Source organism: Quercus suber, unplaced genomic scaffold, assembly GCF_002906115.3.
Source record: "Quercus suber isolate HL8 unplaced genomic scaffold, Cork oak 2.0 scaffold_370, whole genome shotgun sequence".
Classification (NCBI taxonomy): Eukaryota; Viridiplantae; Streptophyta; class Magnoliopsida; order Fagales; family Fagaceae; genus Quercus; species Quercus suber.
The window spans coordinates 260,996-333,084 of NW_027069822.1; the positions used below are offsets into that span (position 1 = coordinate 260,996).

Sequence of the window (72,089 nt, forward strand, 5' to 3'; positions counted from 1 at the left end):
GGGACAGAAGCTTTTTCGATCGATCCACCAGCTGTCGAGAAGCTATCGAGATAGCGATAAGAAGAAGTAGAAAATCTCGATAGATAGCCTAGCTGTCAAGAGGTGTCTTGTAGCTATCGAGTTATCTATCCGTAGGTGTCGAGCTATCTATCCAACTTTAATTTACAACTTTTCTTTACTTGTTTCTTGGTCCAATCTTCATAACTTTAATACTAGACTTGAACAACATATTTCTTGAAGTATTAAACACATCATAGATCTACCCAATTACAAGCAAAGTGCGTTTTGTCAAAGATTAACCAACTACATAAAATATGTCCTTAACACCTCTAACTCTCTCTCTCACAATCGTCCCTCTCTCACTATTTGCCTATCACATACTCTCAGCCTCTCACCATGCCTCCGACACCTCTACCTCGCCACACTACTGACTTTAGTTTTGAAATTTGAGTTTTTTTTTTTTTTTTTTTTTTTGTGACTTTGGGTTGATTTAATTTAAGGTTTTTGTGGTTTTGGGTTTATTTGATTTTGGGTTAGTTGGTTGTAAATGGTGGTAGTGGGCTATGGTGGTTGGGTTCATTTTGGGTGATTTTGGTGGTTATTTGTGGTGGTGGGTTTGCATTTTTCTAGTAGTGGTGGGTTGTAGGGCGGTGGTGGTTGGCTGTGAACGATGGTTTTTTAACTGATATTTTTTGTATTGTAATAGTAAGATAGAAGATCTGATGTAAGATATACTGTAAAATGATGCACTAAAAGAATAAAGTAGCTTTTTTATGTGTTAAATTGACATATTTTTAGAGGTGTTGATACTAGTGCTCTTATAGCAAGATGGATTTGGGTTGACCTATTTTTCACAAATTCAAGTACTCATACTTGTTTTTATCCTTCATGATCGGTATGCTGGGCCTTTTTTGTATCTTTTGGACTAGACTGCTTCCTGTTGCACTATGGCCCAATAATTATGGGGGTAGGAGATTCAGGACTAGCTTGATTGAAACCACCTCAAGTCAGCTTGTGTGCAAGCTAGGATCCCTTCACCAAGATCTTGATCACTCGCTTACAGCAGAAATTCTACTTTATATATATATATATATATATATAAATTAATATATGACAGTTTGTTTATAAAAAATTTTTAATATATTTTTAGATTTCGTGATTTTCAAAGAGATATTATTGTTTTCTTTTATAACTCTTTAAAACTTCTTTAAATTATTTGGGTTATAAAAACATTGTCCTACACTGTCATAAAAAGTCAACGTGTAATCCTGCCATGATTTTTTTAGGGTAAGATTTTGAAATTTTGGTCATTAGTTTGTTTACTTTATTCAACATTTTATATACTATCACATTGTGGATTTTTTTTTTTTTTTTGAGGGACACACATTGTAGAATTTATAAATGAGTATTTTCGTTTATTTGGGTCTTCTCTCTCTTTGTTTATGTTAATGAAAATATTTCGAACTAGTCAAATACTTAAATATTTATTATCCGAATGTGTGTAGACTCTCACCGACACGCATCAAGAAACTGTTGAAAAGAATCCCTCAAGCTTCAAACACATATCAGACGATAAACTGTAGTAGATGTCCATAAGGTCCCTGCTATGTCGGCCATTGACTTAAAAAGTAGCGTCCGCTCTTTCACGTATCCTTCGTCACATGGGGTGGGCCCCAAATCCTCTATTGTCATTTTGTGGTAGTGTCCATCACATGCATTTTAATTTATGGGAAATGTTAACCAGCACTACTGGTTTACGTTTCCAAATTGGGTCTAACAAGTTAAAGGTTATAAAAAATTATTAAAAAAATAGTCAAAAAAGATAAACAATTGTTAAACAATTATCAAAAAGTTGAAAAAGTAAAATAAATGCAGCAAACTGGAAAAAATTGTTGTTAACGGATATTTTACTGTGCCTATTAACTAAACCCTTAATTTATAAGGGAGAAATGTTCAGGGCTATCACGCTCCCTACTTTCTACTCACACGGGGACCCATCCCAAGGATACTTTTTGAAATTATGAAAGAAAAAAGGGAACGGAGTGGACCAATAATGTTACAACGTATAGTGTATACACTAATAAAGTTCCAAGGTCCATAGTCCATAGTCCATAGTCAATACAGCGTTTCATCAAAGATTGACTGGTCTTCGGCCCCTAAACCACGTAATTTTGACTACCAAATTCACAAATTAGAATAATTGGAGGAGAGACTACAATTACAATAATCCATATCAAAATATCAGTTGTCTACGTGCTTATTCTACTTATGTAACTTATCTTGAATTATCAAACATCTACTTCTACTTCTACTCAACTTTATATATATATATATATATATAGGAAATAGCTTTTCTACCGTAAGTTTAGTTTAGTGTAGTTTTTGTCATTTATTGAAGTTTGGTTTGGTATAACTTTTGTCCTTTATTGAGAAAAAAAATTCAGTAGTATGTTTAAATTAAAACTAATAACAAATTACTACATTAAATTTTGTTGTGTAAGTAGTAGAAATGTTGTAGATGAAACACTTTTCATCTTAATACTATATTTCCTAAATAAGGAAAAACAAAAGCTTTCAGTTAAACACACAAGACTTGTAAGGAAAAGGCAAAGAGGTCCTTTTGGTTAGTGAATTGGTGAGCCAAAACTCAACGTTTCAGCTAACCTCTTTTTCTTTTTCTTTTTTCATTTACATGTATTGACATTGGTTTGATACATTGAGATTTTTTTTTTGATAGGTAAGAACAAATATATTCAAAAACTGCTAGATGCAAATTAGCACCAGCAAAACAAAAGTACCAAAAAAAAAAAAAAAAAACAACTTAGATTACAAAGAAAGAGAGCTAAGGAATAGAGGAAGAGAGTCACTAGATGTGAGTCCCCAAGCCCTAGCCCAATCAAACAGAGAACCAGAAAAGATCGCAAGCATTTGGTCCTTAGATCTATCCAAATCCTCAAATGTCCGCCGATTGCATTCCTTCCAAATACACCACATCAAACACAACGGAACTAAGTTCCAAATGAAAGATGAACACTTCCCCAACCAATTCCACCAACTAAATAGAAAATCTGACACTGTACATGAGGGAACCCATGAAATCCCAAAAGTCCTAAAGACAAAGCTCCATAGCCGATAAGCCTTTCCACAATGTAACAACAAATGATTCACGGTCTCACCACAGCAACGACACATAATACACCAGTCAACAAAATCAAAGCCTCTAAGCTGCAAGTTATCACCTGTGAGGATCCTATCCCAAGCGGCTGTCCAAACAAAGAAAGAAACACGTCGGGGTGCCTTAACCTTCCAAATACTTTTCCATGGAAAAACAATAGAAGAAGAGCCATGTAACTTATGATAGTATGAGCAGATAGTAAAATCTCGTTTTTAGTCAACTTCCATCTCAACTGATCACCATCAGTCCCTAAAGGTAAATTGGCTACCAAGGATCGAAAGAAATCAATCACTACATCTGCCTCCCAATCATTAGGACCTCGATTAAAACGAACATCCCAAGTTCTCCCATCTCCTGCTCCTTGACATATCAAAGATGATTCTATGGAAGCCTCTCTGTTTGCAGCAAAATTGTACAAGACAGGAAAAGCCAATTGGAGAGAAAGATCTCCACACCACCTATCTGTCCAAAATTTCACTCTATCCCCCACCCCAATCTTAAACTGGACATTTTTTTTGAAAACTTCCCAGCCCTTCCGGATACTTCTCCACAAACCACAACCATAAGCACCCCTACCCAACTTAGAGGTCCACCCCCCCCATTCTTCCCCAAATTTCAAAGCTATCACCCTCCTCCAAAGCCTATTCTCCTCAGTCCCAAAACGCCAAAGCCACTTTCCTAGCAAGGCTTTATTGAAAGTAGTCAATTTCCTAATACCCAAGCCACCATTAGCAATAGGCATACACACCTTATCCCAACCCAATAAATGAGTCTTAGGGTCTCCCCACAGGAAGTCCCTTTGGAGCTTCTCAATTTTGTTTGCCACATGTGTAGGGATGGTGAATAGAGATAAAAAATAAGTGGGAAGGCTGGATAGAGTGCTTTTAAGCAATGTCATCCTTCCTCCTTTCGACAGATACAACTTCTTCCACCCAGCTAGCTTCCGTTCGATTTTTTCCAAAATAGGGTTCCAAATAGAGGGAGACTTATGGGACGCCCCCAACGGCATACCAAGATATGTCATTGGCAAGGCCCCAACCCTACAACCCAAAATCTCTGCCAAAGCATGCACATTATTTACCTCCCCTATAGGAACCATTTCGCTTTTAGCTACGTTAACCTTCAAGCCAGTCACAGCCTGAAAACAAAGTAACAGCAATCGAACATGAAGAACTTGCTCCATCTCTGCATCACAAAATAAAATAGTATCATCCGCAAACAGCAAATGTGAAACACTTTCCCCTCTGCCCCTCCTACCATCAGCCCTAAAAGCACTAAGTAAACCTGCCNGAGTCCAAGAACCCTTCCTTAGCATCTAATAACTCTAAGGCCCCCAATAATTCTTTCTTCCAGCGCCCGACATTGCCAAACTCTTGGCGATTCCACTGAATAATGTCATCTTTCAAAGCTTTCAATTTTTTAGCAAACACATAACTAGGTGTACCCGAAAAAGAATGGTGATTCCACCATGAGTCTACTCTATCAACAAATCCGTCCAACTTCAACCACATGTTCTCAAACCAGAAGGGACTTTTTCCCTTCACCATACCCCCCACCTCCAAGAGAATGGGAAATGATCTGAGACCGGTCGTGGTAAATCCGTTGGGTCACATCCGGAAAATGATGCTTCCAGTCATGTGACACTAGAGCCCTATCGATCCTAGACATGGATGGCTGGTCAGTACCACTAGACCATGTATAACTCCCTCACTCCAACGGCAAATCTATCAAGTTTAAATCTTCAATAAATTCAAAAAAATTTCCATAGCTGGAGTAAACCTAGACCCACCCCTCCGTTCACTAGGAAAACGAACGATATTAAAATCCCCAAAACAACACCAAGGAACATTCCAATACTGCTGAATACCCCCCAACTTCCCATAAATCACCCCTCAAGTTGTTATCATTTGGCCATACACCCCTGAGCATGCCCAAATAAAACCATCATCCACACCTTTCCACTGAACCGACACCGAAAACAAGCCCACCAGAACGTCCAATTTTTCTAAAACCCTCCTATCCCACAAAATCAAGACTTCACCAGCCGTCTGATCAACATCTAAAGCCACCCAATCCACATACAAACAGTCCCAATACTGCAAACCAGCTGCCTATCTATGCCAGCAAGCTTAGTTTCTTGAAGGCATACAACATCACACTTCCATTCACGTAACAAGTTTTTCACTACCAGACATTTCTGGGAGTCATTCAAACCTCTAACATTCCATGTAACCATTTTCAGCTTCATAAAGACTTTTAAGGCCCCACAACTATCTCTACCCACACTTCCAACACACTATCTCCCATTGCTTTAAATATATATATATATATATATATATATATATATATATATATAATATATATATATATATTATATATAATATATATATATATATTTGCGTGATTTGGTTTAGAAATAGTTATAAGGGTACAACAAATTGTCGCAATATTTTTATAATTGTTGAGTTGTTAGTTCTTTATAGGTTAAAATAAAATAAATAAAATAATATTTATTGTGAAAATGTTGTAACATTTTGTTATTGTTACAAAGTTTTACAACTACTAAGGTGCCAATTCTTTATAGGTTAAAATAAAATAATAAAATGTCAAACCAAAAGTCACCACAACTAAAAAAAAAAGTATTGTAAAAATGTTGGACGATTTTATTTATGTCACAATATTTTCACAACTACTAAGTTGTAATTTCCTATATCTATTACTATTTCTATCTATTAACTAAAAAAAAAGAGTGAACGAGCAAAGGAACAATATTTTTTTGGTTTAGTCAAGTGAGCTAAAACGATGCGTATTGGTTCTAGTATAATTCACCATTTCTAATGAAAAGAGGACAAGGAGAAATGAGAAACGAGGAGATAAACTAGAGAAATCAAATTGAGAGAGAGTTTTGGCAAAATCTAGGAAGTGAGATTTTGTGCACATCTCCAGACTGCCATGGCGGCTCCGTTTTTGACTTCTGCTTCTAGCGAGATTGGAGCGTATATGTTCTTCATTCTTCAAAGAAGCCTTCGCTTGGGAGACTGCCAACGCTTTTGAAGCTGCTTTTATACAAATGTCATGAATGGAATACAAGCGTGATTTATACAAGAACTAATGTTTAAAATTTCAACTTTAATAAATTTCCAATTTCCTATCATCTTTACAATTTCAACTTCCCAACCTTCTCTTTCACAGCCAAGATACTTTCGTTTAGAATACTTTCAAAGTAAAAATGTTTCTCTTGAATCACTTTGTTTGAATAGATTTTGTGTGTTTTGGGAAAAGCATTGTAGGACCCTTTTATTATTGTTCAAAAATAAAGGGCGGAGGCAATCCCAAGCACTGTGGATTGCCTCAGCCGCATTTTTTGAGTAAAAGCTTGCCATATAGATAATTTGAAACTCTAGCTGTGTATGCAAGCTCATGGCTATGTATGCAAGGGTTAACGCTGTGCATCCTGGCTCAAGGCCACAATACGCACCCTTAGGGTTCTGTAAGTTTTCTTTCTTCCAAACACATCTTTCAACTAAGTGTTTCCATAGGTAGGCCCAAGATCAGCCTTAAACCTTCTAGTGTTATCGTCATTGGCGAACGAAAGCTTGAGTCATAAGGAGGTACAAAATGAACGTCTACACATATCAAGGTAGAAGGGTGCAAGTTCCTCTAGGCTATTAATAATAAATAATGAGATTTTTATATATATATATATATATTATCAGATATTCATTCTTTACGTGGATTAATGCTTGATGAGAGCTATACATTGGGTAGGATCTCCATTCCCACTTACAATGGTTTACACGAGAAGGTAATATCTCTAATTTGTGTTATTGATAATACCATTATAATATTTGTTACATCCAAAAAAACATGGCCATAGGCCGATTTGGCCTATAGCCGCGTTTTTTCTGACCGCGTTTTTAAATGTGGCCCAAACCCCATGACTACAGGCCAGAGGGGTCTATGGCCGCACTTTTCAAACGCGGCCTAAGACCAAGTCCTATGGCCGCGTTTCAAACGCAGCCTAAGGCGATAGACTATGGCCGCGTTCAAAACACAACCATAGCCTCTCACATTAGGCTGCGTTAAACGTGGCCATAGGTGAAAGCTATAGCCGCAATTTTTTAAATGTGGCTATAGGACATATTAGCCGCGTTTCTATAGCCCTTTTTTTTTTTTTTTTTTTTTCCTAGGCCAGATGGCTTAAGAAGGACCTCCACACCTGAGTTTAATCTTGCAAAGTAAATGTACTATAGAACTCAAAAAAGATGCATCAAGGTAGAAAAATTAAAAACTTAGGGCCCGTTTGGTTTGTGGTTTTCAAACAACATTTTTTAGTTTTTAACAACATTTCACGCATTTCAATACATTTTTAGTTTTAATGTGGCTATAGGACATATTTTTAGCCGCGTTTCTATAGCCCTTTTTTTTTTTTTTTTTTTTCCTAGGCCAGATGGCTTAAGAAGGACCTCCACACCTGAGTTTAATCTTGCAAAGTAAATGTACTATAGAACTCAAAAAAGATGCATTCAAGGTAGAAAAATTAAAAACTTAGGGCCCGTTTGGTTTGTGTTTTCAAACAACATTTTTTAGTTTTTAAACAGCATTTCACGCATTTCAATACACTTTTTCACTCACACGTATTTCAAAAAACTACAAACAACAATTTTCAAACTACTCTACCAAACACTCCCTTAATCTTGTAGTCAAAATTGAAAACTAAGAAACAACTTGTAAAACAAATCCTAGCAGTACAAAACCCTTGTAATGACTTTCTAGCTGTACAAAACCCTTTATCATATTCATTCACATGTAAAACAAATCCTATATTTTATAACCGAGTTATTGTAATTAAATTGAACCATCCAACAGACATAACAAAATGGACAACCTTGTCAAGAAAATTTGACATTGTAAGAATCAATATGTAAGAATTTGACATTGTCTTCCACATCAGTTCAAAAGTTACCTCATTTAATATTTGAAAAATTTTCTTTGGAGTTGCAAGCACTTCCTCTCCCGCTACATCCCCATCCTGACCTTGTAATTGCCTTATCAACTACAAGCCACAAACAACTTTCTGAACAGTCTTTCAAAATTAAGGTTCATTTATAATAAACTATCAAATGTGAACTCCTACACATAAATTCAAGAGGTAATTACTCCACCAAAATTGAGTAAATCAAACTCAAAAGAGAAAAGATATGTATGCTGATTTTTTGAATATAAAGCATCCTAATAAAAACTACCAACTACAAATACTGTGCACTGGTCAGAAAGAATTGAGTTTTTCAAGTGCACTTCTTTATCATCAGCTCAAGTTCTTGCCAGCAAAATTACATTTCTTTCATATGTATTCTTTCACTTTACACAATCACACGTAGTAGAAAATAGTGATATTTCTGCACAATTTGGGCCTTCTAAGATTTTTGGTTCTTTTATTTTTCTTTCCACTCTTTTCCCCAAGGCAGATGAAGTTTTCACAGCAATGGTAGTTACAAAGATAGCATAAATAATGTCTTCTTGATACATGTAAACCTTACACGTAGGGATTCAACTCACCTTTGAACCAAGTCATTAGAGAATCTAATGACAAGATCCATGTCATAAACTAGAAATATAGATTTCCTTTATTCATAAAAAGAAGTTAGGAACTTCAAGTGCACTAAGGGTTGAGTATGTCCATTTTCCAGAACACTATGATTCATGTGTGCGAACTTTGATTGACAGTCCAAAGCCTAGGATTTTTGTACTCTCCATTGTACATAACAAGCTGACTTTAGATTCTTTATCTCTTTTATTTCTATCAGCTCATAGCATACCCATTTAATGACCACCAACAATAATATCTTTAAAAAAAAGAGCATCCAAGGTATTTTATAAGATGTTAATGGATTTAAGGAGATTCAAGTAACATTAGCATCAAAAGAAACAATGCTGATGCAAAAAACTTTCAAGACATCAATTACTTACCTTTAACAATTCCTCTGGGTCATCATTATAAAGCACGTGAATGAGCTGAGCAACAGAATTTTGTTCTTTGTTAAAATCCTCCTCATCAAGCTATTGGTAGGGTATAGCAGGAACAAACCGAGGAGAGAGACGTAAAGAAGAAAAATCATTATATGTTTCTAACAGTAAAATAAAGATTAAATATCCTAAATAAAGAAAGAAATAAAAAAATCATGTGGATCAAAAGGTGTTGAGAGCAGGCTACCAAGTGAATTTTAATATTCAAATCTCTATCCTATAAGATGAAATTCTGTTTGCAAAAAAACTTTTTATATGCACCTCATCTGCAGCAGTTCCATCCAAGTCCTTGATGAGCCCTTTAATTAATTCGAACAACACCTCAACCTACAAACAGCCTATTAAGTTCTAAACCACACTCCTCCAACAAGAAAAAGTTAAGATTGTAGAAAAAACAGAGAAGAAGCTCACCTGAATGACCATATACTACCATAAAACTGACATCTGCGGATATAAAACAAGGAGAAAAGGTAAAAGGATACGTACCTTGACATTATTAAGTACTATCAGCAACTTCCTTGGATCTGAACAGCCATCACGAAAGTACTCGGCATTGCAATATTATGAATAAACTATAGAAGAAAATATCCATAAGATTTGAAATCATAAATCCTACAGCTAAAAAACTTATCAACAATATATAAATAAATCCTACAGCTAAGAAAGATGTAAGCAATCCCATAATCCATGGAAGTCAAAATGTAGCATAATAATTGTTATGTCTGTGTCCACTAATATGACTACAAGTGTGATCCACGATTTGGCAGAAATGCTTACAAAAGATAATACTATTAAGAAATTTATAATACTATTAGGATAATACAATTTTTATTTGTCAATTTTATAAACTGATATGTCAACTTTTAAACAAAAAATAATTAAGAAATTTATTTATCTTGATATTGTCTTGTTGATGTAATACTATTATATAAATACATAATATGAAATTCTATTTTAATGGTTCTCTTTTATTTTGTCTCATAGGTATTAGAAGAGATTGACATAAAAGAGTTAATGAAGTTTTAAGGTAATTGGCATTTTTTAGTATTTTTGGAGTTCAAATTTTCCACCTCAACATAAAGAAACATTAAGATGCCACTCCTTAGTAATCATGACACCCTGTAAAGAAACATTAAGATGCCACTCCTTAGTAACTACTTTGACCGTTTAGATCTACAGGGTTATATCATCTCAATGAGAAACATATTTATTTGTGCATGACAACCTTAATTCATGTCCACATCCCTTGGAACTGTGCGATGGCTAATAGCATCTGCCACATGAGTGGAAAGGAGGTACATAAGATCATACAAAGTCAATTTTTTTGCAACATGGAAAAAATAAATTCAATAAGAAATTTTTCTCACAACTCTAAAGGATAAATCACAAATAAAATTTTTTTTTTCTCACTTTCAATGTTCAATTTTATGCTTCACTAAAAACAATGTCATTTCTTCGTTGATTTTTATTTTTATTATTTTTAAAAGAAAAAAAGACGTGTAATGAGCATATTATGATTGGTAGAATATAAAATATAATACTCAAAGTGAGATAAAATATTTTCATTCAATCAATCACCATGGATGGTCTTGAAAAAAATACACAAACTTCAATATGTCTATGTTTAATCATGATCTCCTCCATCCTAGATTAAGTATCCCTAGTTTCATTTATTTAATTAAAATATAATTAGTCTATGAATTATGCCATTAGATTTCAGTTTCATCCTTAGGCTCTATGCTAGTCTCCCAAAATCAATATTTAAATATTTCTATTTATCTCGTGGTTTTTTTATTTTAGCAGAATTTTGTGATTTAAGGACACATATATAGTAAATGTGTATCACATTAGCAATTACTGTTCTCATATAGGGCTAATAATTAATAAGGGTCCAAAATCATAGTTTTGACCTCAAATTAGCAATTGTCATTCAATTTTAAAATTTTAAAGACTAAATTAAAACAATTGATAACTTAGGAACAAAAATGCACTTTGATACATAGCTCACTGACCAGAATCATAGTTAATTTTCTTCTAAAAATAATCATAGTTAATTTAAAACTTTTATTTTGGCTCCATGACCAAAGTGGGAGGACAAGTTGATAGAAGCAGACATTGAAAGTGTGGTGTGGCTGTGGGCCTCCCCTTTATATGCCTAGAGTGATACAATACACCTGGGGGTTATGATTTTGCTTCAGGAATGAAGATAAGAACGAATTAATGTGGGTTGTTGATACCTAGCTCCAAGAATTAATAAATAGATAAAATAAAAAAAGAAGAAGCTAGGTAAGAATTAGTTTGCCATCTGGGAAGGTACTTTACATCCTTACCAAACAATTTACTTCCCATCCTTACCAAACAAAATAGTGAACTCTTTTCGCTTATGAGATTGTTGTTTTAATTAAATTACAATTTACTTAGTCTAAGACTCTAAGTTTAATTTATTTTCAATTCAATCATTTAAGTATCATTTTCTTCTTTCATTTCAGTTATTTAATTTTAATGTGTTTTCAATTTAATCTTTCCATTTAGTTTGTCCAATTATATCTTTAGTTTTAGCTTTAGTCTTGTATATATATATACATAAATATTTCCAAAAGGACATTGTGTTGGTGTAATAAACAGTACGAATTGGACAGAATGACTGCATTAGTCATCAATGGAAGTTAAAGGAATGGATTGAAAACGGGTACAATTAGATTTAAAGGGTGTAATTTTTAATTTAGCTTTTGATTTCATATAATTATCTTTTGAATTTAATTATTAATTTAAAAATGTGATTTAATGGAAATGAATTTTATAACAATTTTTGTACAAGTACAAGAGAGAAAAAAAAAAAAAAAAAAAAAAAAAAAAAGATTTGAATTCATGTCAACTCATAGCATTTGCTTCAGGATGACAAATGAATTTTTGTCAAACTTAAATATTGTAATTTGCATTTTTACCTAAGTTCTATCTAATAAAAAAAATTATTTTGTTTATAAAATTCAATGCTACCTATTGTTGACGTATAAATTACAGACCGCAGCAAAGTCCAACATATAAGGATTTGAGAAGGAAAGAGAAATGGGTGGGGGTATCAATTGCAATAGTGAACTATTAGGTTGCCATGATTCCAAGGTTTATTTTTCGGATAATGGACTCCAAGTTAAGTCCAACTGAAATAAGTGGGTTCTGTCCAGCCCAAATAAATTGGGAGTGGGCATTCTATTATTTAATCAAAGTGGTTCCTGTCTTCGATCTAGAATTAGAGCCCAGGAAGCAATATTGAGCCACATATCCAGCCCAATCAACCAACTTGCTTAATTGGGCTTTGACAAACTTTTTTTCTATATTCTGTGTATAATGTTCAATCACAAGTAATAATTCATCCTAGAAAAAGCATGTAACACTTGAGAAGAACATATTTTTGGAACACTATGGTTTCAGGTAGTTGAACATAAAAACAAGGTAGCTCATCTTCTGGTAAGGTGGGATTGGTCTGGTAATATTTTTGGTTCTTTTCATGGTTAGGCTTCCCCTTTGTTCTTAGTCACTCTTTGTGTTCCTGTTTTTCTTGTTAATTGTCTTTTCTTGTAGCCAAAAAATAAAAAATAAAAACCCTTACACTGAGACAATTTATTTAAAAATAAAATGTTAGCAATTATTGTGATGACATAAAATGTGGGGGTTGTGTTAGTTAATCCACTTTGATAGGAAGATAGAAAATTTTAAATATATTGTGAATCCACAGAGGTGGACCTCTCAGAATCTATTATATACTTTGCTAGGATCACAGAGGAAAAACAAAAAAATAAATTAATAGAGTCCAAGGTAAAAAAATAAAAAAAATAAAATATTCAAGAGATGATATGGATATGTGACAAGGCTGCATAAACCATGACCATTCTATCATTATATACAAATATCAAATGCTGAACCACATACTAACCTCGATCACTTTTTCAAGGGAGAGCCTTTGTACCAATGATGAGTGCATCTGCAAATTGTGATTAACATCCTATATAGACACCAAAAATATTCTCTTAGACCTTGAATAAAGCAAACTTACATAATAAAACACAACACTCTGTTATATAAAATCAGTGCCCCAATTGTTGCTGTAATGTTCTACAAGTGCTTGCATAATCTAACAAAATAAAACGAAAAAGAAAAAGAAATATCAGAATTTATGATTAACAATTTTTACTTAAAAAGTACTAGAAAAAATTGATAGAACCCATAAAGGAGAACCCACATTCAAATTCCCTTTATTTTATATATATATATATATATATAATTACAGCCAAAGAATAGTAAGGACAAATCTAATTCAGAATCACTTATAGTTTTTTGGTATTGAATTGGAAGTCATAATTAGCAATTGTATTGGAAGTCAATAGGCTGTAATAAGTTTCCCTTTTGTTAAGAAAAATAAATCATTGTTTTATGTAATTGGAGCAAAATTTGACTCAGTTTTTTAATCACAACCACCAACTCTTGGGACTCGTAAATTTACAGGTGAAGTTTAAGCTACTGTCAAAAAAATATCATACTTGACAAGACAAACAAAACTTAGGCCACTTGGGATTCTAGAGGATACAGGTCTCTTCTTTCTCTTGTGGATGCTATGACTTACCCAAAAAACAAAAAAACTGTTACAAGCCCTATGGTATATTTGTTTGATATATCAACAAATTTTTTTTTTTTTTTGGGTTAAAAGGATAGTTTCATAAATTAAGTAGCCAACGTGGGCTAAGAGTTGGCTACAAGCCTTAAAGAGTACATGCCAGCAGTATCTGCATCTAACAAAATACACAGTTCATTTGACAAGGGACTTTCAAGAACTACAAGCCTTAAAGAATACAAACAAACTTTTTCTGTTTGCTGACAATTACAAGCAAAAGAGAATTAAGTAACAATAGCTGGCAAAATGAGATCATTTCAAATTTCATAAGACTAATCAAAACTCATTGACATAGTGACTAAAAATAAGTTTAGAATGAATTTCGGGAGGGAGAGAACAATTTGGAAAATTTTATCAACAGGTGAATAAACTATTATTAATTTGCTGATATACCAAGGTTACATAGATCTAGGAAGCAGCCCTGTCCAATTTTGAACCACAAATTTTGGGAATTTTATGTAGTTGATATACAGATCACCAAACTTTACTCTCTCTTTTTTTAAAAAAAAGATACTAAACTTTATTAATTTTATTCCTCTATATCTCTTAGAAATAGTTTTTTATTTTTAAGAGATACAATAAGATTTGAAACCTTCCCTTAAAAAAAAATAAAAAACTGAATTACTTGGAAGTCTAGAACTCAATCTACCCAAACAGTTAAGACTTTCAATTGATACATGTTTGTCTTTCTTCTTCTTTTTTTTGTTCCTCTTTGCCTTTGTTTCATTTTTGGCAACATGGTTGAAGTATAATTCCTCCTCCCAGTGCTAGGCCCAAAGATACGCAATATTCACATTGGATTCAATCCTTGGGGTGGCATGATCGCCTGTTCTCATGACCCAAGCACAAACATTTCTTTGCTTATATTTCCTCTTCCAAGGACAAAGCCAAACACACACTGGTCTTTTACTTTTACACTGTTACTCTTACTGAAATCAGACCACCCAACTAAGATTTGGCCATCATTCCTGAAACCAACTAAGATTTTCCGGAAGGGGCTATAAAGGGCTTGTTCTCATTTTCTTTTATAGGTAATAAGTATATTATTAAACAAACTTTAAGGCTCCGCTTGGAAGGAATGAATGGAATGGAATGGAAATGAATAAAAAGAATAATTTTAGAATATTCTTCCTTTCTCTTGTTTGGGAGTTTTAATGGAGGGAATGGAAAGTCCATTCCCTTGTTTGGGAGTTTAAGTGGGAGGGAATGGAATGGGTAAGAGGAAACACTCATTCATCTCTATTCCCTTAAAACCTCAAATTTTCATTCCCCCTGAAATTGAGAAGAATGGGAGGGAATGAAATTATATTTAATGATTTTTTTACTAAAAATCCCAAAATACCCCTATATATTAAACCCTTTATTTTAAAATAGGGGTCTAATAGTAATATTGCCATAAAATGATTCCATTCCATTCCCTCCATGTTGCTCCCAAACAGGATTACTTACATTCCATTCATTTTCATTCCTTTCCATTCCTTTATTTTAAAACATCCAATCAAGATTACTTAATTCCATTCCATTCCATTCTTTTCCATTCCTTTCCGTTACTTAAATAAATTCCATTCCATTCCATTCCTTTCCATTCCCTTATGATCATCTCATTCCATTCCATTCCCTTATGAACTCCCAAGCGGAGCCTAACACTAACGAAAGCAAATACAAGGTGTTCATGATGGTGAACACAAGGAAAAGCAACAAACAAACAAAACATCATCAAACAACAAGAAAAACTTAAAGTGAAGAACTAAGAGATTCTCATTTTATGTTTTAAGTTCTTTTTCTATATGGTTTAGAAAAAGAAGGACTAGGGCTCCTAAATAACTTTTTTCCTAGAAAGACTAGGAGTCTTAGACTACTAATAATAAAGAAAAAGGACTTAAGAATTTCTAAACCATCTTTTTCTATATGGTTTAGAAATTCTTAAGTCCTTTTTCTTTATTATTAGTAGTCTAAGACTCCTAGTCTTTCTAGGAAAAAAGTTATTTAGGAGCCCTAGTCCTTCTTGGAAAGGATTTGGCAATAGTCTATATATAAAGTTCTTTATTATAAATATGTTTAAAAGCTTTCTCTAGGTCTAGCTTACACAGAACTCCAGGAATGCAATCACTTTGTACATTGCTAAATCCTATATATACATATATAGTAAATCCAATCCACTGTTTCTACTAAGAGTTGGAGAAATTAATTTAGACATTTAAGGCGGGCAAAATTTCCAGACAGAAATTACTACACAAAAACCATGAATCTAACAGCATCTAAAATGATGCTTAGCATTTAGAACTTAAATTTGACATCAAAATCCAATCTGGGAAAGAAGTGGATTCAATATAACAGATGGAAAAGCTATCAGGTCATCAAAACACAACAGAAACCATATAACATTTGATCATTCACCTGGGGAAAAGGAATGCACTTGCTGCCAAGTACATGACCAATAAAAGGGTGCCTCGGATTATGTAGCCAGTGTACGTAGTCAAAGGGAAAAAATGACCTTAAGGCACATCCTTGTGAGTTGACAAAAAAGTGCTCACCTGTGTGAACACCTAACTCTAAATATAATTATTATAAATTGTATGTATCTAACGCTTGTTAGGCATAGTTTGAATTTTTCAAACTTTACAGTAATCTCATATATACAATTTCAAAAACAAAAAAGGAGAGAACCAACTATTAAAGCTAAAAGATTATGATTGAAATCTAAAAAATATATATTTCTAATCCACAATTAATAATAGTTTAGTAACTTACAGCATACTTCATGTCATCATAGTGTGCATAATCCACAATTCCTGTCATGCCTGCAAAGAGAAGAAAAAATAATTGAAAATGAGAACTTTTCCAATGCAATGGAAGAACTCTATATCCAAATGAAAACATATGATGAGATGAAGGCAATAAAATCTCTTTTTTCATCAATATGCCACACTACTTGGCCACTAACACTACAGATTCAGCCCATTAAGGACACTGCTATATCTGATAGACATCCTAAAGTCTAAAATAAAAAGGGACTTCTGATTTTAATTAAAAAATTATGTTTTAATAGTAGTCATTCAGAGGAGAACATTTAGCAAGGACTATAAAGCAATGAATACTGAAGCTACCCAATTTGCCAGATAATTTCCAATTTCCAAGTTAGTGCTGTGCTCACGTCTAATCACCCATTATGTATTAATCAGAATGATCATGCTCCAGATGGAATATCAGATATCTTTATTCAGCTATGTCAATGTGACTTCCATACCACCGCATCTTAATGCAACCAACTGGATCGTATTTACAAACATGCACCCACAACCAATACATATTATGCATTAACACTAAGAATATCCTCAAAATAACTCATTGACTAAGACAAATTCCTCAAAATTTAGTCTGCTTTTCTTTATATTCTTAACGAGAAAAGAAAAGTTTATCTTTCTTCTACTTAATTAAACGAACAGGGTAAACAGAATTTCAAACTTTCACCAATGACAGTCTAATCTATCAAAACGAAAACCTTATTCAAGTCCTACCAAGCACCAAAAATTGTGGCTAGACACAAAAACAAACTAATGCAATAAACTGAGTCAATCTACAAAGGTACACACCCAATTATATTTCAAATTTGGCGTAGCAATTCTTTAACTACACCAAATTCCACAGAAAATGGTTTCTTTTTTACTTTTCTATTTAACAAATTTTACCCACAGAAAAAAAAAAAATCAATTTTTACTAAACACAAGGAACACACCTGGAACTCGGCAATAGGGTCAACAATCAGTGTTGGAAGCTGAGCAAGGCAATAGGAAGGATGTGATTGCAGATCCGTGAAGCCTTTAACCTCCACAACACCGATGCATGTTCCACACGCCGTTTGGGGCTCTCCTAGGTAGTAGATCAAGAAGTTGAGTTCTAGGTTTTAGAGAGAGAGACAGATCAGATAAATATGAAGTGTTTGGCTCGGGTTTAGAGAGAGAAAGGATGAGAGGTTGGGAACCACCACCGAGGTGGCGGCGGCTGGGCTTCACGACGGAGCTAGGAGGCTGTGCCTTCTTTAGATCGAAGAGAGGGTGAGGGGTGGGAGAGAGTGAGAAAGAAGGTGAGAGACCGGGTTAGAGAGAGAGAAATCTGAGGGGAAAATAGTAAACTAATTTTTTTTTTCTAACTATTTAGTTAGTTGGCCCGGTTGGGAAACTATATAACATAGTAGCATCTCGAGTCTTAGAGACTCGATTTTGGCACTCTAAATCGAGTCTTTCAGACTCGGTTTTTATGATATGAGTTGGCAACATTTCCAGGTGGAGTGCACGTGGAATTCGAGTCTTTAAAACTCGAGTTCCACGTGAACTCGAGCCTAAGAGACTCGGTTTGCTAAAAGTAAAACCGAGTCTCAAAAACTCGATTTTTGACTGACTACCAACGGTCATTTCTAGTCATGTGCTTATCTTAGTATGTATGATCCCCAGAGCTCATCAATAGGAGCAGTGTGCTTTTGTCGCAATCTTCCCACAATTTCTGATGCAACAAAATTAGAATCCATCATTTTACCGTCTCTTCGCCGGCCAAAGGGTAGACAACTATGTGGACCCACATAAGACGTGACCATCCACAGACCATTAAGTTTATCCTTCTTGAATGCCCCAACGTACCACTTACAGTTAGTGTCAATGCATGCGGCGCACAATTTAGTTGTGGTCGACCTCCGGATAATAAAATTTCTATTATCACTTGCTGCGTATATTATCAATGCACGCTTCACCGCCTCTTTATTTGCAAAAGTCAACCCTTTACTAAAATGCATCCCATCTACCCAAGTAGAAACAAATGGTATCTGAAGAGCTGAAGGATCAACCATATTTTCCCAAGTATTTGCGTAAAAGGACTCGCTAGGAGGTGCGTAGGCTGTGGTCGTATTTGTATCATGCTGGACGCCAATATCATCGTCTGCATCACGTTCATCATGGTTCTCCATATTTTCCTCTTCAAAAATGGGAACAACTTCATGGTCATCCACATCGTACTCAAAGTCGCCTCGGTCAATCCTCTCTTCGTACTCGTCCACATCATCAACATTTTCACCATCATTCGTAGCATGATCTTCGTCTTCGTCTTCCTCCTCTAAATGTGTCTCTTGAGGATGGAGGGTTTCACCAGTATTAGCAACATGATCTTGAGTTGGTTGCGTATAACCTCCATTGTATACTCTTCCATTGTATACCCTCCCATTGTAGTGCATCCATCATCTAGGGCTGTAAATTGTAAAGACGTAGTTGTTTCTTGCACCGTCTCAGTAGGAAGTTCTGCAAGCGCCTCCAAATGTACATACAACTCAGCAGCATTTACTTGGGGCATTTTCTGGATCCTATTAAACATCATCTTCACATGTTTGTCTTCTTTGATTGCCATATACCTGTAATTTATCCGTTCATGAAGGACTTCTTGTGGGTACCGATAAGTAATCTTTATGTCATACCTAGTACGGTTCAAATTCAATTCGTTCATTATTTTCCTCTTCAAATCATCCAACGTCTTCAACTTACGACGTATCATCATGTAGTAGCATTCGATACCCTCCCCTCTAAATGGGAATCCGTCAATCCCTTCAGGATTGTCAACAGGTCCACCGAAATATACATTTAACTCAATATACTTCAGAGACTGTGAACCTATTAGAGAGTCAAGTATAATATGTTAGTGACATATTTTTATCTCTTTCATTTAACATCAATTACAAAACTTTTTCTATCTATATATTTATAAAATATACGACTTCTAGTTGTCATATACTTTACTAGTCATATACTCACCCCACATCACATACACGCACACAATCATTATCATTTCATACTAACACAAAAAAAAATCTAAAGACAAAAGTCACCCCATTGCAAAATTTCAAATCAGCTCTAACAAAAATATAAATAAAAAAATCAAACCAAACAACAATACAATCATTAAAAACCTAACAATACAAATATTCCAAGAATACATCTTAAATATATATCAATCATTCTTTCATACTCAAGCAAAAAACTGAATTCAGAGTTTAGAGAATAATATTTACTCTAATTGATGGGATAATGATAGGTTTTATCACATTACACATTTATGTTAAATGACAATTTTATTTTAATTTTGTTTTCTTATGATTTATATTAACTTGGACCGAATTGGACTGGATGGACCGAATGGACCGAAGTGGACTGGATGTACCAAGGTGGACCTAATAGACCAAAATGGACCGAATGGACTAAAGTGTACCTATGGGACCGAAATGGACCAAAAATAGTGAATGACCAAAGTGGACTGAATGGACCGAATGGACTGAAGTGGACTTAAGAGACCGAAGTGGACCGAAAGGACTGAAGTGGACTTAAGAGACCGAAGTGGACTGAAAGGACTGAAGTGGACTTAAGAGACCGAAGTGGACCGAAAGGACTGAAGTGGACTTAAGAGACCGAAGTGGACCGAAAGGACTGAACTGGACTTAAGAGACCGAAGTGGACCGAAAGGACTGACGTGGACTTAAGAGACCGAAGTGGACTGAAAGGACTGAAGTGGACTTAAGAGACCGAAGTGGACCGAAAGGACTGAAGTGGAACTTAAGAGACCGAAGTGGACCGAAATGGTCTGCCTGTGCAATTTTGAGGTACATAAAATCAGCATTCTTGTTTCACTGCCAAAGTTGTCTCCCTTAGTAGATGATAATTGATGAGTGTAAATTTGTAACAATTATTTTTTAGAACTCAACGTTTAAGTACTTATTTACTACTTTTTTGCAAGGGGGCAGCTCTTATTTTTTGGAGCAACATTTCATATTTTTAGTACATGGCAAAACCAAAATGAAGCAATTACATCACCAAATCAATGTTTATAATTTTATACTCAAGCAAAAAATAAAAATTAAAGACAAAATATCAAAACCAAACAACAAACAACTAAGTGAGAGACCCTTACCTGACATGAGGATGTGCTGGGATTGTATGAGACTGAGAGGGAGAGTGAGAGAGGGAAGACAGCTGCTGTGAAAGTGAAAGTGAACACAATGCAAACTAAAATCTCACTAGCTGATGGATCAATAGTGAAGGTGCCAGTGAGACATGACCCAATGTTACAAAACGTGAAAATAGTGTCAGTGTGCCCAGTGGTGAGACATGACTAATAGTGAAGACGTCAGTGTGCCCAGTGGTGAGACNAGTGAACATGTAAGAGAAAAATGCAGTGAACATATGAGACAAATGAAGTGAACTGAACAAGGACTAATGAAGTGAACTGAAGGACTGAGAGACAGTACTGAGAGACAGAGCTGAAGTGAACTCCTTCACGTGAAATTGTTGCTCTTTAGGAACACATGTAAGAGAAAAATATGAGACAAATAAAGTGAACTGAACAAAGGACTAATGAAGTGACCTGAAGGACTGAGAGACAGACCACGTGTCAGCTGCTGATCACTGTTAGAAAATCGAGTTTCTAAGACTCGGTTTCACTTTCAGCAAACCGACTTTCTAAACCTCGAGATCTATGTGTCGTAAACGTGGCATATCAAGCTACTAAAATCGAGCTTTTAAGGCTCTATATAAAAACCGAGTTTATAAGACTCGATTTCCAGGTAGGATACTTTCCACGTCAAAACATAGAAACCGATTTTTAAAAGATCGATTTATGACCGAAAATCGACCCTTTTAGGCTCGAGATGCTAATATCTTATATACTTCCGGAACCGGGCCAACTAACTATAAAGTTTGATTTTGGAGTTTAGTTACCCAGATTCCCCTAGTTTTTCCTATTTTTCACTATGTGGATCCTTCTGATGTACGGAAGCAATTGGGACTTTTTAAGGAGGCCTTTGTTAAACATGAAGAACGTTTTGAGAAGAAGAAGGTAGAGACATGGAGAGATGCTTTGAGTCATGTGGGCAATCTCGCCGGATGTCATTTAAAGAATATTAGGTAATTTAATTTGACGTATTTCTCTCTTTCTAATATTCACATGATCCACTTTGTATGTACAACTCCATTTTGAACCTTAAGCAGATCTACATAAATGTTTTGTACTTCTTTCAAATTTTTTTTCTCGCGATCCAATCAATTTTCATATATTTCGCATCTCCTATTTATTGGTGGTTCAAACTTCAAACTCAACATATTGTTTTTCGTTCATTGCAGTCCTGAGACCCAAGAAATACGAAGCATTGTGAGACATATATCGCGTACAGTTAGATATAAATTCTCTGAACTTAATCAGGGCCTAGTAGGAATATACCCTCAGGCCATGGAATTGGAGTCTCTTTTAGCTTTAGATCAAGTTGATGATGTTCGGTTTATAGGGGTTTGGGCAATGGGGGGAATGGGTAAAACAACTCTTGCTGGATTTGTCTATGATAAGGTTTTGGAAGAATTTGATGATTCTTGTTTTCTTTCTGATGTTAGGGAAGTTTGTGAAAGACATCATTTACCCGCAGTTCAAAAAACACTTATTCTTAAACTTTTGAAGGAAAACCATTTGGATTATGATGATGATCATGATCTATCTAACAAAATCAAGACTAGGTTACGTCACAAAAAAATTCTTCTTGTTCTTGATGATGTAAATCAATTAAAACAGTTACGAGGGTTGGCTGGAGAGCGCAATTGGTTTGGTTTGGGCAGTAGAATTATCATAACAACAAGATATAAAGATTTGTTGCAGACACATTCACTAACTAAATCCGAAATATATGAAGTTAAACCATTGGAATATGAAGATCCACAGCATCTTTTTTATTTGAAAGCTTTTAAAAAGGAGCACATTCCAGATGAATTTTTAGAACTATCTAACAAGTTTTTAAACTATGTTGATGGTCTTCCTTTAGCTCTTGAGGTTTTGGGTTCCTTTTTGTTCGGAAAAAGTATTGTTGAATGGAAGAGTGCTTTAGAGAGGCTCAAAGAAGGTCCTAGGAGAATTGTTATCCAAGTACTTGAAATAAGTTTTGATGGACTCGATGACTTACTCAAGGAAATATTTTTACATATTGCATGCCTCTTTAATCACGAGCAGAAAGATTATGTAGTAGAAATACTTCGTAGTCTTGACCTCTACCTAGAAATTGGATTGAGGGAACTCATTGACAAATCTCTCTTGAAAATTTTGGATTATAATAAATTGTGGATGCACAATTTACTAGGAGAAATGGGTAGGAATAAAGTTTGTCAATACTCTCGTGATGAGCCTGGGAAGCGTAGGATACTGTGGCTTTATAAGGACATTGATTATGTGTTGAAAAACAATACGGTAAGAGGTTATTTACTTGAGCTCATTCAATTTCTTCATATTCAGTAAAGTTTAAATATGCATAGTTATGCTAATAATATATTTTTCAATTCATGAATTCATTTTTTATTATTAGGGAACAGAAGCAGTTCAAGCCATAGATATCAGGGGAGCCAAGGATACAAGTATTTATCATGAAGAAAAAGAGGAATGTTGGAGGCAAGGGTCAGTTCTATTGGTTAATCTTCAGGGGCAGGTTCTAAGCTCTCTATATTCGCGAGGGTTAGCTTTGTTGGTTACTCTACATGGATGGGTCCAAAAGACCCTATCTTGGCGAGGCTTTACATCATCAAAAAACCAGATTGGGCCACTTTGGAACCCTAACGCTTTTTTGAAAATGCCCAATCTTAAATTTCTGAGAATTCGTAATATTAATCTTTTGCATGTCCCCACACATCTCCCTAATAATTTTAGATTTATTGAATGGAATGATTATCCTTCAAAATCATTGCCTTATTTCCAGCTAGATGAGCTTGTTCAACTTCGTTTGCAACAAAGCAAAATTGTAAGACTTTGGGAAGGAATGAAGGTAGGAGCATTAATAAGCATCCTCATACAAATTTGCAGTTTTAAAGTATTATAATTTTTTAAATAGACGCTAGGAAGTTAATTATTCTAAACTTTTTCTTTTCTTCTCATAGAATTTTAACAAGCTAAAGTTCATTGATTTGGCTGGTTCGTCAGCCCTAATTATAAGCCCCGACTTCACTGGAGTCCCAAATCTTGAAAAATTAGTTCTTGCATGGTGTTCAAATTTATGTCAGCTGCATCCGTCCATCGGGAATCTAAAAAAGCATAGTCTTCTTGATTTAGAACAATGCAAAGAACTAAGTTGTCTTCCAAACAAGTTTGAAACGGAGTCTCTTGAAATTCTTAATCTTACTCATTGCTCGAAAGTCAAGAAAATTCCGGAATTTGTGGAAAACATGAAGCGCTTACAGAAACTTCTTTTGGGATGCACTGCTATTATGGAATTACCTTCATCTATAGAATGTTTGACTGGCCTAAATATTTTGATCTTGTCGGGTTGCAAAAATCTAGTGTGTCTTCCTAATACCATTTGTAGTTTGACATTGCTTAACAATCTTGATCTTTTTGGATGCTCAAAATTTGACAAATTGCCAGAGGACTTGGGGAATATGGTAAGTTTGAAGGAGCTTACTTTGTGTGGAACAGCTATAAAGGAATTGCCTTCATCAGTTGAATTTCTGCTTAGCCTTTGGTCATTAAATCTAACAGATTGCAAAAATTTTGTGTTTCTTCCAAGCACCATTTGTAGTTTGAAGTCACTATCTGCAATTTATCGTAGTGGATGCTCAAAATTTGTCAACTTGCCAGAGAACCTAGGGAATCTTGAAGCTCTGCATACGTTTACTTTAGAAGGAACAGCAATAGAAGTGTTGCCATCTTCCATTGGACATTTGATTGCCCTTCGGTATTTGAGTCTAAAAGATTGCAAAAATCTTGTGTGTCTTCCTAGCACTATTTGTAATTTGATGGAAGTAAGCTTTCTTGATCTTTCTGGATGCTCAAAAATTGTCAACTTGCCAGAGAACTTGGGGAATATGGAAAGTTTGTTGAATCTTCATTTGCATGGTACAGCTATAAAAGAGTTGCCTTCCTCCACCGTTCGCCTTCAAAATGTCATGGGAGTGTGTTTTAGTGAACGTCAATGGCCATCATCTCCATTTGATTCTTTGCCAACTAGTCTAGATCCCGTGGGTGTGTTATTGCGTCTCTTATCAAGTATGCCTATAAGAGATTTGGATCTTAGGGACTGCCATCTTTTAGCAATTCCCAATGATATTGGCTGCCTATCCCTTTTAAATGCGTTACGTCTAAGTGGAAATGATTTCATTTCCCTTCCTGAAAGCATCTCTCAACTCTTTAGACTAAGATTGCTTGACTTGGATGGTTGCAAGAGGCTTCGGTCATTACCAAATCTTCCGACAAAAGTTGAGTGTATAAGTGTGAACAATTGTACCTCACTAAAGAGATTGCCAGAATCACAAAATGATTCCTTCTGGCCGTGTCATTTTCAATTATGTTTCAAATGTATCAACTGCTTCAAATTGGCTGACAATATTCAAAGCGGTAGTAACTTGTTTAAGGTATTTCTCTCTGTTTTCTAAATATCTTTGTCTCTGTCCGTGTGTTGGTTTTTATTTTATTTTATTTATTTTAACTCAACATCATGTGTTGTATATTTCAGGGACAAAGTGGTAAAATACTAGGGGGGAGACTACCTTCTATTATTCCTGGAAGTGAAATTCCGACATGGTCTAAAGAAGGGAACATATGCGAAGACCCTTATAGCTCATTTGTTACTTCTTGCATTTTCCTAAGATATCATTATCTACGTCGCTTCCCAAATTTGAATCAAATTTTCAAAATAAAAAAAGTGAACATACAGGTGCCTTTTAATGAGTGTGATGTGTGGAGGGGAATTGTTTTGTGCTTTGTTTTTGTACCCAGCAAGCGTCATCAACACCCATCTCTAATTAATTTTCAATCGATTAAAGTCGATGGATTTCAAAAGAATTGTTGTCCATTTGACTTTGATATAGGGGAAAAATATGGGAAACTTGTATCGCATCACCTTGGGCTGCTCTATTTATCTAATCTCCACGATTGGGAAACCCCTTGCGTTTCTATTGATGCGAAGGAATTCCATCAAGTTGAGATTAAAATAGCTATCACGGGCTTTGAGCTGGAGAAAATCGGGGTCCGTTTGGTATACAAGGATCCCAATCAAACTATTGCACATGACAGCAGCAACCTCCGTGGAGGAAGATTACCTATTTTTGACCGTGGATATTACGCTTTTAGTTGATTATGAAATCTAGGATCTAGATTTTAGCATCTCAAACAGAATGTTGCTCTCTTCTTTTACCTGTAAGTTATCATCCTTCTTCTGCTACCATTATAAATATAATTGTTTTCTTTCTTTCCCTTTTTGTGTTCCTGGACATACTTCTTTTTCTGCTTTCTTCTTAGCGTTACCTTTTTTTCAATAATTAAAATCATACTGTATCACTTTCTTTTTTAGCTTTTTAATCAGGTTGGAATGATACAAAGTTTTTCATTGTTCTCTTGTTGGTGCAAACGACCAAACGACCCACCTGGGCTCTCACTATATTGGTCATGATCTCAACTCTCAAGGGCTCAAAATGGTAAATCATTTAAATTAACTGTCAAATTGCTCTCATTGTTGATTAAATAACTTTTCTTTTTTGTGTGCTGACATGTAATACTCTTTTTGATTTTATTTATTTGGCTAAGCGTATGAAATGCTCTGTTAAACTTCTATTAATATACAAATGCATATGAAATTGCTGTTTTTATCTTTTCCTTGCCTGCATTTGGGTCTTTGATTCGTATTGAAGAAATTTCCAAAATACACCTATATGAAATTGAAGCTAGTAAAAGAAAAGTAATGAAAAAGTGAATTCAAGTTTGCCAAACCTTTTTCTATTTGGTAATCAAAGAATGAGAAGTGAATAAATGGATAACTATTCAATATTTCATGACAAGTCTTAATAAAGTTTATAGTAGAATACACTATTCACATGAGAGGAGGTAAAACTATCCCAAAATGCTACCTTATAATTTGTCCAAGCAACAAACCTTATAATATGCAACTGAAAAAGAAGGCATGAAGCAAAGCAATATGGAAACGAAGAAAGAAGAACAGCACAGATGCAGTGATGATCAAAACGACAGAGTTTATAAGCTAAAGAAGAAAGAAAAGTTGAAGGCAAACGACAGCGTTTCACTTAAGTGATTGGCACGTGAGAGAGTAGGCACGTGAGAATGATTAGTGTTGTACAGCTGTAATAGCAGAATTGGTTAGTTTGTTAAAAGTTAGTTAGATTAGTTTGATTCCCTCTTTGCTCTGTGAACGTGTATATATAACAGAGCCTTAGTGTAAATTAATTCAATTAATTCATTCCAATCAATCAAAGAATAGCTTTTTCTCTCAAAGCAGTTTCTGGAACTTTTCTTAATAATAACAATTTATTCCAGAAAGGTTCATGAGTACTGAAGTTTTGGATTTTTGAGGAACAAATTTCACTTTTATTCCATTTGGATCTGGGCAGTGGATTTGCCCAGATTTAGCTCTTACTGTAAGAATCCTAAACTTGTTGCTAGCTTCTCTCATTTACCAATTTCATCGGAAACTCCCGGATTGAATGACACCCGAAGATATCTACACAAAAGACAAATTCGGACTGACGTTGCAGAAGGCTATTCCATTTGTTGCCATTCCTGTGGTTGTTGCTAAAGTGGAGTAGTTTAAGGACCTTTTCCTATGTTATACTAATGTTGTTACTCGTTAGTAATGCTGCAAGTTGTTATTTGATAATGTGCTATTGCTGAATTGAGTGTAAATTTTTGGATAGATTTAATGTGACCTTGTGCTCTTCATTTCCAATTTTAAACATGCACACCTTGTGTTTGCTAAAATGTGCCGCCCATTATTTTCTTCAGGTATACTCCAATTTTCAAGCATTGCACCTTAAAGTTTGGGTTGTCAATGGTCTTCTCTAGTGTTTTATGTGCATCAAGACATGAGTCTTCATGCCATGCCACACTACTCAAAACAACGTAGTTTTGAATATAAAAATTTCGTTGTTTTGAGTTTTAGATGGCACTTAGTGGACACTTCATCAACAGAAATAAAAGTAAGTGTTAAAATCCAAACGTGATGTAACATTACAAGTGTGAGTCCAAATTTTGATACTTTAGAGACTAAAATCAAAATTACCATGAACTTTAAGGGTATAAATAAATTGTAATTTAGTCTTCTTCCTAAAATTAAAGTCCACACATTTATTTTACTTTTCTTTATGCTTGACCTACCATGAGTCTACATGCCATAGTTTGTAAAATAGTCTTAAGCAAGTGGCCATCCTTTGGAGTGTGCCTCATTGATACATTCGTGTTTCGGCTTCTTAGAGAAAGTCTCCCTTTGCAGTTCATGACAAAAAAAGGGGGAGGTTTTAGGGGATTAGAATTAGCTAGAGAACTCTCATTTAGATAATGCAGGATATGTATATGACCTTGGATATATATTGTGCTTCATTGTTATATTTATGCTTTTGCTTATGGGGAAGATATGTCCGCCTTTATTTGTGAAATTACCAGTTACTGACTTTTAGTATGGTTTAAAGTTAAGATCATTGTCTGATGTTGATTATTTTGTGACTATGAGTTGTTGCTTATGCCTGTTTTTTGTTTTTTTTCCTTGCCTTTAATGTGTTGCTCATGGTTCAGGAAAAGACAGGTTGCTGTTTTTTGTGATAGTCTCTAGTAACAGCTGGTAAGTCTTAGTTTGTTTTGTGGTTTCTCAGGATTAGCTGTATTACTTGAGTTTATAATGGGATTTTAAAAGAAAGAGAAAAAAAGATTATAATGGGGATTTAGTCAAAGAATTGCCAACGGAAGAGACTATTAGGATTTTGATTGGCAAATCTCTTGTGATCCCCAAGAGAGTGTTTGAGAGATTGAAACCACAGAGTTCTTTTTCCAGCGGGGTTCATTGTTGCAAATATTCAAGGAGGTTCCTTGGAGTGTCAAAGGTTCTGGTTTAAGCAGACGAGAAGTTAATGGAGAAAATTATTGTGGAAAGATTTAGAGGGTCTAGGCTACAAAGATTTTGTGAGTTCTGACTAATTGTAATTGTTCCTTGATAGTAGATTTTCTGAGTTATTGTTTGTTTCCCTGGACTGGTTTTTTCATTGAAGAGGTTATTTGTTGATTTTCCACTTCCTTACCAAATCTGTGTTAGATTATTTATTGATCTGTGTTGGATTATATATATATATATATATGGGAGGATTGTTTTACAACTGGTGTGATAGAACAGCGAGAAGAAGGGTTTGCATCGGTCCGCAGACCTGGATATAAATCGGTTTAAAGCAGCCGTCATTCCTGTTAGTTTTTGGACCTCCTTCGGATTCCGAGGAGGCTGTAGATTCTGGATAGCCTTTATCTGATCAGGATTGACCTCGATTCCCCTGTGCGTGACCATGTAGCCTAAAAATTTGCCGGAACCAACTCCAAACGAGCATTTCGACGCGTTTAAGCGCAACTTATGTTTCCTCAGAACTTCGAAAACCGTATCGAGATCCTTCAAATGCTCAGAAACAAGCTTGCTTTTAACGACCATGTCATCTATATAAACCTCAATGCTTTTGCCTAATTGTGATTCGAACATCTTGGTCATCATCCGTTGGTACGTGGAACCTGCGTTTTTCAGACCAAAATGCATGACTTTATAGTGGTAGTTACCAATGGGGGTAACAAAAGCGGTCTTCTCCTGGTCGTCTGGAGCAAGGGGGATCTGATGATACCCCTGAAAAGCGTCTAAGAAGCTCATCCGAGGATGGCCGACAGTAGCATCTACCAATTGATCAATCTTCGGCATAGGAAAGGGGTCCTTAGGGCAGGCTTTGTTTAAGTCTGTGAAGTCTACACAGACTCGCCACTTTCCACTTTTCTTCTTTACTACCACAGTATTCGCTAGCCATTCGGGATAAAAAATTTCTTTAATGGCCCCGGCCTTCTTGAGCTTTCGCACCTCCTCTCTGACCGCTTCGACGTGTTCTCTAGATGGCCTCCGAGTAGGTTGCTTCTTTGGTATACTTAGAGGGTTAACTCTTAAATGATGACAAATGAACTCCGGATCTACCCCCGGGGCTTCGTAGGTACTCCACGCAAATACGTCTATATTCCTTTTAAGGAACTCCACTAGCTCTTCTTTTTCTGGCTGAGGTATCTGGGATCCAACTTGAAAGTACCTTTCAGGATCAGCCCCAACCAAAACCCGCGTTAAGTCCTCACATTTTACACTTTCATCCTGCCCGCCGACAGGCGACAACCGCCCCTTTAACTGCTATAGGTCTTTAACCGCCATTTCAGAAGGTTCATCCTCGGATCCATGTCGTATGGCCGCCACCAGACATTGCCTAGCCGAGGACTGATCTCCACGTATCTCGCAAACATGCCCCTCGGAAGGATACTTGATCTTTTGGTGCAGAGTGGAAGAGACAGCCCCTAGCGTATGTAATCAGGGCCTGGCTACAATTGCCGTATAAGGGGAGTAAACATCAACCACGACGAAATTCACCTCAACGATTTCCGAGCCCGTTTGCACTGGAAGTCGTATTTGCCCCTTCGGCATAACCATTCTTCCTTCAAAGCTGATCAAAGAGGCACAATATGGAGTCAAGTCACTGGGTACGAGATTCAATCCCCTGAAAAGATCAGGATACATGATCTCCACTGCGCTGCCCTGATCTACCATCACTCTCTTCACATCATACCCCCAAATCCTGAGGGTAACCACCAAGGCGTCCTCATGAGGTTGAATGGTCCCAGCTTTATCCTCGTCTGAAAAGCCTAGAACGAGGGGCACAGCATGCCCAGGGCTCTTCGGACTCACATCAGCATCTCCCACCGGCAACCGAGCCACGGACATGACTTTTGATGGCCGGTATCCTGTTCTTCCTAGCGCCGCAAAAATAACATTGATAACACCCAAAGGGGGTTTTGCAGAATCCCCTTTCTCGGCATCCGACATCGGCTGTCCTCCTCTTCCGCTAGAGCGATGTAAAAGATGCTTCAATCTACCTTCGCCGACCAGTTGGTCCAGATGGTCCCATAAGCTTCTGCAGTCTTCAGTCGTATGCCCGTGATCCTGGTGGTACTGACAATAGACATTACGATTGCGTCTGTCCGGATTCCCCACCATTTTATTCGGCCATCTGAAAAATTGTTCATTCTTTACCTTATCCAAGACTTGCTGAACGGGCTCCTTGAACACGGTGTTAACTGCTTGGGTATTCGCTGAACCTGAATTCCCAGCGAAATCTCTCCTCGGCTTATTATTATTGTAGCGATCCGACCTAAAGTCCTTCCTGTCATGGGTGGTAACCTTATCTTTACCCTTCTCCTGCTGCCTATCCTCTTCAACCCTCTTATACTTCTCAATACGATCCATAAGCTGGCGCATGCTAACAACTGGCTTGCCGGACAAGGACGTTCTTAAACCATGATCAGTGAGAAGACCCAACTTGAACGTCTCCAAGGCCATGGCGTCGAAGTTGCCCTCCATCTCGTTAAACATCTCCCAGTACCTATCCGAATACGCCTTCAGTGTCTCACCTTCACGCATGCTCAAGGACAGAAGAGAGGATAAGGGTCTGGGCATTCTTCGACATGTGACGAATCGCGATCCGAAAGCTTGAGTAAGCTCTTGGTAAGAATCGATAGAGTCGGCCCTCAGGTTATCAAACCATCTCATGGCTACAGGACCCAAACTGGAGGGGAATACCTTGCACATCAGAGCTTCATCCCTAGCATAGACAGCCATTCTTTGGTTAAAATGGCTAACGTGTTCCACAGGGTCAGTTTTGCCATTATAGATAGTAAAAGTTGGCTGGTTGAAACGCCGAGGCATCTCCGCTCCCTCGATCCTACGGGTGAAGGGTGACCTGGAAATCTGACTCAGGGCCTTACTCATGGCATCATTACCCACCCCTCCATATGGTGGTTCTCGAGATCGCTTCTCACGAGGGCGCTCAGCTTCGTACGAGAAAGTCTCACTGATTGGAGTTTGAGAATTCTGTTCATAGGGAATATCCTGCCCATCGTCCCAGTCGTCATCAGGGAGTGTTACAGTGCGTTTCCTCTTCTCATGGCGTAACTCCCTCTTCAACCTTTCGATCTCTATTTGCATACTGTTTTTCTCTGCATGGGGAACGTGACTTCCACCTCGAGGCTGGGTTCGCTCAGTGTGTGTAGTATGCACACTGCCCTCACGGTCCTGCCTCCGCTCCAGGTTAAGAAAGGGGTCAATATGTTGGGAGGCCCTAGATTCTGCCGGTTGTTGCCCTTGACCAGCCATGACCAACCGTTGCTACTCTTCCCTTACTCTCAAGCTCTTCCCACATACGGCGCCAATTGTGGGGTCTAAATTCTTTACATAAACCTCAAAACAATCAATTTGTAGAGTATGGGTCAAAGAACTAGAATTAGCAAGGGATTTATAACAAAGGATTATCACTCTTTCAACTATTTATTGATCAGTTTCTCATACATTCCATGGTCTGTTTCAAACCCTCTCCCTCTATTATATAATCACTCTCACCTTCATCTCCATCGTCCACGTGCTTCCCATCCACGAACTTGCTCAAGTATCTGTCACGTCAGGCAGCTTCTTTTCATCTCTGTGTGAGTGGCGGCAGGTTAGGAGGCACTGTTCAGAGGTCTTCTCCACATAAATGCGGTCAGAAAAGCTGTTGCAATGCATTGAATACGGTGGCAGCAGCCTTTCCCTCAGATATTTCCTCATCCTTATCGTTCATGAATGCGCTTTGAGCTTATCTTGATCAGGTGGAGTCCTCGGACAATCAACCAGGCTTTTCCTCTACTCAATTAGTCTCCGACATCATATCAAAATAAAACGTCTTCCTCGGACAGGAGATGTCCTCCTCGGACTGGAGATATCCTCCTCGGACTGGAGATAATCCCCTACCAAGAGGATTCCAATCCAACCTGGGCCTTGCATTCTCCGCATCCTTCTCTTCGGATGTGAAACAGTCTTCTCGTGGGTGTTCGGCCCATTAACTTGGGCCTGATCCTCTTATCCCCCACAAAAGGCAATTGTAAAACTTAATATATTAAATAATTTTTTCTTTTTTTGGTGATGTCGATATTTTTAATTTATCTTTTGTTTAAAATTTTTTATAATTTATATTTCTTATTGAACCCCCTAGAAAATAATCCTAGAGTCGCCACTGCTCAAAACTACCAAATTTAGGAGGAAAGCATTGTCCACCGACAAAAATCCTCTTATTTAACGTGAGGATGATATTAATGTTACATTTTTTTTTTTCAAAAAGTTAAAAAAAGAAAAAGAATAAAAAATAGTCATCATTTTTTTTTTTTTTGACTGAAAGGGTAGGGAATAGTCATTCATTGGTGGAAGTGATTTCTGCCTTCCGTGACTATCCAAAAGAAAAAAGTGAGACAGAGGGCCCGGCGTTCACGTGTCAAAGTGTTAATTTTTTCTACATTAATCAATCAGTTTGCAAGGCCTCCTTATCTTCCAGGAGTCTTCCAGCGAAACAAAGGGTTCCTTGTCTTTTCCTACTTCATTGCTAAGATGGTTCCTCGGTGTCAAAGGCGCGCGAGTACACGCACTTTAACTTTACACATAACGCTGCTTTGACTAAGAAAGAAAATTACTTAGGGTCCGTTTGGATGAAATAGTGAAAAAGTAGAAGGATAAAAAATTATAAGAAGATAAAAAAGTGGGTTTTTCTTCTTGTGTGCTTGGTTAGAGGGGTGGAAAAGTAGGAGGGTAGAAAACTCTTTTATTTAGTTGGAGAGAAAAATAGAAGGATGAAAAATGTAATTTATATAAATTGACTATTATACCCTTGTTACATAATATGTAAGAAATAGATTTATTTGTACTTATTACATAATATAAAATTTATCACATCACATATATAAATTTATATTATAATTTTTATTATTATAATGTAAAAATTGCAATAATGTACAACTTGATCAGATCACGTTGAAAAAAAAAATGCTACGTCCTTAACATTTTACAATATTTTCACAATAAATCATATGTGATAAATTATTACTGATTTTAATTTGAACACATCACTTAAATATTTTTTTTTTATCAATATTAGTTAGTAACAACCCACCACTTAAAATTTATAGTAAAAATATTGTGAAAATATTGTAGTGACATTTCTCAATTTTAATTTTTTCTTCTTTATTTTATTTTTCCCTTGTATTTTGTTTTGATTGTGTTATGTTTTAGTTTTCAGTGCTAAGTTCCGGTGTTTGGTAGTGGTGCTGGGTTTGGTGGTTATTTCCAGCTTCCTTTTTTTATTTTGCCGCGTTAGGTTGTTGGAGACATTGGGAGAGGGTATTTGGGTAATTCCACGGTAAGAGCAGTATTTTCTCCACAATTTTCCTCCTGATTTGGGAGGAAAAAAATTGGTGGGCCCGTGAGGAAAATTTTCTACCGGTTTTCCATCCTCCCTATTTTCCTTTGCCTCCCAAACAGTGGAAAATACTGTTTTCCACACCATTTTCCACCCATTTTTTTTCATCCTCCCTATAATCTCTCCAACCAAACATAGTGTTAGAGCAATTGTATGCAAAAATTCTTGTGTATTTTAACGTAGAAATTTTTTTTTTTCTATTTTACATAATTATTTTTCAAAAATTCATACATATTATCTATTTCATATTATATTTTTTATCATTTTTTTCTGTTACTTTCTCAAATCACCTCTCTTTCTGTGCTTTGTGCTTTATGCACCTAGCATCAGGATGTAGTCTATATATATTTTTTAGCGAATTTTTATAACATGTTGGGTCATGGGTTATCCAGGTCAGGTCGGGTTGACTCGCAAAAAAAGGGGTCGGGTCAAAAGTTAACCTGTTTTTACTTCGGGTCAAAAAATTTGAGTTCGGGTTAGGTATTTTTTGAATCGGATCGGATCGGGTCTGCAAATTCTAACCAGTTTTGCCATGTCTAAGTACACACATTTTAACTTTACACACAGAGCCCTTGTATGCAAAAATTCTTGTGTATTTTAACGTAGGAATTTTTTTTTTCTATTTTACATAATTATTTTTCAAAAATTCATATAAATTATCTTTTTTATATTATATTTTTTATCAATTATTTTTTGTTACTCTTTCAAATCATCTCTCTTTTTGTGTATATAAGTCATAAAGTGATTCCGCGTGGTGACTAACCAAAAGAGAAAAGTGAGAAGTGAAACAGTCATATACATGTCAAGTATTCACACTTAACTCGGTTCTCAAATGTCCTTCTCCATCTTCCGGGTATCTTCCCAGTAAAATGTTTGGCTTATGATAAAGTTAGAGAGTTCTATGTGATTCCCTTCCGAGTCAAAGCAGCGTATGTGTAAAGTTGAAATGGGTGACCACCTTCTTCTGACACCTCGAACCTTCAAAGCAAAGTAATCCAAAATTGTTTTCTATTTTACATAATTATTTTTCAAAAATTCATACATATTATCTATTTTATATTATATTTTTTATCATTTTTTTTTACTCTTTCAAATCACCTCTCTTTCGGTGCTTTGTGCTTTATGCACCTAGCATCAGGATGTAGTCTATATATATATTTTTAGCAAATTTTTTTAACATGTTGGGTCACGAGTTATCCGAGTCAGGTCGGATTGACTCGTAAAAAAATGGGGTCGGATTACAGGTCAACCTGTTTTTATTTCGGGTCAAAAAATTTGAGTTCGCGTTAGGTATTTTTTGAGTCGGATCAGATCAGATCTGCAAATTCTAACTAATTTTGCCATGTCCAAGTACATGCACTTTAACTTTACACATAGAGCACTTGTATGCAAAAATTCTTGTGTATTTTAACGTAGGAATATTTTTTTCTATTTTACATAATTATTTTTCAAAAATTCATATAAATTATATTTTTTATATTATATTTTTTATCAATTATTTTTTTTACTCTTTCAAATCATCTCTCTTTTTGTGTATATAAGTCATAAAGTGATTCCGCGTGGGGACTAACCAAAAGAGAAAAGTGAGAAGTGAAACAGTTATATTATATTATTATATGTCAAGTATTCACACTTAACTCGGTTCTCAAATATCCTTCTCCATCTTCCAGGTATCTTCCCAGTAAAATGTTTGGGCTTATGATCAAGTTAGAGAGTTCTATGTAATTCCCTTCCGAGTCAAAGCAGCGTATGTGTAAAGTTGAAATTGGTGTCCTCCTTCCTCTGACACCACGAACCTTCATAGAAAAGTATTCCAAAATTGTATTATTATTATCATTTAAAATAGGCTTTTGTTAACGAGTAAAAGTATTCCCCAAAAAAAAATTGTATGTAAAAAAAATAAAATTAAATCAAATAAATATGTCAATTTCCAAACATATTATTAAGAAGCATAATTTATTTTTTTTTTAAAAAGGAAAAAATTTAACTCAAAACTACCAAATTTAGGAGGAAAGCATTGTGCACCGACAAAAATCCTCTTATTTAACGTGAGGCTGATATTAATGTTACATTTTTTTTTTTCAAAAAGTTAAAAAAAGAAAAAGAATAAAAAATAGTCATCATTTTTTTTTTTTGACTGAAAGGGTAGGGAATAGTCATCATTGGTGGAAGTGATTTCTGCCTTCCGTGACTATCCAAAAGAAAAAAGTGAGACAGAGGGCCCGGCGTTCACGTGTCAAAGTGTTCATTTTTTATACATTAATCAATCAGTTTGCAAGGCCTCCTTATCTTCCAGGAGTCTTCCAGCGAAACAAAGGGGTTCCTTATCTTTTCCTACTTCATTGCTAAGATGGTTCCTCGGTGTCAAAGGCGCGCGAGTACACGCACTTTAACTTTACACATGACGCTGCTTTGACTTTCAAAAAAAAATTATTTAGAGTCCGTTTGAATGGAAGAGTGAAAAAGTAGGAGAATAAAAAAGAGTGGGACGATGAAAAATATTTAGTTTTTCTTCTTGTGTGTTTGGTCGGAGGGATGGAAAAGTGAGAGAGTAGAAAACTCTTTTGTATAGTTGGAGAGAAAAATAGAAGGATGAAAAATGTAATTTATATAAATTGACTATTATACCCTTGTTACATAATATGTAAAAAATAGATTTATTTGTACTTATTACATAATATAAAATTTATCACATCATATATATAAATTTTTATTATTATTTTTATTATTATAATGTAAAAATTGCAATAATGTACAACTTGATCAGATCACGTTGAAAAAAAAAAGTGCTACGTCCTTAACATTTTACAATATTTTTATAATAAATCATATGTGATAAGTTATTACTGATTTTAATTTGAACACATCACTTAGATATTTTTTTTATCAATATTAGTTAGTAACAACCCACTACTTAAAATTTATAGTAAAAATATTGTGAAAATATTGTAGTGACATTTCTCAATTTTAATTTTTTCTTCTTTATTTTATTTTTCCCTTGTATTTTGTTTTGATTGTGTTATGTTTTAGTTTTTTGTGCTAAGTTCTGGTGTTTGGTGGTGGTGCTGGGTTTGGTGGTTATTTCCGGCTTCCTTTTTTTATTTTGCCGCGTTAGGTTGTTGGAGACATTGGGAGAGGGTATTTGGGTAATTCCACGGTAAGAGCAGTATTTTCTCCACAGTTTTCCTCCCGATTTGGAAGAAAAAAATTGGTGGGCCCGTGAGGAAAATTTTCTCCCGGTTTTCCATCCTCTCTGTTTTCCTTTGCTTCCCAAACAATAGAAAATACTGTTTTCCACACCATTTTCCACCCATTGTTTTTCATCCTCCCTATAATCCCTCCAACCAAACATAGTGTTAGAGCATTTGTATGCAAAAAATTTTGTGTATTTTAACGTAGAATTTTTTTTTTCTATTTTACATAATTATTTTTCAAAAATTCATACATATTATCTGTGGGGCCTGTTAACTAAAAAAGGTATAGTAGTCCTCAGAATTGGGCTCAGGGCCCAAAGGCCCGATCCGAGAACACGCAGTTGTCCGAGGACAGCCTAAAGAAGTTTTATTCACGTCAAATAGGTGATATGAAAGGAATAAACAGGTATTATATACAGTGGTATAACACACGTCCGAGGACGCCAAAGTCCGAGGTAAAGGTAACCTTCGTGCTGACTGAAAGATTCCGCCAGGTTGTAGCTGAACTGGAAGTTGGATATAGCTTAATGAGGCATCGAAGAAGGTAGAAAATATCTTCTAAAGTCTATCACCTCCTCATTAAATGCTGTCCACCTAACACTCTGACCGCATTAATGTGGAGGTGATACCTAAATAGTAACTAAGCAGTTTTATGACCACTAAGCTGAAAGTTCCGGTAGGGACTGGATGGGACAGAAAGGAGCCCCCAGGATAAGAACTACACGTGTACGAAGGAAACAAGGAAAGAAACGAAGTATATAATGTAGAAACGAAGAAAACAGGGGGGACTTCTGGCCAAAAAGGAAAAAGAGAGAAAGAAAAAGAGAGAAAGAGAAAGAGAGAAAGAGAAAGAGACCAATTGAAAGAGAGCCGAGGAGAGTTTTCCTCAAAGAGCGAATCAACAGTATCCCTTATTACTTGATGAGTAGAGCCTTTCCTGAAAAACAGTACTAGTTCTTGAACCCATACTCTATAAATATATTGTTTGGGCTTATTGGGCTAAAACCCAACACTCAATTCAAATTGGGTCCCTACAATTGGCGCCGTCTGTGGGAAGAACTTGATCTGTTGAGAAGGAAGGGCAGGTGTGACACTCACGATGGAAGAGGGAGTACCGCAACAACCGTTAGTGGGCCCACAACAGGCAGATGCTAGTCAGCACCAGGCAGAGTCTAGGGGCTCTCAGCATAGTAATCCGTTGGCAGACTACAAACACGAGGGGGATCGTGAGGGGAGTACCCGAACCACCCATGCTGATAGAAGCCCCTCTCGGGGGAAAGGCCCTGTAAAGAGCGGAGGAAATTTACAGCGTAAGATTAACAAGTTGAAGAGGGAGTTGCGATATGAACGACGGAGGCGTAAGGCCCATAACTCTAAGCACTCTTCTGAGGAGTCAGATGATACCAGTTACAGGCAGAGGTCGAGAACTCCCCCCAGCGAGTCTTTCTCGTGCGAGGAAGAGCACTACCGTAGGCGAAGGAGTAAGAGTCCGACTCGCCAGGGTCAGGGGAACGATGCCTTGAACAAGGCTTTGAATCAGGTCTCTAAATCACCTTTCACACGACATATTGAAGATAATGACTTTGTATTACTACGAATATTTTATGAAGGGGTTGCATGTACAATAAAGTCTTGGGATATAATTTATAGATAAGACCTAGAGTGCAACTATTTTTATATAGTGGTATTAAAAATAGTTAATGGTAACTTTGGACTTGTCAAGAGTTGACAGAAAAGCCCAAGGCCCATTGGAGCTAGTGTCTTATTGATCCCTTTTGGTCCCACTCCAAGCCACACACTTAAGCCCAATTGGTAAGGCCCAAAAGGCCGGCCCAATTAGATAAATTGGTTAGATACAAAGGGAAAAACGTACAGAAATATTGTGTAGAGAAAAACATCATGAAAATGGTGTGGATGTGAGTTTTTGGTCACTCACAAGTCATCCCTTTGTTACCAATAGAGAGACCACACATCTTGGGCGTTAGTGGAATTGGAGTGAAGATTAAAAGTAGTCTCAAGTGCTTCAATCTTTGTTTTGAAATTCACCGCTTCAAGGTACGATCTCTTGTTTCTCTAATTCTGAAATTTACTTTGTACGTGTTATCAATATCGAATGAAGTAGATCCGTTTAAAACTTATTTTTCGCTGCACTCATCTTTTATATCCATCACGAACAGACCCAGTGGAACATGTTAGCCACTACAGCCAGAGAATGGCTATTCATGCCAGGGACGAAGCTTTGATGTGTAAGGTTTTCCCGTCTAGCCTGGGCCCGGTGGCAATGAGATGGTTAAATGGCTTGAGAACTAATACTATTGACTCTTTTGAGAAGCTTACTCAGGCCTTTGGCGCTCGCTTTATTACTTGTAGGAGGGTATTTCAACCCTTGGGGTCGCTACTATCCATGTCTATGCGAGAGGGGGAAACCCTAAAAGCCTATTCTGACAGATACTGGGAAATGTTCAACGAGGTGGATGGGGCTCACAATGACGTGGCTATGAATACTTTTAAGGAAGGTCTTCCAACTAAACACGGTCTGAGGAAGTCTCTGACTGGCAAGCCTGTTACTAGTGTACGTCAGCTTATGGATCGGATAGACAAATATAGGAGAGTAGAGGAAGATCAGATGCAAGGTAGAGGGAAGTCTAAAGCGGTAACTCAAGAGAGGAGGGATTTCAGGCCGGACCGGTACAACAACAACCGACCTAGAAGGGACTTTGGGGGGCAGTCGGGGCCTGCCAACTCCCAGGTGGTTAGTGCCGTGTTCCGAGAACCAGTACAGCGAGTTCTGGAGAAGATAAAGAACGAGCCGTTCTTTAGGTGGCCCAACAAGATGGCGGGGGATCCTGCGAAGCGTAATCGGAATCTTTACTGCCAATACCATCAGGACCACGGACATATCACCGAAGATTGTAACAATCTGTGGGATCACTTAGAGCAATTAGTGCAAGAAGGAAAGTTGACCCAACTTCTGTATCAATCTGGCGGCCGAGGAGGCCACGCAGGCTCGGCGTTTCAGGGAGACGCCCCTAGGGGACCCCCCTTGGGTACGATAAACGTCATTTTCGCTGCCCCGGGGAGGACTGGATCTTGCCCTTCCAGGGTAATGTCTGTATCTCAATGCTCGGAGGAGGACTCCAACTCAAGGCCAAAGAGGGCCAGACCGGGCGCCTCGTTGGTGTTAGGCTTCTCAGAAGAGGATAAGAGAGGAACCATACAACCGCACGATGATGCTTTGGTGGTTACGATTAGGATCGGAGGGTACGAGGTTAAGAGAGTGATGGTTGATGATGGAAGTGCCGCCGAAGTAATGTACCCTGATTTATTCAAGGGGCTGAATTTGAAACTCGAAGACTTGACAACATATAGTTCCCCGCTGGTGGGCTTCGAAGGTAAATCGGTCACCCCATTGGGGATGGTCAGATTACCCGGGGGGCGAGGTTTCAGAGATTTTGGGAAACCAGAATATGGCTAGGCAGTGTACGATAATGGCCATTCAACATCGGCCAGAGGTAAGTACTTCGGTTGTAGCCGAAAGTGATCTATAGCAATTAAGGGGTCAGGGAGCCCAGTTTGGCGCGTCCCTGGAGGAGATGAGGTGTGAAGATTTGGAAAGGGTGAACATTGGTGATGATCCAGAGAAGTATTTTCAGGTTGGGGCTCAGTTGCCCCTGTTAGAGAAAGAGCAGTTGATCGAGGTTCTTAGAAAGAACGTTGATGTGTTTGCATGGAGTGCCTATGAGGCCCCAGGGGTGGATCCGGAGTTTATCTGTCATCATCTTAATGTCAACCCCTCGTGTATTCCAAAGAAGCAACCACCTCGGCGTCCGTCTAAGGTACATGTCGAGGCTATTAAGGATGAGGTGACCAAGCTGAAGCAGGCTGGGGCAATCAAAGAGGTATTTTATCCTCAGTGGCTAGCCAATACAATCATAGTGAAGAAGAAAAGTGGAAAGTGGCGGGTGTGTGTTGATTTTACGGATCTTAACAGAGCATGCCCAAAAGATCCTTTTCCCATGCCCCGTATAGATCAGTTGGTGGATGCTACAGTGGGTCATCCTCGGATGAGTTTTTTGGACGCCTTTCAAGGCTATCACCAGATCCCACTCGCGTTAGACGACCAGGAGAAGACTGCTTTTCTCACTCCCACTGGAAATTACCATTATAAGGTAATGCCCTTTGGTTTGAAGAACGCAGGGTCTACCTACCAGAGAATGATGACGAAAATGTTTGAGCAGCAGTTGGGTAGAAACATTGAGATCTATATTGATGACATGGTCGTAAAGAGTAAGGTAGTGGCTGAGCACGTGGCGGACCTTAACCGCACTTTTGAGATATTAAGGAGGCATAAATTGCGACTGAACGCATCTAAATGCTCATTTGGGGTAAGTTCAGGTAAATTCCTGGGTTACATGGTAACTCATAGGGGAATCGAAGTCAACCCCGACCAGATTAGAGCCATTGCTAGCTTGCAACCACCTCGGAATCCCAAGGAGGTCCAGCGACTGACCGGGATGACCGCTGCCTTGAACAGATTCATATCCAGATCGGCAGATAGGTGCAGGCCTTTTTTCTTATTGCTCCATAAGTGGAAAGGATATGAATGGACCAAGGAGTGTGACTTAGCATTTCAACAGCTGAAGGAGTATCTATCTCGGCCACCCATCATGTCTAGCCCCGAGGTGGATGAAGTTCTTTTTTCCTACCTGGCGATCACCACTTATGCGATTAGTTTTGTTCTGATACGGGTGGACAACGGAATACAGCGGCCGGTCTATTATGTGAGTAAATCTCTTCACGAGGCTGAGGTAGCTACCTGCCATTAGAAAAGGCCATTTTAGCAGTAGTGCACGCCACCAGAAAACTTCCTCATTATTTTCAGGCGCACACAGTGGTTGTTCTGACCCAATATCCGATCAAAGCAGTACTTCGAAGTGCAGACTATACTGGTAGGGTTGCCAAGTGGGGTACAATTTTAGGAGCTTTTGAGTCAAGTATATGCCCCGCACTTCCGTGAAAGGTCAGGTGCTCGCCGATCTAGTGGCCGAGTTTACTGAAAGCCCCGAAGAGACAGAGACAGGCCCAGGTGGCATGGATGAAAAATCGATTGGCCTCATTTCCGCTCAACCTGTTTTACTTTGGACAGTGTATGTGGATGGGGCAGCAAATCAGCGGGGGTCTGGAATAGGACTTGTATTGATATCTCCCGAGGAAGTCGTTATCGAAAATCTCTTAGGCTGGGATTCTCAGCTACTAATAATGAAGCGGAGTACGAAGCCTTACTAGCAGGAATGGCAATGGTTGATAAACTGGGTGGAAAGGCTGTGGAGATCTTCTCGGACTCGGGACTTGTAGTGGGCCAGGTAAAAGGGGAGCTAGAAGCTCGAGATACAAGAATGCAAGAATACCTGAGCCAGGTTAGGCGTATACAAGCTAGTTTGAATTTTTTAAAGTAACCCATGTCTCTAGGAGTGGAAATGCCCATGCGGATTCTCTGGCTACTCTGGCCACCTCCTCGGCTCAGCACTTACCTCGGATGATCATGATCGAGGACTTGGGCACACCTACCCGAGGAACAACGGAAACGCTACAAGTCAATCAGGTCAATTCGGCGCGTAACTGGATGGATCCCATAATACTATTCCTCGAGAAGGATACACTGCCCGAGGACAGGTCAGAAGCCGAAAAGATACGAAGAAAAGCCCCCGATTCTGGCTATCCGAGGATAAGAAATTGTATAAACGCTCTTATTCTGGGCCTTATCTACTTTGCGTCACCCTGAAGCGTCAGAGGGTCTGCTAGAAGAGCTGCATGAAGGAATTTGTGGCAGTCATACTGGAGGAGGTCTTTGTCTCATAGGGCGATCACCCAAGGTTACTGGTGGCCAGGCATGCAGAGGGAAGCGCAAGAATACGTGAGGAAGTGCGACCAATGCCAAAGGTTCGCACCGAATATTCATCAGCCTGGAGGAGTCCTTAATCCTCTTTCTAGTCCTTGGCCTTTCCTCAGTGGGGCTTGGATATTGTTGGCCCTTTCCCTAGAGCAGTGGGAAATAAGAAGTACCTGCTGGTTGGAACGGATTATTTTACGAAGTGGGTTGAAGCTGAGCCTTTGGCTAACATAGGGATGTTGACGTCAAGAGATTCCTGCTAAGGAACATCATTACCGGTTTGGGGTCCCTCAAGCTTTATCTCGGACAACGGTCTGCAATTTGATAGCAAACTTTCAGAAGATACTGTGCCGACTTAGGGATAAAAAATAGGTATTCTACCCCAGCCTATCCACAGGGAAATGGGCAAGCTGAGGCCGTCAACAAAGTCATAGTGGGCGGACTTAAGAAAAGGTTGGATGAGGCGAAGGGAAAATGGGTAGAAGAACTCCCGCATGTTCTCTGGTCGTATAGGACGACGCCCCAGGGGGGGGGGGGTGTTTTGAGTATCTAGCCTAGTTTTATCGAAATCAATCAAAAGAACAAACCTTGGTCTAAGTCAACATCCACCATCAGAATTTTACAACTGATCATCGATGCAAATATATATCATTTCACACTTTGAATATTCACCGTTGGAACTATTTTCCTATCTCTCCTTAGTCGTAGTTAATTAGAAAACAAGTGATCTAATAAACCCTAACAATTAAACAACCCAAGACAAGCGCTAAAGGTTTAATCTAGTAGCAGCCTTAAGAATTAGAGAGATTGATGAAACTAAACAACACAAGCACAAGCAGTTGCATTTAATTTAGTCGAGCGTTCTTCCTAAGACCTAATAATTTCTGACGCAGCAAATCATTAAATCTTGGTTTCTTTACAAATTAGAGAGATCAAACAATTACGGATTTGATATCTAACCTAGTAGTAGATTGCAACGAACAATGAACTAGTAGGCCTCCTAGTAATTAAACAAGACAATCATGAAAATAGGTACAAAAGAACATCCGATATTCAAAGCATAAATTGAACAATAAAAACAAATTAGATCTCATAGTTTTATTGACCGAGGCTTCAATTTCCTTTGACCAAGTATAGAAGTTTAGCCAAGTAGGGCCATGATGAAAACTCAAAGGAGAAGTTAGAGAAGACGGGAGAGAGAGGCGCGTCTCAAGTCTGATTTTTCCTCCCCCTTTATACACATTAATTTCCTTTTTCCCAAGCCTACAAAATCTCCTAAAATATTCTAAATAATAATATCCAAATCTGACTAATTAAGGAAAAATATTAAAAATAAAACAAAGTCCTAATATAACAAGGAAAATGGTGTTTTTCAACTGGAATTTTCGTGCGCCAGATCTGGAAACTTCCAAAAATAAACCGCATTAGATCTGCATATTAGAATTTTAGGTAAAGGAACATTCCAGAACGACAGCAGTGCAGGTGCAACAACTTCAAGCCCGATTTCAACCTTGATGCAGCCTGTATCTCTCTTGAAAGTTGTAGAGATTTTTCTTGGCGTTCCACAGCATTTTGAATCATCTTAATCGGAGCTCAGATGAGAGAGTTATGCCCAGATTACGAAGCAATGTCAAAACTGTCCAGAATCGCCCAATTAACTTAGTTTTGCACTTAATGCCTCAATTTGCATCCTAAATCAAAATATAAGAATAATGAGTACATTTAGGCACCAAATGAGTGTAGAATACTAAACATTAAGGGAGAAAAATGTGACATTTTGCATTCTCATCATCTGCCAAAACGTTTCTTGGTATGTACATAGAGCTCTATATGTTACATAACTACAATTGCAAACATATTTTAAATAAATTCCTTTGAGGATTTGATGCCAAAATTTTCATTTATTTTGGTGTGTGGGTGTGAAGGTTCAACAAATGTAGAGGAGGGATCAACCATTATTGGTGTGAGGAATAGAGCTGCAGTATAGGAAATTAAAATTAATTTTTTTTTAGCCAGAAACACTATTTTAGTCCCTATATTTTGGGGTCACAGTTAATTTGGTCCCTACAGTCAATGTAGCAGTCAATTTGGTCCCTGCTATTTTCAACTTGCAGTCAATTTAGTCCCTAACGTTAACTCATCAACGGAAAATGCTTACTTGGCTAATGGTGTGCACATTTGGCACATTTGATACTGACGTGGCAAATAAAATAATAAAAATAATATTTAATACATATTTTAAAATGCCACGTTGGCATTTTCCAAATTTTAATAAAATAAAAATAATTCCAATTTTAAAAATGAAAAATTATAATTAAAATCTCAGATTTTCTTTGTATCTTTGTGCACTTTCTTGGCAACCAAACACAAAAATTCAAATATTAGATTAGTAAACAAAGACTCTGTTCATTCAAGACACCACAACATTCATAAACCTTTTAATGTATGTAAACAACCAAAACTACAGCCAATAGACCCAATTTGTTGTCATCAAACCAATTTTGAAACCCAAAAAACCCCCCACACTTTGATATCACCAAACAAACTTTGAGACCAAAAAGGCCCACACGCTAGCTAGAGCCATTTTTTGTAATGACTATGATAGGAATAGTTTTCTAAGTTACTAGCTAATCAATGAGAAAGCATGGACGACGATATTTTTCATTGTAAGCGGTTATCCTCAAGAAAATGCATCTTTCGATAAGAAAAACCAAGTGTGCAACGACACCTTTTGCGGAATTATCGAACTGAAAAAACATGGTGGCTAAGATAAATCCCTTGATTATCTCCATGCCCAAATGATGAGAAAGGCTCTGTCATTGGATACAAATTTGTTATCTGGGTTTGCATTGGGCCGCCACCAACCACGTCGTGACACCAGCTGAAGCTCCACACGTGCTTCAACCCAGGACGATTCGATTGTTCTTGCCTGGCGCTATTGTCACCATTCCTGCCTTGAGTCATTACTAGCCATCAAATCCCAACGCTAAACGGAGATCTCATTGCTTTCCTTTGTAATGGATTTTCGTCTATGTGTTAAGGTTTGGAAAATGGGGTTTTGAGGTTGATTTTAGATTTGTGGGTTTGGTGTTTTGATTTGGTTTTTTGAGGTTTCAAAGGGAAATTTGGCCACCAGATTATCTGGATTTTTTGTAAACAAATTTAGTTGGATTTGTCCCTATCAAAGCCACTAGATCTGACTCAACACTAAGATTCCAACCTGAAATGAGAGGGTCTCCATCTGGGTTTGTTCTTGTTCTTTTTCTTTTTCGGTTTCTGTTTGGTTACCAAGAAAGTTTGTTGGGGAAAATTTGTTGAGTTTTTTTGTATTCTGAAATTTCAATTTCTTATTGGTTATTTTTGATGAGGATGTTTCTCAATTGTATAGAGGTGAGATGTTGTGGAATATATTTATGAATTCAAGGATTTAAGATAGAAAAATTAAGAAGGTGATTTTGTGTTTGGTAGCCATGAAAATGGAAGAAAATCAAAGAAAATCTGGGATTCTTAATTTTGTTTTCCAATTTTAAAATTGCTGAATTAAAATTAAAATTAAAATTATTTTTTATTTTTTTAAATTGGAGAAATGCCAACGTGGCATTTTAAAATATTTATTTAATATTATTTTTATTATTTTATTTGCCACGTCAATATTAAATGTGCCAGCTGTTCACACTGTTAGTTACGTAAGCATTTTTTGTTAGTGAGTTAACAGTAGGGACTAAATTGATTGCAAGTTGAAAATAGTCGGGACCAAATTGATCGTTATTAAAATGTAGAGACTAAATTGACTGTAATTTCAAAATGCAGGACCTAAAATGGTGTTTACACCTCTTTTTTGTTTTGTTTTTTATTATATATATATATATATATATATATATCCTATCGACAGAGTAATTTATATATTTGCACCCACGCTCTAGTTAATTTTTGTTTGCTGGTGTGTTTGGTTGCTAAGAAAAATGGAAAAAAAAATAAATTTTTTTATTGCTTTATATTTTATTTATTTGGATTTTTTTTAATAAATATTTTGCACCTTTGGATGATTAGTAGTTCGTATATTTGGAATTTCCTTCTGTCTTTTCTTTAATACCTTGAGTTTTAATCTTATATTAATCAGTACTTATTATATCATATGAGATTGGGTTTTCAAGTAGCCGCCATTGTAGCTTGAGTTTGCTCCTAGTCATGGAGTAATTTAAAAAAAAAAAAAATATATGGACAATTTATTTTGAACTTATGTTATGCTCTCTTTAATTTTCTAAATTCACTTTTTCTTTTTCTTTTACATTTCTTGATTGTGGGTTAAGGTATCACAGAGTGAATCTGTTTGGAGTTCTAAAGCAAGACCACTAAACACGTTGTAACACCACTTATGTCAATACTAACACTTTACCTTTCGGTTTTTCAAAAAAAAAAAAAAAAAAAAACACTTTACCTTTTCATTCATAAGTGTTTCCTTAAATCCACATGCCTATAATGACTACACATTAGTAATAGTAGTGAAATCTACAATTCCTCCGTTCTCTACATGGTTACGATTAATCTTAAACTTTTTTTAGTCACATACATAAAAAAAAAAAATAATAATAATAACAAATTTCACAGAAGTACCAATAAAGCTCGTTTTTTAAACTTTAAGGACTAAACTTGCTCATTTGAAACATTATATACTATCATACCGAAAGGGCTCAATGTGGAAACTTTAGAGACACAATGTTTCTGTTTTTTAGGAAATTTTTTTTTTTTGGACAGTGTATTCTAACCTTATGCTATTCTCTCTTTAATTTTCTAAATTCTCTTTTTCTTTTATATTAATTGATTACAGGTTTTGGTATCACGAATTGAATCTGTTTGGAGTTCTAAAGCAAGACCATGAAACATGTTGTAACACCACTTGTATGAATACTAACACTTTACCTTCTCATTCATAAATGTTTCCTTAAATCCCCAGGACAATAATGCCTACACAACCATACTAGTAGTGAAATTTACAATCTTGCCGTTCTCTGCATGGTTGCCATTAATCTTAAACTGTTGTTAGTAACAATGTAACCTACAGGGAAAAAAAAAAAATGGAATTAGAAAAAGTACCAATAGAGCTCGTTTTTAGAATTTTTGGGGCTAAAATTGCTCATTTGACATATTAGATAGTAAAAAGGCTCAATGTGGACACTTTAAGCGCTACCTAAAAAAAAAAAAAAAAAATTATGGACACAATGTATTTTGACCTTATGCTATTTCTAAATTTTCTTTTTCTTTTTCATTTCTTGGTTATGGGTTATGGTATCATAGAGTAAATCAGTTTCTTGTTCTAAAGTAAGGCCATGAAACACTTTGTATCACCACTTATGGGAATACTAGCACTTCACCTTTTCATTCATAAGTGTTTCCTTAAATCCACATGATGATAAGGATTATTCAACAATACTAGCAGTGAAATTTACAATTCCACCATTCTCCACGTGGTTACAAATAGAATTAAGCTTAAACTTTTGTTGATCACATGCATAAAAAAATTAATGAATTAGATATATAGAAGTATCAATAAAGCTTGTTTGTGGAAACTTTAGGGACTAAAATTATTCATTTGAAACATTGGATACTAAAATAGATCAATGTGGAAACTTTAGGGACACAATGTGTTCTAACCTCATGCTACTCTCTCTCTAATTTTCTACATTCTCTTTTGCTTTTTCTTTTACATTTCTTGACTATGGGTTATGGTATCACGGAGTGAATCCATTTGGAGTTCTACAGTAAGACCATGGATTGCGTTGTAATAACACCACTTATGGAACACGGGGAAACACCACAGTTTTTCTTTAAATCCACATGACGGTAAGGCCTATATGCAACACTAATAAAGCTTAATTTCAAAACTTTAGGGACTAAAATTGCTCATTTGAAACATTAGATACTAAAAGGACTCAATATGGAAACTTTTTGGGACAAAATGTTATATATATATATATATATCATGATGTATTTTGTGTTGGTGCAAATCAATATATATATATAAAAGCAGAGACTTCATACGGGAGAGCATGAGGTTCTGCCATGTGACTCTTCCTACTCTTCCTATTATACTTCAAAACATAGGCTGGCATTTTAAACTTCATTAAAGGCAAGAAGCCCATGATGACAAATTAGAGCAAATCAGCAAATTACAGCCCAAGTGTAACTCTATTGATTGTTCCCACGTTTAGATGATAGTAATTGATTGTTCCCATGTTTAGCTCATTTCAAAACTAGGACTTGTAGTCTCAATGTAGTGATCGGTTTAGTCAATCAATTCTGAAGATTAAAAGATTTCATCGTTTTTAGTCTTTTGGACTTCAGTATTGGACTCTTCCACTACTAGTTTATTTATTTTTTCTGAAATCAAAGAGTTTCTCCCATTATTTGCATGTTATAAAAACCTGTTATTGTCCATAGCTCGTTGGACAAAGAAAAGTGAACCGGTGTATTGTTTTTTTTAAAGAATAACCCAAATGCCATTATATTTATATATCTCTGATTTTATTTCTCTTACTTTGCCTTTGCTTCCTCCATTGATACCAATCTGCTTTGAAGCTCACATCTTCCTCTGATAGCTTTGTATCAGATTCAAACTTCATTCCTTCTTTGCTAAACTCAAGGTATTTTTTGCCTTCTATTTTCTTCTCTCCTTTTTATTATTTAAATAGTTCTGTTGTCTACTTGAATATCAAATGGGTATTTGCACGTAGAGTGTCTGTTAAAATATCTTAGTGTTTTTTTTTTTTTTTTTTTTTTTTTTAGAATTTGATTTTGATACAATACCTCCTGTAAGGTAAGAATTTGTGAATTCCCCCACATCTAATTGTATACCTACCGCGGTGCCAGGCGCGGTGCGGTTTTTGTCCTCGGCCCCGAGTGCAGGCACGAGCAAGCAAGCGCCTAGCTTGGACTTGTACTCGTCGAGTCCCACATCGGTTGGAGAAGCGCCCCTAACGCTTTATATGCTTCTGGAGCTTGCGTTAGTGTACCACTACTCACACCGCGGTAGGTATACAATTAGATGTGGGGGAATTCACAAATTCTTACCTTACAAAAGTAGTGGTACACTAACGCAAGCTCCAGAAGCATATAAAGCGTTAGTGGGGCGCTTCTCCAATCGATGTGGGACTCGACGAGTACAAGTCCAAGCTAGGCGCTTGCTTGCTCGTGCCTGCACTCGGGGCCGAGGACAAAAACCGCGCCGCGCCTGGCCCGCGGTAGGTAGACAATTAGATGTGGGGGGAATTCACAAATTCTTACCTTACACCTCCTATTTCATTTGGCCAGCCCCTAATAGAAATGAATAATAGGATGAAATTACCTTTTAACTTTAACTTTTGTGATTTTACTTTACTGTTATATAAATCTCCACATGGAACAAAGTCTCACCGAGTAAGAAGCTGAGTTGATTCTAAGTAGTAATGGAAGCCATGAAAGTAGAATGCGTGGATTTTTTTAAAGCACTCTGATTTTTTTTTTTTTTTTTGCTGTGTCGATGTTAAAGACTTAATGTCAAACTAATTTTGTATAGGTACTATTGTTTTAGTTGTGGGCACAGTTTGATGTGTTTTGATGTTTGTGTTTGCTGTTCACAAGTAGAGGGATATTGTTCCACTGGATGTGAATGGTGATGTTGGGATCTCAGACAAAGATTGTGAGGTACGTGTCTTTGATATCAAAGTTTCTGATTTCCTTTTATATCAAGTTGTGATAATTAGTTTTCTTTGAAAGCACACAACTTAGTTTTGTTTGTAGAAAAAAATTAAGCAAGAGGAGTGCCGTATGCAATTAGTATTTTCCTAAGTCTAACAATTTTTTTTTCTTTCTAGTTTTTAGAGACATTTAGTGCTGCCCTATTTAACTAAAAGTGAGTCATTACTTCTCTTTTTTTTTTTTTTTTAAAATTTTTTTTTAAATTTTTTTTATTGAAGTTATTTGTAATTTGTGGAGCCAAAGATAAAAGTTACATTACAAACGCTGCCTAAACCCTTTTTTTTTTTTTTTTTTTTTTTTTTTTTTTTTGTAGTGGTTAATGGAAAATTGTTTTGATGTAGCAGGTAACTTCAATTTTTTTTTTTTTGCTCAAGGAAAATTGGTGGTGTGCCTATTTAACTTCAAGTGAGTTTTGTTTTATTGAAGTCATCTACAATTTGTGGAGTCCTGGATAAATGTTATGTTAAATGAAAATTTCTATTGATGTAGCATGTAACTAATTAGCAAATGTCATTGGTATAATTCTAATTGAAAATTTAACTGCAATTTTTTTAGTAGATAAAAATATGTTCATATTATTACTTTAACGTTTGTTCCCTATTTTACATAACATTCTTATATAGCAGCTTAGAACATTATCCGCGCATCACGCGGGCACTCCACTAGTACAATAATAATGGAAATAACACAATGAAAAACTGAATAATACTTCTAAATATTATTAATTTAAAGAGAAAAATTACACTTGTCTTGGGAGACTAGTCTTTTTCTTTGTGGGTTATATGACAAAGGGCAACAAATTGAAGGGGTCATTGATGATTAATAAAACCATTAAAAGCTTTTTAAGATTTAACTATGACTTTCTACAATTTATTGGTGTTTTTTCTCATTTCAATTACTAATAAGTTTCAATTGAATCAATTTTCACCTATGATTTTAAAAATCGTTGCACTTGGAACATATTTTAACACTAAATTATGTATTTATGTTCAAACTTTTTTTTTTCTTTTTTCCTTTTGTTTTAGCTAAGAGATCAAACCTTAAACACAAACCCCAAAGTGGATGGCATTGGGACATTGGATAGGCTTAACATTGATGTTAAAACTATACATAATGCACTAATATTGGTGGATTTAATAATAAAGTTAAAATACTAACGAGTAATGCTATGTTCACAACAAAATATAGATGTTTTGTTGTTATTAGAAGTTAAAAACATAATGTTAGTAGTGGGTCTAGATTAGAACTAGTAATAATATACCACCTAAAATTTGTTGTAAAATTTTTGTGACTGTTATTTCAACACAATTTTTTTTTATTAAATTCAACAAAATAGCACAAACCCAACAACCCATTTAAAGCCACCATGAATTGGTTTGGGTTAGCTATTTCTGAGCCCAAGAAACTTGGATTACATTGAAAAATATTAAAATATCATCCACCCTCCTAATTTAAATTTGCCTAGGTTGCTTGTGGCATTTTCATGTGACTATGCTATATTGTCACTTATTATCAAAAAAGTTGTTGAGTCATGAAAACTACCAACAACAATGAACCACAATGGCGGCCAAAATATTGAGCATGATTTAATTGGTGTTTTAAATTGTACTAAAGCCTCACAACCATTCTTCATAAGTATATCCCAATGGCTTAATTTCCTAGCCCCCCCAGAAAATAACAAAAAACAAAAAGTCTCAACCTTTCTTATGAAAACATTGTGACCAAATATTTTGAGCATGGCTTACTTGGAGTTTTAAATTGTACTAAAAACCCTCTCACCAATCCTCAAAAATATATGGTAATGGCTTAAGTTTTCATGGACAAACATTATAAAAAATAAAAATCAGTATTTGATTTTGGGTATTAAAGGCCGTCCTTAAAAAATTTACATCCCATAAGGCTAGAAACTAGAAAGTCAGTTGTGGACATAATTGGATGAGAAACAAGTTGTGCTCCAAAATCTCCTTTCCCTCCGCTATCAAAGTTCCACCGCTGATACCCCCAAAGAACAAGGATCTCGGATTTTTTTTTTTTTTTTTTTTTTTTTTTTCATTCAAATACCTCCCTTTCTTTCCCTTCCCAACCCTTTTCATTCTTTCTTTTCCCCTTGTCACATTTCACAAGGCCTTTCCTCATTGGTGGCAAAATGGTACGTACCTTCCATCTCTTTCTATCTCTTAATCTTTTCTTTCTTTCTTTTTTTCTTTTTTTGTAATGGATGATACTGTTAGATAAGTTCATAATCTAATAGTATGATTATTATACTGTAGTTTTTTTTTTTTTTTTTTTCTTTCCTTCTTAATTTGAATCAACTGATAGAGAAATCTTTTGATTCTACTTCGAACACCAATACCAGTAGGTCGCATTTGTTATCTAAAAAAGGAATGCTTATATAGTCCAGCCAATTTGCTAAAACGTGATCAATTTTATGTTAGATGACCAAGAAAAAAAAAAAAAAAAAAGAATGAGTAAACATATGAATAATTTTCAGGGATACGTCTGTATGTTTGAATAGTACATTCCTATCTTTTGTGTCTTAGGATCTGCCTGCAAATAATTATAAATATTCAACTACGAGCTAAAATGCACATCTTTTGAAATTTAAAAAAGAAAAAAGAAATTTTTGTTAATTCATTGCATTGTATGCATAAATCCAATGTAATTGTATGTTTTTCTTGACACTTAGATAAAATTTAAATTTATTTTAATAAAAAAAATGTATAAAAGTATTATGAGATGAAATATTAAATACATCTTAACTTGTGTTCTTTGGATGCTTGTTAACAAATAAATAAAAGCAATCACTAAAACATCAAAAGTAAAAAAGGGCAATCATTATTCATTTGTTGCAATACCGTTGAAAGCCATAAGCAGTTGCTTATCCTCCTTAAGGCCCAACCAATATAGTTTTTACTATTTTTTTTATCCTCCTTAAGGTCATAGATGATACATGATTTTTGACACAATCATTAGAGAATATTGTCAGGGACTTATCAGATAAATTAAGATCACATATAGCCAAGGGATAAAGGTCAAATCTTTCTCAAAGAATTCTGCAGCTCAAACTTATTAAATTTTTTCATAATGAAGTTTTTTCAATCTAACTGTCGTGATTAATTAAGCTGGTTTATGTTCAATAACAAATACAAATACAATGCAGTCTAACACATAGTAGCTGCACCAATATATCAGAATTTCTATTCATAACCAAATAATTTTCTGTAAATTTTGTGTTTATAAAGGCAAACGCAGCATCAGGAATGGCTGTGCACGATGACTGTAAGCTGAAGTTCTTGCAGCTTAAAGCAAAGAGGAGCTATCGTTTTATTGTGTTCAAGATTGAGCAACAACAGGTGGTGGTGGAGAAGCTCGGGGAGCCTACCGAAAGCTATGACGATTTCACTGCCAGTTTGCCTGCCAATGAGTGTCGTTATGCCGTCTATGATTTTGATTTCATAACTGCAGAAAATTGCCAAAGGAGCAAAATTTTCTTCACTGCATGGTAATTTCACACAAAAACACACTTATTAGAAAATGTGGTTTCTCTTATAATTAATTTGCATGGTAATTTCAGCCTTATTTCCTTTATAGTTTGCTGATTACTAGTATTTGCCAAGAATACTTTGCGTTTTTTTTTTTTTTTTTGGTGAAGTTCAGACTAAAAATCCCGTCCAATGTTTCATTTTTTGCTCCCCTAATTAAAATATGTTATGTATTTGAATTTTCTTTAAACTTTGGTTACTTTAGAGACACTATGACAAGCATATTTTTTTCAACAACTTGTATGGCCTAATAAGCCATCATCTATGTAGATTTATTAGTGGAAAAATTGCAATTGTGAGAATCATCCTAATGAACATTTGCTTGATTGCCCAAGTGAGGTTAAAAAAGAAAAAGAAAAAAAATGGAACACACACGTTGGGACATAGGATTTGTATTTTGAGTCCACAAATAAACAATCATTTTTGCTTCTATTTTAAACAATGCAAAATTCAACATGTGGGTGTGTTTTGGATGCAGGTCACCGGATTCATCAAAGGTGAGGCATAAAATGGTTTATGCTAGTTCCAAGGATAGATTCAAGAGAGAACTGGACGGCATTTCATTTGAGTTGCAAGCCACTGATCCCAGTGAGCTGAGCTTGGACATTGTAAAAGGGCGAGCCACATCTACTTAATAAGCACCCTTTTGCTTTGCTTTCCTAAACTGTTTCCATCTTTGGGGGGCTTTTTTTTATTGCCATTTGTAAGTTGGTTCCAAGTTCTAAACCCTTGGGATGTAAATTCATTATACCTTCTTTTGTAACCTCAACCCTGTAGAGCTCCAGTATTGATGTTGCTGGAAAAAAACAGAGAGCTATAAATGGCTTTTGCAATTCTCAAGTAGAATTGGGTGAGTTAGACTGGGGCTGCTTCTGCCGCATTTAGCTAATTTGTTGGTAAGACTATGAGTTGTGGAATAAGTCGTAATCCTGTGCTCATTGTGGATCTTCATCACTTGGGAATTGAGGGGGGTCAACTTTGTCTAAGGGTTTGTTTTTAAGAACGAGATAATTGTTCTTTTCTTAGTGTATTTGGAAGTGTAATGTTATTGTCATTTTGGAAATGGAAAACCAATTTTTCATCCAAGAAAAAAAAAGAGAACCCAGCAAACGTCAAGCTTAACTTAGCCTTAGCAACCAAAAAAGCATTAACCGTAAGATAGTTGTACAAATATGTATTACCATCTCTTTCAGAGTGTGTAATTACACCAATAAAGAAAGGAAGTTGATCAATTATCTAAGTCATTCAACCAATTCATCCTATAAGGTGACAGATTGAATATAAAATTAATGAATAGTGTTCGAGTATAATAGTATTGGGATATATTATTTATATATGAGAAAAGAGTACATTGTTATTGTACTCCAAGAATACTGAATAATCACTCATATATAATCCCTAATGATTAGTGAAATGACATGGTAATTTGTGTAAAGATCACATACCAGGAGCTTTAGAACATTCCTGGAGGCTTTTCCTACTCAAAAGGGGTTCTTGTTAGGTTCTTTGATGGCTTCTACAGCAGCGTTTTGACATGTTGGTCATTGTTCTTTTTATTTTTTTATTACACTGAATAGTGAGCAAAGGTTTCTAATAGTTGCGTTTGTGTGTGGTACACTGGTATTTCCTATTGTCCCATTTTGAAAAGGTTGATATGTTATTATTTTATTAGAGGGTGCAAAGAGTAGGTTTTACACGAAATTCATATAAAAGTTAAATTTTTTTTTTAAAGGCAATTTGGACCCTTTTGAGTTTTTTTTTTTTTTTTTTGGCTCTCTTAAGTGTGTACTGTACCTGTTAGACCTAGGTTGTATAAGGCGTTTAAAGCCTCTATACTCCCAAGCACCCTGAACATATTCGAGGCGCACTGTGTGGGAGATAACGTGAAAAACCTAAGGTAATCTCTCGTCAAATTACCCATTGGGATAGTCATCCCCCCTTCAACAAACGCCACCATGGGAATGACTACCTCCCCCGTTTTTCTATTACGCCGCCAGACTTGGGAGGAAGCGTATCTCATACCCACTGTCGAGGGAATCTTGTACTTAGCCCTAAATAATTCCATTTGCTCCTCGGAATCGACTAGAAACTTAAATTTACCCATCTTCTAGTAAAAGGAAAAAATTGATACAGAAAATGAAAAAGTAGAGGGAGTTAAAGAAACTTACAGGTGTGGAAAATAAGCTCCTCGGATGGACTCTTGGTATTTATGAGAGTGTAGAATAATGAGAGAAAGACAGATTCAATGAATACGTGCTGAGAGATAGAGTAATGTGCAACTGAAGAAAGATTTGATTTGAAAGGCACTTTACAAGGGCACAGAAAAAAGAAGCGGGAAAAGCCCCGCCCATAAATGTAAAGGAGCCCCCACCGTTAGATTTGTATCAGGTCGTTGAACGTGTGGGACAGCAGAGCAGTTACCATTTAATGATGGCGTGCCCATGACACCGAAGCGTCAGGAACGCGCCTTGGGCAAACAAAAAGACATTCTGAAAGTAGGGGAAACCTACGAATTAAATGAGGGTTGGATATCAAAATCTCCTTTTTTTTCCGAGGTGGTAAAAAACGAGATTTTGAGGGGCTATTGTGGGGCCTGTTAACTAAAAGGTATAGTAGTCCTTAGAATTGGGCTCAGGGCCCAAAGGCCCGATCCGAGAACGCGCGGTTGTCCGAGGACAGCATAAAGAAGTTTTGTTCACGTCAAATAGGTGATATGAAAGGAATAAATAGGTATTATATACAATGGTATGGCACACGTCCGAGGACGCCAAATTCCGAGGTAAAGGTAACCTTCGTACTGACTGAAAGATTCCGCCAGGTTGTAGCTGAACTAGAAGTTGGATATAGCTTAATGAGGCGTCGGAGAAGGTAGAAAATATCTTCTAAAGTCTATCACCTCCTCATTAAATGCTGTCCACCTAACACTCTGGCTGCATTAATGTGGAGGTGATACCTGAATAGTAACTAAGCAGCTTTATGACCACTAAGCTGAAAGTTCCGGTAAGGACTGGATGGGACAGAAAGGAGCCCCCAGGATAAGAACTACACGTGTACGAAGGAAACAAGAAAAGAAACGAAGTATATAATGTAGAAACGAAGAAGACAGGGGGGACTTCTAGCCAAAAAAAGAAAGAAAAAGAGAGAGAAAGAAAGAGAAACCAATTGGAAGATAGCCGAGGAGAGTTTTTCTCAAAGAACGAATCAATAGCATCCCTTATTCCTTGAAGAGTATAACCTTTCCTGAAAACAGCACTAGTTCTTGGACCCATACTCTATAAATTTATTGTTTGGGCTTATTGGGCTGAACCCAACACTCAATTCAATTCAAATTGAGTCCTTACATATATCAAAGTCTGATTTTGTTTGATTATTTTTACATGATCTCTTTTACACTAGTGAATGCTTCTCATACATGTATGTATATAATTTGAAATATTTGTTTTTGACCCTATTGCAATCATATTATCTATTTATCTTGGCATACTTTGTCATTTGATTTCGAAAACTTTACTTCTTGCATTTTCAAGTGAGAAGAATGTTTCAATTGCATTCTTGAGTCCATTGCATCTAAATGGTGTTAAAACATACATAGTTAACGCCATTTAGATACAATTATATATATAATGGCATTATCCAAAAATATTATAAAGCTCATTTCTAGGATTTAAAGTTTAGGGTCTTGTCAATTGAGTTTGAGTTGTATATTATAAAACTCGAAACAAATATGAATTTTATTTTTAAAAAAAATGAATTGAGTCACGAGTTAATCGGGTTGACCTGACTTGGTCCGTAAAAAGGTTGAGTCACAATTGTTTTAATTTCAGGTCAAAAATTCAGATTTAAGTCAGATATTTTTCTTTGGGTTTGGGTGTAGTTATCTTATCCGGACGCCTAAACTACATGATCTAAACCCTAGATATTTAACCCACTCAGTTAAACAAATTTTAGGGTTATCACTATTGATTTCAAAGGACTAAATTAAAATTAAAATTTCAAAATCCTTCAATTAATCTCAGTTACCCACCGTCCAAAAAACAAAACCAAAGAGTGTGGGAGAGGGTTATTATTAATAACAATATATATGTTAGGCCAAAATAAGTCTTATTATCAATGACTTTCCTTTAGTTTTGACGTATTCTTATAGATAAGTTGCAGAGAAAAAGCCTTCCACGAAAAAGGCCAGCGCGAAGAAGAAGGACTCTAGGGGTATTTTAGGTTTTTTAAGTAGTGGAGACCGAAAAAAAAAAAAGAGCTATATTACTAAGATAAGGCCACATGGCATGGGTTTCTAAAAAGAGAAAGAAAGAAGAAGAAATCCATGGGAAGAGAGAGAGAGAGAGAGTAAGGTCGGCGAAGTTGGTAATGGAAAATTGTGATACCCTTACTGTAGCTGAGAACTCCTACCAAACAACGGGGATCCAATTAGCAACTATAAAAGCAAGCCTTATGGTTATGGCAAGTAACACCCACAGCTCCAAAATCCAAATATTTCACCATGTTAACTGCCTTGTTCATGTTCTTTACCATCCTCAACATTTACATCCCACCACCGCCGCCACTTTTCTGGCCAGATCCAACCCTCAGTCCACCTCCACCTCCACCGCCGCCGCCGCCGCCGCCAGTGTTTCCTCCACTCCCACCTTTCCACATGTTGAATATTAGCTCTGATACCATATTAAATGGAGAATATTATCAAACGCAATGTGTTATACCATGTTGTGTATGCTAGAGTGGATGCGGAAGAGGAAGCATAGAATAGGAACATTGAGAACACGAGAGTTACGTGGTTCAGCCTTGACGGCCTACATCCACGGAGGAATCCCTTAAGGACTACATCTTTATTGTGTAGGAGTGTAGTACAATAACCTATGTTACAATGAACCCTAACATGAGTATATATAGGCGACTAAACCCTAGACTACTAGTACAAGCAGGAATGGACTTGGGCCTATTACATTGGGCTAATATGACTAATATATATCTCTAACACCCTCCCTCAAAATCAAGGCGGAAACTCGATGAAGGCTTGAGGTTGGATAAGCATGAGAAGATCACTTCGAGATGCCTTGAAGAATGCCTTTGAAGAAACCAAAATGAAGAATGTGTCAATTGACCAATTTCGGAGTTTCAAATGAAGAAACGGAGTCCAAAATCGGAATCTACGCAAAAAAAACTGAGCAAGATAGGCCCTTTCGGAAATTTTGACTTTTGGTCAAAAGTCAACGCAAAAAAGTCAAAGTCAACTGGTCCAGGGTCAAAGTCAACGGATACTGGTCCGGGTCGGTTTCGGGTTTCCGAGTCGGGTCACGGATCGGGTAGCAGGGCCGCTGACGTCATCCTATGACGTGTCGCTGACGTGGACTAGGGCTGATGTGGACGTGCTGCGTGGTTGCTGACGTGGAGTGATGACGTCATCATGTGACGTCAGATGACATCAGCCGCAATTTTCCGGTGCGTGGCAGGAGCGTGCAATGTTCACCGGCGCGTGGAGGAGAAGCCCCAAATCCCAGTGGCGCGTGAAAGCGCGTGCGGTGTCAGATGGCTGCCGAAATTTCAGGTTCTGTTGATTGGTCGACGTGGAGGCCGTATGGGTGGCGCGTGTACCAATAAGACTACCTGGAAATGGAAATCTGAGGCGGCGCGTGGGAGGTTTACCGGAGCTGTTGGCGGCGCGTGGAGGCACGTGAAGACGCCGTTGGAGGCCGTGTTCCTGGGTTTTGGTCGCGGGAGGTCGTGGATCACATCTGTGGTGTTGGTTTCATCAGGCGAGGCTTGGATTTGCACAGATCTGAGAAGTTGAGTCACGGCTTTGCTTAAGTTTGTGGATCTTGGACACAGCACTGAGCCACGGTGGCTGCGAGATGCCATGGAGTCTAAATCCAGCAGAGAAGCATGTGTGACTTCTGATGGTAGTGTGCACATGAGAATCTTCTTTGATTGTTAGAGATTTTGTTTGATGCCAAGAACGAAGTTTGGCTCTGATACCATGTTGAATATTAACTCTGATACCATGTTAAATGGAGAATATTATCAAACGCAATGTGTTATACCATGTTGTGTATGCTAGAGTGGATGCGGAAGAGGAAGCATAGAATAGGAACATTGAGAACACGAGGGTTACGTGGTTCAGCCTTGACGGCCTACATCCACGGAGGAATCCCTTAAGGGCTACATCTTTATTGTGTAGGAGTGTAGTACAATAACCTATGTTACAATGAACCCTAACATGAGTATATATAGGCGACTAAACCCTAGACTACTAGTACAAGCAGGAATGGGCTTGGGCCTATTACATTGGGCTAATATGACTAATATATATCTCTAACACCACCCACCACCACCACCACCCCCCCAACCTCTGTCACCACCAAACACCACACCACCACCAAGTAAATCATCACCAGCACTGTACGTTCCGTTGGGTATCTTATCTCTAACAATCGGCCTCGCAACGGTCTTTGCCATTGCTCACTACACCAGGCCTCGCAGTGAGGAGGAGGAGAATCCGGAGAGGACAACTGAGCCGCAGAACACAAACAGAGGGGTGTCGGAGCCTCACGAATTGGGTGGTGTGACTGTGAGGAATGTACCTACTCGGCTTGCAAGGCTGCCGGATCCGATCGGGAGTCCTGCTCTTCCGTTGAGGGTGGCGGTGTAATAATAGTGAAGTGAAAGGTAATTTCCTTTTCTTTAATTTTTTTTTTATTTAAATGTTTGTTTTGGGTTGGATTAACATAGATCAAAATGGGATCGGGTTGTGTAGTTGATAAATTTGTTGACAAATTATAGAATCTGATTCAGCCTGCGTTTGTATTTGGGTGGTCTTCTTGTTGGTTATAGTGGGTATGTATGTTTGTTATTAGCACACGCTCTGTTTTGCTATTTTAACGAAGGGTATTTGCTGGTTCTGACTTCTGAGAAAGGAAAGAAAAAGGAAAACAATCTAATTTTGAGCTAATAGTTAGTAGTACTTGTTAGTTGATACGGACAACGTCGATATCCTTTTTAGTTTTAGTTGTTTTTTTTGTGCATCTCTGTTAAACCATTCTGTCTGAATGATTTTTGGGGTCCACTATAAAAAAAAAACTGGCAATAGAACCCCACAGAGCTTCCCGCAATCATCTTGTGCTTTTATTTACTCCATCTTTTTTATTGATAACTTAGTCTAACACTATTTCTATAAGCCTAGCTAAGAGTGATTATTATTCTAATAGTTTGTTTGGATGGAGGGGAGTAGAGGAGGGTAGCCTAGAGAGGGGGAGAGTAAGTTAAATTATCTTGTTTGAATATTTTTTAAGGAAGGAGGAGAGGAATTTGGAGGGATTCTAATTACTTCTAACTTCTCTTTTTTAATTTTTTCAAATTGGAGAGATTTAGAGGGAGAGTAGAGCGTAGAAATGCTTGACCAAATAAATTACCAAATTTCCCTTTTACCATATTAACAAAATTTCAAACTATATGAAAAGACTAATTATTCTCCTCCCCTTACTTAATTTTAAAAATATCAAAATAAAGTGAGGATAATCATTATTCTCTACTTTCTTTTCTCTCTAAACTTCCAAACATAGCATAAAATACTTTATATTGCATTGGATTATATCTCAAACTAGTAAACACCATTAATAGCAGGAAAACTCTAAGATTAGGAATTCATAAATATGTGTGTGTGCATGCACGTGTGTTTACCTTTTGAGCTAGAAACAGAAAAGAAAAATTGAGTTGAGAGCTAGCTGTGAATAAAAGTTGGAAGTTCTTTTGTTATTTAACAGTAAGGAATAGTATTGAAAACTTGCCACTGGATATCTATTTGACTTATTCCCCGTTTGGACCTCCATTTCTGTTGATTGTTGGTTTCCTTCTAGTGGATGTTACATGATAAAATGCTCGAACTACATGATAATCAAACATGAACAATTTGGTTTTTTTGGTTAGTAAAATGCAGTCACATGTCCATTGTAGTTTATTACTCTTGGTATTTGTTTTAGGCAAAGGAGAATGTGTAATTGCTTCTAATACTCCATTATTTTGGTTTTGTTACATAGATGGATGACAAAAAATCAAGAGCAGCAGCGCAGTTTCATCCATCCTTACTTGGGGGGCTTACAATATTGGATTTTAGTAGTACTATTATATTCTACTATCATGGGCACGTTTTATGAAATAATGAAGTGTTTTGGATGATTACGTATTTAAATATGGATGGTAGTAGTATGTGGTAGCAGTTTTCCCTGAAAATGAAGTCTACCAAGATGGGAATTGGAATGTTGGAATTTCAGTTGTGTAATTGACAATCCCTAATGTCATTTAAGTTTTTTCCCCCCCTTGTTTTTTAATAATCATGTGTTGTGTCATGTGTAAGTGTTTGAGGCATAGCTGGGATTCTGGGAATCATAAATAGGTTTGTTAATGATAGCAATGGAATTTAAACTGTGTTGTTTATGAGAAGGTATCCCTATGCCCTTTGTCTCATTGACATGGCGGGCCCCATAAGTATAGGGCCCACCTGCCAGTGAGACAAAGGTCTCATGCGGTTGGCACATACAAAACTTTTGCACTATTCATTCCCAACTAGCACAAGCTGGATGAAACACTATTTCAACTTGATTTGCATTCACTAGTTTGTTTCTTTGCTCTTGTTTTCACGTGCCACCATAGATGATGATGTGTTGAGTTTTATAATTTGCTCCAACATAAAACTACCGCTTGCTTGCTTTCTAGTAAACAGTAACAAGCTTGACTGCTTGAGTGCTGATAGCCGAAAGAAAAGAAACCCAATAATGGGCTGTTGTGGAGCCCAAACAAATGTTGAGCATTTATTGTTATTACTTGTTAGACACTTAGACCAATATATTTTAGTCTTCACTTTTATTTGTCAAATTAGTTTATGACATTTAGTTTTTGTCACTTTAATCCCTTTGTTAAAAATAGATATTATACTCTTTCTGTTAATTTCGGTTAATTAATACTATTAACCATCTTAAATGGCATTGTTTTAAACTAATTTTTCACTTTAAAAAGAAAACCTGATTTTCTTCTCTTAAATCGTTATCCGATTTGTCCAATATCACCTATAAATTTTCGGTTAAAGTTCCCCCACATTGACGCTGATTACCTCGTAATCCTTTATTATCAAGATCCAGGTGGTAGGCTTCAACTTTGAAAAGTTCCAAAATTGGTGGCTGTAAAACCCAATTAAGATGCTCTAAAGTCTAAACATCAACAACTTAGATCTTTTTCGGATAATTGTTGGTTTTATTTTTTTCATTTTTCTATTGCTTCTAGAAAATTCTATAAAAATCAGTGATGTGGACGACTTTAGGTTTAATTATAAAGGCTTGACGCCCAAGATTTCCAACTGTACCCGACCATATGGACCCCTTTTAAAAAAAAAAAAAAAAAAAAAGAATAAGAATTTCAACTTTTCTTTTTCATTTTTAACTCTGGTGCTTTTTATCATTTAATTAAGACATTTATTACTTTTTTGTGTAAGGAGATTTGAATTCCAAATCTTTTATTCAAGGACAACAAATATTACTTGTAAGTTGATTAAAACCCACTTTTATATTATTTGCTTTGCGGGGACTAAGGTCTCATACTTTGATATAAATGTAAACTTTGAGAAAGTCCCACCCTCCTAGTTTTTTTTTTTAGAAAGTTCAACCTATGGTGTCCACTTTTAATAATAGCTCTTTATTATCAGATCAAGATACTGATCAGTTTTTGATGTAGACTACCTAATAATTTGTAATTAAAAAATCCATGAGAACCATGACTATTCTTTATTCATTGTCAACATCAAAATTTGTTCAAGACAAACTTCAAAATGGATAAAAATAAATATTAACTTCTGATAATAAATCAATAAAACTAATCCTAATACAAACTAAACTAAGTAATTCTAAACCGGGCTAATTTATTTGTAAAAATTATATATTTATATCACTATTTATCCAAAACTAATTAAAATAAATTAAACACATGACATTCCTCCCTCCAAAAAATACCATTGTCTCAAGGACTTTCTTTCTTCTTCTTCCCCTCCTCTTCCACCAAGTACTTCTTTGTGATTTCATAAATGTTAGGCTTGTGGATTTGCTTTGCCTTTTCTCAAAATTGTCAAGCTTCTTACTTTTGAACGACATACATTTAGCTTTCACAAGAGAACGATATAGAGATATAAAGGATTGCGCAAATTTGCAATCCTTGCCAATAATTTGTACTATCTCCATTGTCCTTGGCATTCCCTAATGGGTTGGGCTTGTGTTCAGTGGCCAGTTCCACTAGACACACTAGAATACAAACACGTGTCTAAAATTGGACACGTGTCTGTATCTCAACGTGTCTAGTGAAATTGGCCACTGAACACAAGCATCTTCCTTCCTTAATTTCCTGTTTAGATACCTTCTTGTTTGTACTAATACATAGACTAAGAGACACTATTCCTGTTTCTAAGTATCATGCATTTATGCAAATGTATTTGTACTGAACCATAATGGTTCGATGATTGGAGCAATTTCCAAGTGACAACACTTCAAACTACAAAGAAAAAGTAGACATATTCAACATAAGAAGTAAAAGAAACCCAAATTTATGTAGATATCATTTTCAATACCTATATATTCATTCCTTTATTGACCATCTCTAGTGAGTAGTTACTTTTTCTAGTCCTTGATTCTATCTTACCTTCAAAATTCGTGGTCATTGCATAAACTTTTACAAATGGCCCCCATGGTCGAATTGTTTATGAGCTGTTTTATATTTTCTAAATGAGTTTAGGTCCAACAAACTAGTATGTTTATTACTACTTTTGAAAATCAATAAAGTTAAACCTTTTATATTACAAAAAATATATATTTATATAGATGACTTGTCTTCTTGCTTTTGGTAGTACCGCTCTCGGAGTCCAACGTGGTTTAAAGTAACAGCAGCATGAATCTAATCCAACTTTAATCTTTTCTCTCCTCTCATTCTCATATATTTTGCCTTCCTTTCACGGCGTGTGAGACCCACAGATGTGTGGTCCCAGATAACTAGTCACTAATAGGGCTTTCCCATTGGGAAAACAACCAAATACCTGGTCATCACAATTCTTTCTTGGGGCCCAGTAAATGCATATTTGGCGGCCACAATTCTCTTTTACGGATGAATGCAGGGGGGAACCACGTGTATAGGCATGGCCCACCAAATAATCTATACTGGCCAATAGGTTGAAATACAAAATATTTAATTTGGAAGTGATGGCCGTCCCCCAAGGAATCTGATTTCCCAGCCCCAGCCACATATTTTTGTTTTGTTTTGTTTTTTTTTTTTGTTTTGTTTTGTTTTTTGTTTTTATCATGCCACTTTAATCCATTTCGTGGGTTGCAGAAGTGTTCTCATATAAGGTCATTTTGTAAACATGTATATGTATATGTATGAGTTATAATTTTGGAATGAGTTATATATATATATATATATATAAGATAAACGACAGATGAAGTGGAGATAATAAATGCTTTTGGATTACTCATTTCTAGAATGTCTACCGTTTGATAATATAAATCAATAACATAAAAATGTGTAACTTTTGTTATTTTTACTTGATATACTTTGTGTTTTGCTTGATTTGTGATTCAATATGATAGTTTAATCTCGGCCTTTCAAACAAAAAAAATTATGATTTTGCTCCGGTTAGTATATTTAAACTTATGTAAATTTTAATTGTTTGTTATATTAGCCATGTAAATATATATAATTAATATTCATATGCAAAGCTATTTTTTTTTAGTTCTTCTTAGCACTACACACACAGTTATAACAAATTAATTAAAAAATAATAATAAAATGTAGTGTAAAATAAATAATTTTATGTAAGTGTTTTTGAAAATTGGATATATAAAATAAAAAAGTAAAATTTTTATATTAAAATAGACACAAATTTTTACATAAGTTGATAAGTAAATACGAACACTTTGCTCTTAAGGTTGCAAATTTCGAGAATGAAAGAGGGTCCTTTGTGGCTAATTAGATGTAAGAGTATTACAAGGTGGAATTAATCGCTAAGTAATCAAATACTCGAAGAGGTCTGAACATGTTTGTTTGTCAAAAAAAAGGTTATGTGCAATATGGAGGCGAGGTTGGCGCTTAGCGTTTGGGCTTGTGGTTGATCTGAGCTTGTATTTGTTTGATATGGAGTTTTTATTTTTTAAGTGATACTAGTATTATACTTGTGTGATGCACGGCTTAATTAAAAGTTATATATGTTGAAATTATATTATAATTTGTGATTAATTTGTGAGTCACACAATAAAAACAAATTAAATTTGCAATATGTACATATATTGAGTCACTTTGTGCATACATGGTGTGTAGTATATAAATTTTACACATTAAAATATAAAATTATGATATATAATCAAAATATTTAATTTATTTTAAATTACTTGAAACATTTAATAGAATTTGAGGTGAGTGAAATATTAAAATTTAAGATTTAATCACATCATTATGATAACTTATACACACACACACACACACATAAAAATTATCTTTTCAAAATAATAGTGAGAAACCTATCAAAGTTTGATAGAATTAATTTAATTAAACATGTAAGGACACGGTTTGGTTCCTTAAGCCCAAAGGGTGAAAGGATTTAGGTCCAAAGAACCCAATACAATGAATTTATAAAAAGTGGGTTAGAAAACTAGACTCTAATGAGTTGGATAACAATTATAATGGGTCAAGATGACAAGAAAATAAAGATGAATTGGTTTTATCTAAAGAAAATCATCCTCGTTACAATCCAAGGAGGTTGGTTCTTGTATATATTTCTTTTGAATTTTGTTACAAGTTCAGTTCTTGTAGTTACAGTGTTTTTCTATCAATTCTCTGATCCTCCTTGTAAGGGGCTTCTTTCTCTATTGTATACCCTCTCTTCTTCATCTTCACTGTTCACGTGTAGATCAAGTTGTTTGCTTTGATCCTTATCCCATTCAGTACCTTTTTAAAGTCTTTGGGAGTAGCTGTAAGACTGCTTGTTATTGTTCAGGTATCACCTCCACATTAATGCGACCAAAGGGTTAGTTGCAAAGCATTCAATGTGGTGATAGCAGCTTTCCCTTAGATATTTCTTAGCTTCCCGTCGTCTTAGGTTTCCCTGATGTTTATCCTTATCAGCAGAATCGTTTGAAGTGTTGCCCTTTATGTCAGACCAATCCTTCTAACCTCTACTTTGCCTAGTCGAGGTCACATTCCTTCTCAGATTACCTTCCTAGACATTCGTAGTTATAGTTTGTTTGTGACGCTCTGACTCTTACATCTTCCCTATTGTCTATTTGTCCTCGAACCAATAAGCATCCTCGGACAAGGCCCACAACCCAACATATACTTTTGGGCCTTTTATCCCTACAAAACCAATAACATATTTCTAACATTCTTACCACTTCCTCCATATTGGAAAGTTGCTCTTAAAATGTTATGTTCATGCGATACACGGCTTAATTAAGAATCATGCGTAAACTAAAGAAAATAAGAAAATATTTTTTAATTTGATTAAAATTAAATAATAAACATATTTTAGTGGTAAACTCAATTTAATAATTAATAATTATAAACAACCCAAATTACTAAAAATTAAAAAAACAAATGTAGTGAGATTTACATAATAATTGAATTTTTGTATTTGAAAGCAAAAGAGAAGGCACCGAATTTCTACCTATCAAAACAAAATGTGTAAATATAAACTTCAAGAAATTTTTTTTTGAGAAAAACAAAGAGTTAAGACCTTCGCAATAAGTTTGGATTGATAATTGAAAATAGTTTCATTAGCATTGAGATGTGATGAGAATTAAAAAGTAATACCTTTTTTGTGAGGTCCTAGGCTAGTTTTGTGAACAACAATCTAATTTATGAGTAAATGATGCATTTTGAATATAGATTATAACTTCAAGGTGTTTAAAACTTCAATGGATCGTGCCATATCTTGACCAATATCATTTTTTAACCCTACACCTTCAATAAATTTCATTTTAGCAATTATTTTCTTATCCAATTCTAGAGTATATTTCAATTGACCCAAACTTGCTAAGCCCACTACACCTTAATTTTTACGATTTTTATCCTTTGTTGTGATCGTATCTCAATAGATTACGGTTGATGAAGATCTAATTAATTAAGTTCCGACAATTCAAAATTATAGTAAATAATACTTTTCAAAAAAGAAAGAAAGAATTCATGACGTTAAATTAGAAAAGATATAGAGAAGGAGTCCACGATGTTAAATTATGTATATATATATATATATATATCCTAAAATTCTTAAGAAGTTGACATGAAAAAAAAAAGAGTCAGTAAAATCAAAAAGGATATAGAACTTCTCATCCGAAGAAGTTGACATGAAAAAAAAAAAAGTTTAGGCCATGATGTTAAATATTATATATATATCTTAAACTTCTTATGAACTTGACATGAAAAAAAAAAAGTCAATAAAATCAAAAAGGATATAGAACTTCTCATCTGAAGGACTTGTTATGGAAAAAAAAAAAGTTGATAAAAAAAAAAAAATAACTTGACATGAAAAAAAAAAAGTCAATAAAATCAAAAAGGATATAGAACTTCTCATCTGAAGGACTTGTTATGGAAAAAAAAAAAGTTGATAAAAAAAAAAAAAAGGAGTCCATAACGTTAAATTAGAAAAGATATAGAGGAGTCCATGATGTTAAATTATATATATACACATATATATCCTAAACTTCTCGAAGAAGTTGACATAAAAAAATAAAAATAAATAAAAAGAAAAGAAAAAAAGAGTGTAAAATCAAAAAGGACATAGAACTTTTCATCTCAAGAAGTTAACATGGTAAAAAAAAAAAAAAAGTCCATGATGTTAAATTAGAAAAGATGTAGCTTGTTAATTTAGTTTTTTCTATTCAACAGGTATCTTAAGTATAGTTGTTGTATGTCATCAAATAACTAAATTGAAATTTAATAAATTTTCTGCAGTTTCTTGGCACAACCACGATTTTTAAGCTCAACTTTTATTATATAGTATATGATTTGAAGAGAGTAATAACATTTAATTTTTTAAATGAAATAGAAATATAGTATTTGAGGTTAATTTTTTTTTCCAGAAAAAAATTTGATTTAGTTATCTGTAGATAATAAAAGAAAATTTTAATGGATGTCTTAAGAATACAATTAAATTAATTAAAATTAAAAAAAAAAATTTAAAGTTTTTCGGCCTAGAGACCAGGGAATTCTAGGTTTTTGCCCTTATTTTTTTTTAAATCTAGTAATATGTCCCTGTAGGGTTCAAATTCTTTACGTAAACCCAAAGACAATTAATTTGTAGAGTATGGGTCAAAGAACTAGAATTAGTAAGGGATTAATAACAATGGATCATCACTCATTCAATTGTATATTGATCAGTTTGTATACATGGATGGTTTTTTTTTTACTATTGTTTTTCTTCCCTCTCTTTTTTTCCTCCTTCCTCCTGGGGGCTCATTGACAGGTGCTCCCCTCTATTATATAGTCACTCCTACCCTCATCTCCATCGTCCACGTGCTCCCCATCCATGAACTTGCTCAAGTACCTGTCACGTCAGGCAGCTTCTTTTCATCTCTGTGTGAGTGGCGGTAGGTTAGGATGCACTGTTCAGAGGTCTTCTCCACATAAATGCGGCCAGAAAAGCTGTTGCAATGCATTGAATACGGTGGTCAGCAGCCTTTCCCTCAGATATTTCTTCTTTTCATCTCTGTGTGAGTGGCGGTAGGTTAGGATGCACTGTTCAGAGGTCTTCTCCACATAAATGCGGCCAGAAAAGCTGTTGCAATGCATTGAATACGGTGGTCAGCAGCCTTTCCCTCAGATATTTCCCCATCCTTATCGTTCCTGAATACACTTTGAGCTTATCTTGATCAGGTGGAGTCCTCGGACAGTCATTCAGGCTTTTCCCTTACTCAATTAGTCTCCGATATCATACTAGAGCAAAATATCTTCCTCGGACAGGAGATGTCCTCTTCGGACTGTAGATATCCTCATCGGACGGCGATGATCCTTCACCAAGAGGATTCCACTTCACTCTGGGCCTTGTTTTCTCCGCATCCCTCTTTTCGAATGTGAAACAGTCCTCTCATGGGCATTCGGCCCATTAACTTGGGCCTGACCCCCTTTTCCCCCCACAGTCCCTATTTTAAAACTATTTAGATCCGTATCCCTGTTTTGAAACTTGATTTTCTCAAAATCAAGTTTCAATGTAAAACTTGATTAGTTTAAAATCGAGTTATGCCAAATGAAACTAAAAAAAAAAATTGTGGAACTCTTCATGGAGCTTGAGTTCCATTAAAGGAACTCGAGTTCATGGAGTAATTTTTTTTTTAAAAGTTTGATCGCCTATACTTAATTTTCTACAAATCGAGTTTTACATTGAAACTCAATTTTGATATTCTGATTCTCTTTGAACAATTGATTGGCTAATTGCTTAGCTTTTTATAACTTTATTAATATTTATTGCCCCTGTTTTTGGTTTTATCCATTGGTGTTGGTGTTGGTGAGATACCATTAATTGTCTTTTAGTGTATTGTGATATGTGATTGTGAATTTATCTGATTGGCTCTTGTGATTGGGGGTCATGGGGCTTGTCTATTGAGTGGGGGGTGGATGGGGGCATGGGCCAGGGTGAGATATTTGAATTGGGGGAAGTAAATGCACATGGAATGTGTGCTAATGCAACTAATAAACAATAATTTAATTAACTAATAATTAATTGGGGGAAGCAACTAATAAATAATAAATAATAATTTAATTAACCAATACATTATAAAAGACAAACAAATTAAATTATGTTAAGCTAAACAACCATTAATAATTTTATAATTAATGAAACAACAATATAACAAATTATTATTTATAAAAGACAAACAAATTAATGAAACAACTAAACAATAATAATTAATAATTTTATTAATATTTCAAATGAACTTATAGTTTATTGTTTTTTATTTTGCTAAAATTATGGATAAATATTTAATAAGAAAACCACGTAGAAAACAACGATAAACTTTATATATTTGCGTACTTTTTTTTATTGTTGTTGTCTATATACAAAATTTTATTTTTATTAAATTATTTAATTTATACTTATTAAAAAAAATTCTTAGAGCAGCTAATGTATAACATAATCAACAACTTCGGTTATTAAAGTATGATACTGCAATTGTGTGGCCACTAGCGAGAAGAAACAATTACGTTAACCCAATTTTGAAAACTTGACATTTTGGCCAGGTGGTCGGTAACATCAGCTTTTAGTGCTTTTCGTGACCCATAAAAACCAAGGCATTAAAATATAAAACTGATATGCAACACCATTAAAATATTTTATAATTATATTTCCTTAGATCTTGACATGAAAAATGATACATTCAATATTAAAAAAGATAATAATAACCTTAATTTTTTTTTTCTTTTTTTAAGATTCAGCGGTATGAGATGGTTTTCTATAATTTAGAAAGCTTTACCGCCTTTACTCTAATCCGCTGGGATGAGATAAGTCT

General features: G+C 35.9%; 3 protein-coding genes and 1 long non-coding RNA gene across 6 annotated transcripts; 3 read left to right on the plus strand and 1 right to left on the minus strand.

The window, feature by feature from the left end:
* Positions 1-7,884: 7,884 nt before the first annotated feature.
* Positions 7,885-18,002, minus strand: LOC112018496 (uncharacterized). Of its 2 annotated transcripts, XR_010623829.1 has the most exons (8): positions 17,605-18,002; positions 16,620-16,669; positions 13,134-13,202; positions 10,428-10,475; positions 9,689-9,774; positions 9,464-9,529; positions 9,146-9,235; positions 7,885-8,231 (listed from the first exon to the last, which is right to left on the minus strand). It is a non-coding gene; the product is annotated as an uncharacterized LOC112018496 (long non-coding RNA). The 2 variants fall into 2 exon arrangements; XR_002883610.2 differs by lacking the exon at positions 10,428-10,475 and having other exon boundaries at positions 17,605-17,999.
* A 3,631-nt stretch (positions 18,003-21,633) lies between these two features.
* Positions 21,634-23,920, plus strand: LOC112037494 (TMV resistance protein N-like). The gene is made up of 3 exons (XM_065760507.1): positions 21,634-21,802; positions 22,019-23,123; positions 23,239-23,920. The coding sequence occupies exons 2-3, from the start codon at positions 22,125-22,127 to the stop codon at positions 23,743-23,745; spliced, it is 1,506 nt and encodes a 501-aa protein (XP_065616579.1). The 5' UTR covers positions 21,634-21,802; positions 22,019-22,124; the 3' UTR covers positions 23,746-23,920.
* Positions 23,921-24,034: 114 nt separating this feature from the next.
* LOC112037499 (disease resistance protein RUN1) lies at positions 24,035-26,533 on the plus strand. 2 transcript variants are annotated; one of them, XM_065760512.1, is made up of 3 exons: positions 24,035-25,273; positions 25,375-26,057; positions 26,212-26,533. In XM_065760512.1, exons 1-2 carry the CDS (start codon positions 24,089-24,091, stop codon positions 25,993-25,995), a joined length of 1,806 nt encoding a protein of 601 aa, XP_065616584.1. In that variant the 5' UTR covers positions 24,035-24,088; the 3' UTR covers positions 25,996-26,057; positions 26,212-26,533. The 2 variants fall into 2 exon arrangements, with proteins under 2 accessions (XP_065616584.1, XP_065616585.1); XM_065760513.1 differs by having other exon boundaries at positions 26,224-26,533.
* A 26,525-nt stretch (positions 26,534-53,058) lies between these two features.
* On the plus strand, positions 53,059-55,416 carry LOC112038239 (actin-depolymerizing factor 7). Its single transcript, XM_024071041.2, has 3 exons — positions 53,059-53,165; positions 54,259-54,518; positions 55,037-55,416. Exons 1-3 carry the CDS (start codon positions 53,163-53,165, stop codon positions 55,191-55,193), a joined length of 420 nt encoding a protein of 139 aa, XP_023926809.1. The 5' UTR covers positions 53,059-53,162; the 3' UTR covers positions 55,194-55,416.
* Positions 55,417-72,089: the final 16,673 nt, after the last annotated feature.

What these genes read in the sequence shown, in the direction of transcription:
- LOC112037494 (XM_065760507.1), top strand. Translation starts at nt 22,125, where the DNA reads ATGGAATTGGAGTCTCTTTTAGCTTTAGATCAAGTTGATGATGTTCGG. An exon ending in ATGTGTTGAAAAACAATACG is followed by an intron (nt 23,124 to 23,238) that starts GTAAGAGGTTAT and finishes TTTTATTATTAG; the next exon opens with GGAACAGAAGCAGTTCAAGC.
- LOC112037499 (XM_065760512.1), top strand. Translation starts at nt 24,089, where the DNA reads ATGAAGCGCTTACAGAAACTTCTTTTGGGATGCACTGCTATTATGGAA. An exon ending in GCGGTAGTAACTTGTTTAAG is followed by an intron (nt 25,274 to 25,374) that starts GTATTTCTCTCT and finishes TGTATATTTCAG; the next exon opens with GGACAAAGTGGTAAAATACT.
- LOC112038239 (XM_024071041.2), top strand. An exon ending in AAAATTTTCTTCACTGCATG is followed by an intron (nt 54,519 to 55,036) that starts GTAATTTCACAC and finishes TTTTGGATGCAG; the next exon opens with GTCACCGGATTCATCAAAGG.